Here is a 72,089-nt window from a genome sequence, read left to right as displayed (position 1 = left end):
GCCCACGGCGGAAGGCGACAATATTCTATCTGACACTCAAACAACAGCCATATGATGACAAAAGAAGAAGTAGAAACAAGCAAAAGAGGTATGCTCAGTTTGAGTAAAATGGGCAGCGGAAACCTTGAAACCACTAAAGTCACCCGGAGTAGGTGGCATTTTTCCAGCACTACTCCAGCGAGGCCTAGCATTCGTATGAGGGTATTCTCTAAGTGTGATAGGGAACACCATACCCCACTTTGCCTAACATCGTTCATACTCAAAATGATGGAGAAGGTCATAGACAACTATTAGAACTAAAGTTCTAGAGCGTAATCCTCTACATCCATAATATATTTTGACGCGACAATCCAATTTAATCAGGGCTGTGTTAGAGCAATTCATTCAATCCCGTAAAGGTACACTACATTACATACCCTGCATTGCGTTTGGCCGATATAGTTACCCTATTTCGACTCAGGTACTGGTTCACATCTGAGTCCCGTCATGATATCAAGTCTCTCACTGACAGAAAAGTAATTTCTATGTAACCATCGTACTTTAACCTTCACTGTTGATTGCCGTTTTGCGCTTCAAGTCACCGTTCACACAACGTGAGAAACGTACATAAAGCGGCCTGTGCAGCCGTCAAAGTCACCAACTTTGGTAAGCGGTTCATCAACTGTGATACCTGACTTTGGAGTGGCGATGTCCAAATGAAGGTCCATGAGAAGAAACGCATCTATCACAACTTTTTTCTCGGTAAAACGATAGCCAATTGGCAAACTTACAAGTATGCCAGCCGGGAAGTAAAGAAAGCGATCGTTTTTACCCGAGCGACCCACTTAAAATATCTTTATGATAAACTGAACACACGGGGCGACGAGAGAGATCTGTATCATCTTGTCAAAAGCCGACATCAACACACCCAGAATGTCGAACACTTCTGTGAATATTTTGAGCAGATTTCAACGGAGGAATGAGTTCATTCTCCACTCCCACTAGCACTGCCGTTTGGAGTAATTCCACTTATTAGCGCCACTGAAGTCGAGGAAACAATCAGACGAATGAAATTGGGGAAAGCAACAGGACTTGATGGCATTATATTTGAGCTCTGAAAAGCGAAGAGCTCACTGGCAAGAAAGCACGACCATTTTAATATAGAAAAAGAAAATGTTTAAATTACCATCCCATTCGGTTGGTATGCCATCAACATTTTCGAATGCATTCTTGACAATATCAGCACCCTATACGCAGCCCTAAACCTGACTTTCGCTGCAAATTGCTATGCGCCTGCCCTTCAATCGCTTGCCAATCACTCAGGTTGCCGGTCTTAGGATGGAAAAGCCCGCTTCTTGTTTTTACTCGAGAGATAGACTCCTGCTCCAGAACTCTGTTCTGTTTTTGAGCCATCGGTGTAGAATTCTGTACGTTATGCAATCTGGGACTGCCTACTTTAGTCTACATTGCAGGATACCCACGACCGTTGGTTCCCTATAGATCTAAGCATATTAGTTTATGAGCTGTTCTTATTGCAGTGCTTTGAATTCAAGGGTTGCAAATTGAGCTGTGCCGGATGTTGCGCTCATGGCACCGGTAATACCCACACACACAGTCTTTGCAGTGTGGCTAGTTTACAGTGAAAACTTTTTTGTCTCACCTTAACCTCAGTTACCCTGTAATCAGAGATTCCTTTGATGTTTCCAAAATATTGTTTACCTTGTGTCCGCAGCCTGGTTCTAGCGGGAGCTGGGTAATAGGAAATGAAGCGCCGGAGGCTCTCTTCTCCTCTCCGCAACTTTAATAATGTGGACTTTAGGGTATTCCCAATTTGGCAACATGGACCCTATAGGTCGATGCCACCTAGAAGCTATTGTAATCCTGAGAACGGATGCGGTGCGACTTTCTCTTAACAGAATATGTAAAAGTACCCGTGATCGGGTTTGGTTGTAAGACGAAGTCAGAAGAATTAGTATTGTGGTATGTTCATCTTGGTGGTACACAGCATCAGCTCCATTTCGGTTGGATTTATGCTCCGCGAGGGAAATATCCTTGACATCATTATCGCCAAGTCGTACAACGTTCAATTTCCGACCACCAACAGCATTTTTTTCAACACTATCAATCATAGCAACCGAGAAATGAGCTACCCTTGGGCGTTCCTCCACTCGCAGCTTTGATCAAATAGCACCCTCTCATATCAGATTGGATGATCTTGCTTCTTCAGATACTTTCCTTGCATTGATGACTGATGTCTAGGGTTTAGGGTACGAACGGGTGAGGCTGATGGGCTGGAAATCCTTCGGAACCTCAGTACAACAACTGGCTCCGTTCAATATGAAAACCGCGCACTTGCATTACTAGGAGTGTGATACATATCTAAACAATATACAGCTCCGATTAATATCTACAAGCTGTGGAACAACGCTTTCTTGCTGTTCATCTGGATTCGAATATTTATATGTATAAAAGCTTTTTTAGCATAGTTGACTGAAAAGGTGACTGACAATGTGACTTTATCGATTTGATATTCTCAAACGATTGGTAATTGGGAGCACCAGTAAGTTTCATTTCAATAATCTGACCTAACTACTTGCAGTCAGCCACCATGTGGTCTCTGAAAGAGAACACTCTACAGCAAAATCCAGATTGAAAAGTGATGTACCTATGTATGATCTGAGAAAGATTTCTGATCAGACACTCTCCAGTTTCCATTCTGAAAGTTCTATTGTTCTATTGTTGTAATATCGAGGATCGCCTCACAACGGTCGCAAACTAAGGAAGTGGAAGTTTGATGTACTGCCCCTATTATATGTATATCGCTGTGTTAATAATAAAATTGACGAGACGCTTTGATTTTCGAACTGCCTCAGAATGTATAACTCGCATTGGCATCAATGCCAACTGACCTCAAGGTCAGTCATGTTAACTTTTCTCAGTGCGATGTTGGTAATTATTCCGGGAGTACTGATCGGTTGGGAGCTGTTCGAGCTGAGGTCCGGATGCATATAGCGTACAGGGTAGGGATATGTGTTCTATATCTATACCTCCTTTGGGGTTCCCCTCCTCGATCACAACCCAGCCGCCCACAAGAATCATAGAATTTTGAAGGCGAATACATTAAACAAGTTTGTCCTTATCCTTGTGGATCTTAGGCAACCAGATGCGACCAGCAGAACTCAGAGGTTACCATAACCTCGCCGCGTGGGATAATTTTAAGGTTCACGTCCTCCCAAGGATCACTGAACGCTCGCATGCTACGATGTGATATCCCATTTAGGAGGCATGCAGGAGATTCCCGTTGAATAATTCCGAAAGCTTGGTCTCAACGTTGGTCCATGCATCCGACGTTAGTTTACGGCTAGTAGAACCGCCTTCGGCCCACGCCGCTTATATATGACTCTTGGCCATATCACTGAAGGGGTTCTCAACGCCTACTCCATCGGTCGGCTGTTGTTGCTTAGCAGTCTGCAATGGTTGGCTGGTATTCGAGCCTTTGTAAATTCTGCTCTTTTTGTTCTTTTGCTCGGCCTCACCACGAGATCGGTTACATGCGAATTTCTGCTGGTTTTTTAAGGGTTTATTATTATATTCATTAACATTCGCCTGGTGTTTGGGGAGGTCTTTTATATCTCGTCCGTCGACTATGCCGGTCTCCTTATTCTTCGTAATCTTGTTTAGAATATGGACGGTCTTCTGATACAAGCTCCTGCGCACGGAATTATAGCGGATTTTTGCTTCCTCGTTGACTTCCGGCAGTTGGCATGTTTGTCAGTCCTCGTTTCCCCAGTGATCCCCGAATTCGACAGTTTGCAGTTTTATACCAGCGGTTTCTTGACTGTAAAAAGCTGATCTATCTTCTACCTTGTTCTCGGAGGTTCCTCCTTTTGGATCCAGCACATGAGTGTTACGACTGTCACCGGCTTCTGCTGCGTTTTATGAAATTCGAGCGCATGTTTTAGCTCCGCGAGTAATCCAGAAAATAAGTACGTCTTGGCGAGCCCTGCCACCTGACAAGGAGGATATGGATTTGTTTGCATGAACTAAAATTAACTTTATATACACATATTCTTCTATTGAGGTTTTTAATTAATGTTGCTCTTGATAAAGTCTCTGCCCACGAATACCCACCCTTCGCTTGTATCTAGAGTATCAAACTATCCAACCAGAACAAGAATCTCTGCTAATTTTTTTAACCTGACTTGAGAAATTCTGCAAATTAGTCAAGTGAATGGGTGAAGGTAGAGGGAAAGGTAAAAACAGCACATGTTAGGCTACACCACAGACTCCGGACCAGACTGACATTGCTACATTTTGTAAGGTAGCCCGTAAACACGGCACGAAATCAATTCAGATGGACACAGAGGATGTTAATTTGAACTCTAAATGGCTAAGCCGGTGAAATGCACGTGCATATATACAAGTTCGCATCTTAACATATTCTCATTAACAGCGGAGGTGCGCAAATATATGTATTCCATCTGCTAGATTCTGGAATGCGTATGTATGTACATATGAAGCGATGGACAGTCATTCCATTCTTCTATTCTTCTGCAGATAGAAATGTGCAAATTTTTTTCACTAAATACCTTACGAGTAATCTCCGTTATGGCTTTCAATACGTTAATTATTTCGGGAGAATAGTTCACCTGGTTCACAGAACTCTAATAATGTAGTGAGGCATTTAACGTTTATTCCACTTTAATGAGTTTAATGAAGAGAAATGATGGGGAACTTTGCAAAAAGAAGATTGCCGAGTGGAATTTGCTATATGGGAAATAGTAGAGAATATCATATGTACATTAATGATTACAGTCGACCATTAATTTAATTTTAACTTGAGTTGGAAATTACTACGCTGCTATTAGGTTTCTCTCTCGCGAAAATGCACTTTGATTTTTTAAAAGTAAAAGTAATCACTTTTTAGTGCATTGTTATTAATTGGTGCCTGCCATACAAAAAATTGATATCTCAATCGAAGAAAAAATTGCATTTGAAGCGTATCCAAAAAGAATGCCTGCCAAAAATTTAAAAGAGAAAAAGGTCGTCATAGCCTTATAAGTGCAGAACAACTTTCAAATTTATTCGAACTATGGGTGTATTCTGAGTCACCAATTATTTTCATACTAATTCTTTCCTTATTTACCTTATCTATACACATATAGGCATTTAGCGGGAGCCGAATATCATTTGCTCCAAAAGGAATAGATACTCATTTGAATTGTTATATTTTAAATGCCAACAAATTGCACAACAAATGTATCGGATAGAAGTAGAAAGAAATAAATAGTTCGCTTCAGTTTAGAAGGATTACACATTGGAGGCTAAATATACATTCATCTTAGCTCTCTGTGAGTATAGTTATAACTGAGCCCATTAGTGATACGTGCTACCAAACGTCAACATCATCATCAACGGCGCAACAACCGGTATCCGGTCTAGGCCTGCCCTAATTACGAACTCTAGACATCCCGGTTTTGCGCCGGGGTCCACCAATTCGATATCCCTAAAAGCTATCTGGCGTCCTGGCCTACGCCATCGCTCCATCTTAGGCAGGGTCTGCCTCGTCTTCTTTTTCTATCATAGATATTGCCCTTATAGACTTTTCGGGTGGGATCATCCTCATCCATACGAATTAAGTGACCCGCCCACCGTAACCTATTGAGCAGGATTTTATCCACAACCGGACGGTCATGGTATCGCTCATAGAATCATCTATCCTCATGTAGTAGCCCTACTCTGCGATGACAGCGAGGAAGGTGACCAGCAACCCTGCCGGCTAGATAAAAACCAGCCGAAGAGAACCGCCACGGGGTGGCACCGGAATACGCTCTAGTCACTATGGTTTGCTGGCTGTGATGCAGTACGCGAATGCTCCAAAGGCCTAATCAGGCCTGAATCTGCACGGGCACTCACAAGGGTATACTGGTACCATGGAAATCGGTATAGACTCTAAATTCACCTGTCTGACGAGAATCCCTGTCTCATGTGCGTTCAGCTTGGTTATAACGGTTGTTTCCTTAGTGGGAGTATCATGGGGGTTGTGGTAACGTTCAAGCGAACAGAGATCTACGTGGGTCAAGGGTGGTGTTGCGTTTCAAGACTGGTGGCGTATTTCAAACTTCGGCAGAGATTTAGATAGATCCTGCATCCATCAGTATGAATAAACGGGAATCGTGCTTGTCTCAGCGGACCTCTGATTTCCGTGTCTTAAGAAAATCATGGGATTAAGTCCAGTAGACAGGTATTCACGTGAAATCACTAAGACATAACTGCACCTAGTAGTATTCTAAGTTCGTATGTGGCTGGCTTAAAAACTTCTATCTTTGTTAGCCGCTATTTCTCAAAAAGAGTACAACCTTATCTGATCACTTCCTTTTTTCGATCCAGAGTTTTTGCAAAATTTAACAAGATAGAATTATTTAGGTGTGGCAACAGTAACACAGTTTTGGTAACTGTGAAGGTGCGCATATGTGATTCGATTTCAAAGGCTAAACATCATTTCATAAGTGGCATGGTGTACAGGGATTAAAAGTTGAAACAGTAAAACCCGCCGTAATTAATACCCTTTATCTCGGATATAATTCGACTTTCAACGATTTTGATGATTATGATTTGATTTGAACAAAACTTTTCAAATTTTCCTCTCATGACCATTCAATTTGATATTCTCTTCATATCCGAAAAGTTTCGGGTTTTATTTACAAATGACATCATTTCAAGAACATTTTTACTCCGTAACGGGGTCAATTAAACTTTTTTGCATGATTTCAAATAAAATTTCTCCACAAAAAGTTAAATGGAATTTATTTGTTACCCCAGAAAGATTGCTGCCAACTGAAAACAATTAACGTTTTTGAAGAGACTTGCTACAAAGTACACAATGCCACTATCCTTGAACCATCAGAAACAATTAAAGCGAGTGTGAAGACAGAAAACTGCGGATGTTCTTTTTCTGGGCTCTGCCGTCTTCTACGATTTCATCCATAGTGGCTAATGGACGTAAAGACGACGCACGTAAACAATCGGATACGCTTTAATTTACCGGCTACTTCCCAGCACGTCCACGATCCATCTCAGATTATAGCAGTTTGCAGTCATTTGAGAACTCTATATACGTTACGACCGCCCGACACGGACGGCGTGGCGTCATAATACAGACTTGAATCAAGAGCCATGATGGAGCCCCAGCCTCCAGGCCTGCATATTTCACATACGATTTATTTCATTTTATGGATTTTTCACGTATTTGCTGATTTATTGCAAGAAGTTACTCTGCCTGGCTGGTATATGGTTTCGGTTAGTGGAGAATTAATTGCCCCCGCGAAAAAACTCAAAAAGATCTGATGAGCCCGGCTCGGAGTTTATGCCGTGGAGCGAATCATAGACATGGCCGCAAGCAAAAACTCATTATTAAATTATTGCTCCATGTTTTTTGTATGCTGCCCCATGTGAAACAAATGGCATTTATTATAAAAATCGCGGCCTTCTATTTTCAGATTCGACATTTTTGTTCCCTTCGGTGCCCTTGATAGGTTCCCTTTAATCATATCAAAATTTGAAATGTGGCTAGGGCTACATCAATCTCGTCCACTTAAAAGCAAAAATAATAATATTAAAAGAATTCAGAAAGAAATCTGGGAATACAGATTCGAACAAGACAATACACATCGAGGAATCGAAATATGTTGACCATAGAGTCACTGTTGACAGTTTCTGGCAATCTGCTCCGACTTTCTAGAAACCTCTTAGAAAAATCTATTTATAATAATAATAATAATCGTTGGCGCAACAATCCACATTGATCAGGGCCTTGAAGTGTGTTAAAGCACTTCATTCCATACCGTAACGATACACTACAGAATTGCAGTACCATATAGGAGGCAATGTGGTCAGCATTGCGCTTGCCCGAGATTATTACCCTGATTTGACTCAGATACTCATTCATAGCTGAGTCGACTGGTATCCGACGTCAAATCACAATACAAATCCCACTGCCACCAGTGAGATTTGAACCGCGACCTTCCGTACGATAGCTTTGTGCTCTAACCGCTCAGCTATCTGGACACAATTATATATATCCGTCCTTAATCCTAATAGCTATCAGCATTCCTCCCACATGGTCACCTTATTCAACTCGTCAATGTCGTTGCAGATACATTGCCTGCGACACAGTCCTAGTAGTCGACTGACAACCGAACAAATGAAAGGCTTGGCCAAAAGACAAGGAGGAAGAAGCCCCCTTAGATAGCGATAACGCCTAATTGAAAGTGACGGTAATGGGCAATGAAAATGAAAGATAAGAGAACATGGTTCCAAAACTCCTATTCCGAGGCACAGTACCGGTCTAAGCACCACCATGTTGTCTTAAGGATGCCAACCGTTAATCATTTAACATACTATACAGGGATTAGCTATAAATTTGAAGGCGTATAACTAATGGTTCATGGAGCCTCTGCTACCCTGCCGTCTCCCCTATTCATTATTTCCATACGCTCAAAACCCAGGTTTTTGTTAATTGTTTCCATCTTTTTTGGTTCAAGAATACCTTGAGTGCAATTTATATTGCAGCAGGTTCAGCATTCACACCAGTGCCGCAACTAAGGGGTACGCCGCCTAAGTTGTACAGTTCAACTCCACGCTTGAGCCTACGCAAATAACCGGACCAAGAGCACGTCCCAAATCATCCGGGTTCTTATAGTACCAGATAACTTCCGGTGAGGCTTTATGGCCGGCCCTTGCAGACGGGGTCTGACCGCCTTCCTCGAGTACGTAGGGACGGCACTCCCCAACGGGTTGACTGGAATCAGTTCGGGGTGGAGAGCCGCAATTGAACCTTTCCACCAATCAAACACCGGCACCGTCAACAATATATTTTATTTTGCCTTCCAATAAGGTAGTCAAAGACTGGAAATCATCCGATAGCTTTTCATTTCCATAAACTTTTGGTTTGGTGCAATGATCTCCCCATACTTTTTCTGCTTCCAGATATCATGCTGAAAATCAAATTGTGGGTTACCAACTCTTTTCCGCCCGTATCCATCACATCCTCAACGATTCCCTCTTATACTAACAGCGCTTCGTCGCAAGCACTGCTTCTCTTTTATCCTCTGCGAGTGCATAACTTGTATTTTTCAGCAACTCCTTTATACCAGTGATTGCTTTGGGGGCATATTTGGCAACTAGAATCACGGCTATGCCATCAGCATAACTCACTATTGAAATCCACCTAGCAACTAAAATCTTGAGGCTGTCATTATAATAACGTTTAATAATAGTGGTCCCGAGATAAAGCTATGAGGAGTTTACTTTAGTGAGGGAAGCTGCAACTGCTTGCACTCAGGCCTTTGTTAGGTCCATTATACTACCCCTTGAGATTGTCTATTCAATGGACTCCCGGCTACGGCGTTCGCAGACTTTTACGAATCTTACAACACTTTCCACAGACTGAAAATGCGCAGACTCTTCTTTGAAGAAAATCTTGCTAAGCTACCTACCCGATGATGCGGAATATGATATCAGAGTTCATCTGGTAATTACAGGGTTTTAAAAGGGTATACATATCAAGAAAAATGCGACGTTGTCGTAGAGAAGGGTGATTAAAAGCGAGAAGTCAGGAAGGATAGTCAACACAGGGAAATTTGTTTTTGAAAAAAAGGATTCGCGTGAATTTGTGTTGAGCAGCTTCAAGAGCGTTATGGTTGCGAAAACTAAAAAGTGTTAAGAAGGGCTGTATTGAGATTAAATCGGAGGAGGAACTAAGGATACAAGCAAGATTGTTGCCGTCAGTTGATAATGCAGTCAGCATATACAAAATACAATGACCGTGAGGAGCCTGCCCAGCCCCGCAGCAGAGTCGTTAGTTTACTACTCAGTCTTGGTTAGTTCATCTTATCAAGAAATTTTACGATGCGTTCGACATACCGAGTGGACTGTACGCTGACGGAATACTAGACTAGAGAAAAACGAAGATTTTCAGTAAATTCTTCTTGGTCCATAACGTAGGCTTAAAAACGGTGGACAGGAAAAAGTGGCTGCATGATTTCCTTGATCTTAGCTGCCTCCATAGAAATGTTGAGCGATGAGCTCTAAGGTTTAGGATGAACATTTTATTTCTGAATCCGCAAGGGTCCCAATTAATATCATGATGAATTGTTCGCATCAGTAGCACGCGTTTTGTCAATTGATTGCTTGACACAGGTTTGTGCTCTGAGCGTCTAAGGGCTATCTTATATTGGCCTCTCGAGGTCCCAAAGTCTAAGGCAGTTTCTTTGTTGGCTGGTCGTTTCAGCCACCCAGCCCACAAGAACTAAAGTGACTTCTCGTTGTGTTGTCGTAAGCTGCTGTGATAAAGGCTGTCATTGAGCCTGCAAACATTTCTTGTGGTCCATTTAGTCATCTTGAGATAGCTTCAGACGTACCACCTGAAGGATATTAGTGGAACGTCAGGACATGAAGAAAAGCCGTCTGTCACTTCGAAAGAAATGTACTGTCGGCGTAATTTTCTTGTACCCTCCACCGTTATACTGCTTGCGTACGGACTTTGTTGCAAAGGTGAAGGGAAGACGGTAACAGTAGCCACATTTCATCTTCTTAGGTTAACAGAAATTACGCTTTCCGTCAAATTAGTTCCATATGGGTAATTTGGTTTGATCGCTTTCATTACTTACTCTTTGATTACCAAACGGTCTAGACCCTTTACTTCAAGTAAACAAAAACAAACGCAGATTATCTGAGTCTTTGGACTGCCTGCTATTTTTAGGGTAGTTTTTGCTGTTCCAGTCGACTTCAACTTTTTTATGCTGAGTTCACCATCATCGTTTTCCAAGTTGTGCAAGTAATACTGGACTTTCGTATTTTTCGATTCTTTGGTTCGTCTGTTTAGCACCTAATGGACTTCTGCAGCTACTTCCTCGGATGTAGATCTTCGTCAAATTTAACCATTTTTTTACGGAGGGGGGGGGGGGGGCGTTCACTTCACCACCGTTGGGCGGAAGATGCGTTGTGCGCTGTTAGAGGGCTGCATCAGCAACTACGCCGCGATCTTCCAGAAGCTTCATTAGTGTGATACAAAAAATGTTCGCTTTATTTCAGTCCGCTTCATACTTGTTAAGTAACGCCCCTTTCTCTTCCTTCCTTAACAAAGGCTTGTCGTGAGGTTCAAATCTGACATTTCGCCCTTTTTTCAACCTGAGGCTCAGTGGTGTTTCCCTATTTGGTGGCTGAAGCTATTATTTTTTCTATTTTCGCGCTCATTATTAATCCACTCTTTGGAGCAACCTCCTCCATTAGTACAGTCGTGATCCGTTCCATTCAAATTTTCTAATGTTCTATTATGTAGAGGCCGGCGTGGAGCGGAAAGTAGAATAGGACCAAACTTCGTAGGATCCAAAGAGCCGCATGTACAGATGCTCTTAGAGTTCCGCAATCCTGTTCACCATCTGCTCTTAATGTACTCCCTCCCCTAATCAGACTCTGTAAGTCAGGATGCTGGGCGCCAAAACCCTATGGCCTATAGTAACATCCTAGACGCAGTAACCCGGGATCCCTCAGCGTTGTCAACAGACTTCGATAAATGTAAGCTTAGCTTAATGAGGAATTTTATTAAAGGTTTTCCAACCAAGACAGAATTGAACACTAGTGATGTGTTGCTACATTAGCATACTGTTATTTTATAATTTGCAACTTGTATACGAGTCATACGGTTTTCCAGGATACGTTAATGTGTTCCAAGTGGAGGGATTGGCGATACCGAAAGTGGAAAAATATTCATTCTGCCCGACAGTCAAGCCGCTACTAAAGGCTTGTGTTCAGTGGTGACACAGTACAGAAACGTGCTGAACAGGCTTTGGGTTCTCGGTCATAGGAACACAGAGGGGAATTAACGGGCCAACGGACTTGTTATGCTGGGCTCCGGTGTTAGCAGTCTTCCAGTGGGTGCAGTCTGCGTCAATCCGTCTGGTGAATTTAAAGGGTGGGAGCTACTCGCGCTACTTGATAGCCGCTCATTCCAGATGGAGAAGGCTGATCACCTGCGCTTGTCCTGCCTATAATAAGACCCAATCGGAAGACCTATCTAGCGAAATACCTTACAGAATCTTAGCTCTTCCAGAGTAAGGACATACTAGAGCCTTTCGGAAAAAACCTATTGGTTCGTAATTCAGGGGATTGGTGTATAAGTCAAATTTTAGGTTATAGACCAATGTATATTTTCGATCAATATTATACTTTGGTTAAGCTCATGAAATCAAACGTTATGGGTCTACAAGATATTATATATGTTTCGCTGCTCATTCTGAGAATTCGAGTCAAAATTCTCAGGCCCTTAATGTAACAAATCTTTTCTTTTGTTTTAATTGTCTCCCCAGCATTTAATGTTGGAGAATTTTTAGGGCAGACATCTTGTCGGCCAAATCTTTTCCATACATTTTATCTATGTATGTATGTATACATATTAACGGCAGTATTAAACATATTTATATTCCCAAGAACATTTTTCCATATCACCAGCCAGCAGTCTCTGAAGGGTATAAGCTCGACCCAGATCCTTATCCAAAATTTCATTGATATTTTGAGTAAAGTCTGGAACAGTCATTTGGTTCGATAAAATGCCAGAACCAGTCCTTATAATCATACCTAATTCAGCGTATATATAAGTTAAGAAAAAATCTGAAAAAGCGGCTCTGGCCAACTACAACGCTGAAGATCCCATTCAAATCGAAGAATTCATCACACACGTCCCATTCCGTTCTTCTTCTGAATAACAAATAAACGACTGCTAATATAGTGCTGCGCATTCCTTCCTTGAATACGCTTGCTAACTATGTACAATGTGAAACAAGAATGCGTCCAAGTGTGGACACTAATTCCCTTTTTTCCAACATTCTTCCATACAGGCAGGGTCTCTGGCACCAGGTTCAGCTTCTCCATCTCGGAATATTTGCAAGAAAATAAAACCAACGGAACGTGCAAATCATTCTTTATGTTTTCAATTAATTCCTGAACGTAGTCTTAATGTTAATCGTTGTTGTTGATAGTCTTTTTAGTCATTTATCTTTCGCCCTTTTTCGTTTGGAACGGAGATATCCTGCGGAACGGCAGCAACAACCAACTTTCCGAATAAGACACTGAGCTGCAAACCGTCTCAACACCAAATGTGATCAATTCTACAACTTTTCCTAGTTCAAGACAGTAGCAATGGTTGTGTTATATAAAACGCGCGACCTTCCCTTTTTCTGATCGCGTTGATGATGGTGATGAGATCTCCATATATTCAAGATTGGCTTGAGATAGTCTTACGATATTACTAAACACCGAAAAGAAGATGATCATTCTTTCAACGGTGTCTGGTGCTGCTGCTGTTACGCTGGTCCTCCCAATGATCTTCACGGTTCGTGATTTAGATCATTTTTAAAGTCCAGAACAATTGATTGCAGTCACGTACGTAATTTTATGTAAAAAGATATCTGAAACACATTTTTTCAGCTTTCAGGCTTAGAGGAAATATACGGTTCCCGCCTATTCCTACAAGTTGTATCAAGCTACGAAAAAACACTAACTAGAAAAATTTCTCAAAGACCTAAAAGCAGCTATTGTCTGTCTCGCTCGAGGCTACCATCAAAACAATCTTCAGCCAACAATGGTACCTCAATTTCATCAGCTAAAACCGAAAATGGACAACTCGCACCACTCAGAATCGAACACCACTAATCAAACGAGTGGGCGCAAACTTTCTATGTTAACAAAGCAAATAAAACCAATCATCAAATCCACCTTAACAATATGAAGGATTACAAACCCGGTGAAGACTTTCTCTCCTTAGATGATTGGTGCTCTACATTCCACTTACCTCATCGTGAAGATCGTCTCTTCAGACAAAAATAAGGTAAGTGACAAACTCCGTCAAAGTTTTAGCGAGGGGGGACAGCAACAGTGAGCTCATGTACCTGCGGAATCGCAAATGCAGAAGAGCATCAGATGAGCACCCCTAGCCCAGCCACTACCAAAGTTCTAACCATTCCTGAAGGCAAGTTGCCAATCACTTCACATCACCTTGGAAATTTAAGATAATAAATAATATGCTAACTCCAATCATGGATGTTAGAATCGTTCCAAAGCAGTGATCATGCGTCATGTCATGAAACCAGGTGCCACTATCGATTTATGTTTACATTCCACAACTTCAACCTCTAGCCACGTTGTTGGACTGAGGCACCGTGAAAAACTTTTTCGGCAATTTCCTCCCATTCTTTCATTTGAGACTCTATCAAATTCCTTGAGTACGACATCGCCCGAATAGAAGCCACATGCAGCCACTAGGCGCATTTCACTATTGTTCAAACAAGCTTTCGACACTGATAATGCCATTATTCTTTGATACCAAAGAAGGCCTGAAACCAGAAGAGGCCAGTACGGAAAGACTTAAGCCTTATCAGAGCCAAAAAAGCCGGGAGCAGCGGATGTTGGCTGAGATGAGGGAATGCTCCCAAAAAAGGCAAACTCGAACCAAAGTAGGAAAATCCCGGGTGGGTCAGGGGTGAAGGCAAGAGTCAGGAGGCCCGCCATTAGCTATGTTAGTGCAGTCAAGGGCATTCGACTGGTCATATTGCCGAAAACATTTCCGGAGCAAATACTCACTTGTGCGGAGCAGGAAATTTTTGAAGACCTTTTTCATATCAGAGGAACACATGATGACAATGTTCCTTCCCAAGGCCGCAGCACAAGAGACCGAGGATCTTATGGGCCTTCTAATTGTCCGAAACGATGATCTGCATACGCGATTATGGAGAGTCTTCAGAGGTAAAGGTAAACTACTCACAATTGGAGTTGACGATCGATCCCTGGAGGGAATCAAACGCCAAAATTGTTATATCAACTATAGATTTGGCAACATACTTGTGCATGTGCACAGGGAGGGGCCGAGGAGACATCAGGTGGAAAAGCTACCGAAGTCGTTAAAGGAACTCTTCTTGTGAAATACCTAGAGCTTGCATCATTCTTAAACGTAATTTAAAATATGTGTGTTTTTCAAATTTGTTGTAGCTGTCCAATTTTAACTGAAAGCCAAGGGGGGGGGGGGCAATAACATGGATTATTTACAAAGAGCCGTGATTCCAGGAGTGAACTGCTGCAGGAAGATCTAAACAACAGTCGCATATGAGGCCAGCTGCCCAACTAAGGCAGGTAAGTCATCGAGGAACGTACCCTAGCTAGCTAGAATGCAGAGGTTCGAAATTTCCTCAACCGGGCGAAACAAACCGGAGACTGGCCCTTCCCAGAACTACTCTAGAGAGGCCTAGAAATCATCTTAGAGTCTCTTATAAGTATGGTAGGGGGCAGCGTAGCCTTGAGATATATACCAAGGGCAAGGAGGAGGTAGAAGTATTCATAAATTCGAAAGTATAATCCCCTACATTAGTGCCAACACACTTACCGGGCAAGACGGTCTGCTGAAACTGCCTTATATGATTGATGAACTCCTAGGAGAGCTAACAAATACTAGAATATAAATCCAAGTTTACACTGGTGACGTTGTTTTAATCTGTAGTAGCAAATATGAGGATACCCTATGTGATGTAATCCAAATTGGACTAGAAGTGAGGGGAAAGGAGGAGAATGACTAGCGCTTGGCTGTTCATTTCAGCCAAAATCACCGTAGTACCAGGACAGAGAGAAACAACTGTGGAGGTTGGGAGCAGAATATTACTATTGTGACCGACAGCTAAGCGGTGGTCAAGATACTTGTATCCAATCAGGTGAGCTCCAAACTGGTATGGGAATGCTGAACACGCTCGCACAATAAGGTCTGGATACTCTTGGTTAGGCTATGTTGAGTTAGAAGGCGATGGGGAAGCAGAAGACTGGACCACTCTGTGGAATCGGAAACGGGTTATGACTATACTGAAATACTGAAAAATGAAGAGGATCGGCTAAGGGAACTATATTGGGCAAACGTACCAGGAATGGAACAGGTTATATGGAAATGGAACCCAAACGCCCAAAGGACTGTTTAGACCTCATCAAGAAGAACTTTCGGATTATGGTGGGGATACTCACTGGCTACTGTCGACTCAACTATTACTTCGGGAAGCTAGGGATATCTATGGATACTGTCTGCAGGTTCTGTGCGGAGTGTGCGAAACCTCCACACACGTTTTCGAACGGTGTCTGGCACTTGTACAAAGTAGGCTGATACCAGATACCAAGTTGAAATACGTCGAATTAAGGAATGTATACAAATTCCTGTCGGTTGTAGGCTTTCTTGACATACTATAGTTAATAGGTACACTACAACCAGCAAAAGGGACACAATAGTTCTTTTAGGACGCAGTGCAACTTTAATTAACAGAATAACAAACTATTATCCACCTTCAGCCCTCATTGTCCGACACTATCAACCGTTATTATCCTACACTTCCAGCCAGTCAGAACCGAATTCATTCCTTATCTTCTCTCAACTAGGTTCATTAGCTCAATGGTTGTCCTTAAAATATCCCATAAATCTCTTAATCGCTCTTTATCCACATTAATTAAACATGACACGCCAAATGCTCTCTTTCGCAAACCTACAACCACTACCCCCAAATCTAGAAAAATGCTAGACAATAAGCTTTGGGAAAAACAATAAAGATGCCTTCGGAAATAGTCTTCAGCATCAGAAATCTATCTCCAAAGTCAATCCAACTCCGCCCTCAATGTAAAGCCATTAACTCGAAAAGACAAAAAAAAACCGTGCAAAGAGGTTCCTGCAACAACAAAAAGAGCGATTAGAGGGCTCTTTCTACATGCGAATGGAGTATGTAAAATATTTTTACCATAATATCATCTGGGTCATGTGGGGTTTCAAATAAAAGGGCTCGATCAGATGGGATTTTCTCTTGGAACGTGCACTCCCTATACAGACCGAATGCAGCTCAACAGCTAGCCGATACCCTGCCCGAATATAGGGCTGTTGTTATCGGCTTTGAAAATATAAGCGAAAGACTATGCACTCTGCGTTTGCGAGGCAAGTTTAGAAATATAAGCCTTATAAACGTTCACGCCTCTACAGCGGAGACTGTAAAGTCGGAGAAGGATACCTTCTACGAGGCAATTGAGCGGACCCACGAAGCCTGTCCCAAGTATAATATCACAATCATACTTGGAGATTTCAACAGTCAAGTAGGGATGGAGCCCGTATTCAGGCGATACGTGAGCTCCCATAGCTTACATAAGGATACCAATGATAACGGACTGCGGGTTATTCAGTTAGCAGTATCGCACGAAATCGTTCGTGGAAGTACCTGGTTTGCGCCAAAAGTGGTCCACAAACATACGTGGACCTCTTCGGACGGGACCACCTTCAACCAAATTGACCACGTGCTGATTGAACGCCGCTACCTCTCAGCCTTGATGAGTGTCAGAACATATAAGGGGGCCAATATAGACTCGGACCACTATCTCGTTGGCATGGTGCTCCGAGCTCGAATTACGACGCCACCTAGAATTCCCAATCAGGTGAGAGTGAATACCGAAATCATTCACAACACTTCCCTCCGCAACACCTAGAAGGGCAAAATGGATGCCACAATAACTGCAGTCAGCAGAGATCCTGGGGATGAAGCATCAACAAGTGATCTTCACAACCACCTGAAGAACGTTATCATTGATATGGCCACAAAAATACTTGGCCTCAGTCACAAGAAAAGTCAGAACGGCTGATTTGACGATGAATGTAAGCTAACTGCTGCATACCGAGTAATGTTGCATTCTCACAGAGACTTATCACGAACTCCGTCGAGCGGAGAAACGACTTCACAGACGGAAAAAGGAAGCCTGGGAGAACCAACAGGTTTGGGAACTCGAAAAGTACAGGGAGCAACCGTACCAGCCCCACAAGTTTTACCAAAAAGTCAGCAAGATGTTCATCCTGCCGAGACAAAGAGGGAAACCTGATTTCCGACAGAATGGGCATATTGGAGCAATGAATTGAGTACTTTGATGAACTGCTGAACAACTAAAATATCGGCGAGTTGGAGGTCCCGCCAACTGAAGACGACATACAAATGCTGCCACCACCGAGTATAGGAGAAACAGTCGGTGAAATTCATCGCCCTAAAAAACCATAAGTTGCCTGGAGCCCATGGAATTACAGCCGAATTAGTTCAATAGTTAGGCGACCAATTATACTAAGTGGTTCATCAACTGATGCTCAAAGTATGGGATAGCGAATCAATTCCTGACGACTGGCAACGAGGCATTATCTGTCTCATACATAAAAAGGGAGATATCACACAGTGCAATTATAGAGATATGACGTTGCTGAGTACCATCTATAGGATATTCTCCTCTATCATGCCGGATAGCCCCATATGCCCAGAACCTCATTGGCCCATACCAAAGAGGCTTCACTTCAGGCAGATCAGTAACAGATCAGATTTTCTCTGTGCGGCAATCGATGGAAAAACTGTTGGAATATGGACAACAGTTGCGCCATCTTTTCATCGACTTTAAAGCCGCCTATGACAGCATAGCCAGGGTAAAACTGTACACGGCCATGAGAGAATTCGGTATCCCGACGAAATTGATAGGACTGACTAGGCTGATCCTGACCAATGTGCGAGGTCAGATAAAAGCAGCAGGATCACTCTCGACACCATTCAACATCAACAGCGGTCTAAATCAAGGGGGTGCCCTATCATGCGTCCTCTTCAACCTGACTCTAGAGAAAGTGATTCGCGATGCACCCTCCTCTGCAAGTCCACCCAACTACTGGCCTATACTGACGATATTAATATCATGGGAAGAACAACCCGAGATGTACAGTCTACCTTCATCGAGATCGAGCAGGCGGCGATTGGTGCGAGATCTTGGGCTGCACATTAATGAAGGCAAGACAAAGTACATGGTGGCAACGTCAGCGCCAAAACGAAAAGAACGAACAACATCGAATCGCACTGGTCAAACGAAAACAATGAAGATAGGAGACTACAACTTTGAGACCGTTGAAAATTTCTCCTATCTAGGGTCGAAAATCCCACCCGATAGCAACTACGACGATGAAATCCCCGCACGGTTATTGGCAGCCAACAGAGCCTGTTTCAAGTTACAAAAACTGTTGAGCTCGAAACGTCTCACCATAGGGTCAAAGCTCTTACTGTACAAGACAATGATCTTGCCAGTCCTCATGTATTCTTCGGAGACTTGGACTGTTAGCAAGAAAAATTACGAACTCTTAGCCGCGTTCGAGACAAGAATCCTCCGAAGAATTTTTTGCCCCATACATGAGGATGGACGATTTAGTAGTCTACATAACGACGAAATCTATGAGCGATATCACCACCGTCTGGTTGTGGATAAAATCCGGCTCAATAGGTTACGGTGGGTGGGTCACTTAATCCGCCTGGATGAGGATGATCCAGTCCGGAAAGTCTATAAGTGCAATATCTACGGTAGAAAAAGAAGGCGAGGTAGACCCTGCCTGAGATGGAGCAATGGCGTAGGTCAGGACGTCAGAAAGCTTTTAGGGATATCGAATTGGTGGATCTCGGCGCAAAACCGGGATGTCTGGAGTTTCTTATTAAGGCGGGCCTAGACCGGATACTGGTTATCGGAATCATATCCCAGGTTAAAGTACAGGCGATACGGAAAGCTTGTTGGGGGTTTAGATGTGTTCCAACTGCCAAGTGAAATGAAGAATTTCTACTGACGACAAGGCCTAATCAAAGGCTAGGAGTTAACGCAGGAACGAATTGAACACCCTAGGCAATTCGGTCAAAGTGTCTCCCAAGTATGGTTTCACTCTTTGCAGCCCTTTGTCAGTTATAATCCACGGCCCGTAGATTGCTGAAAGGAATGCAATCTACTCGCACTACTTGCTAGCTCCTGCCTTCAGACGACGCATCCTTATTGCTTGTACTAAATCGACAAATATTGGACGTTCCCACAACAAAACCTGAAGACATGAGCTTTTAAGTCAGACACATGCTAACACTTCAAGATCGTAGTGGTAATGATGAATAAATTCTGCTTGCAACCTGAGGTCGCTCATCGCATAGCACTAAATTCACCTTTATTATGCTGCCCATAATAGTTTTCAAAGGAGCAACTTGAAAGCTCTATTCAAATTCCACTGCTCATTAAGCAATTTGCAATGTTGAAAGACAGATAATAAGGAGTGTAAGCCACAGACGGATGGTTGACGCAATGTGGGGTTGAGCAATTATATAAGAAGCAGGCGTATCCTAGTTCCCCTAGTTTTTAGCACAGACTGTTGATCTATTTATCTTCATATTATCTATTCCTGGTATATAGTTCTGCTTTTGCTTTTTCCACGATTTTGATAAATCAAATTTCAGATCTACCTACAAATATATAAAAAAATGCTTACTTAATAAAATCTCTGCTGCTATTTATTGCTACCTACTACTGTAACCTTGGAAGAATCGCCAGACTTTTAGTCTATTGGCCGAATTCGCCGGCAAAATATCAGATTTTCAAGGGCATGTGTTTAGAATATTGTCTGGCCTAAGCCCCTTGGAAAGTGGTTTTAACTTTCAGAAACCATCCAGTAATCAATCATTACAGTGCCTTGGCCCAGAAACAGGTGGGCTATCTGCAACTTGTTTCAGATATGAAAAGAATATTCTTTAACCAATATGAAAAAGTAGAAATAAAAAGATCATCTAATGAAAGTTATCATACTCTCAAGAATGTACAGAATTAATCGTCATTGAGATGGGATGGCTCCATTTGGATAATTTGTTTCTTTTCCTACCGAGTCTGGCCCCAAGATTCACTTCTACGCTTTCCTCAACATCTTCCCCAAGAGTCTTGTGATGATCTTTTATCAGTTCGCTGGTTAGTCGATCGTCGTTATTTGGTGAGTGATGTTCACTTAATTCACCTGTGCCACACCACCTCCAGACGCTGTGCTTCCAGTACCAACTTCCTAAGACGTCGACATTGACTTCTTGTTGTGGCTTCTTGAATTGATTGAAGTCGACCACGGCAAGATAATAAATAACCATTGAAGCGCGATCTATTGCCTAGACCTGATCGTTTGTTGTGTGCTTGTGCATCTCATCTCTTACAAAGAAATTAATCGCCTCGTGCCGTGTTTCGGACATTTAATTAATGATATCAGTTTAAATGCGTGTAGTTTTGCTGGAATAACTTTATTTGGTATTTAATTAAAGTTGACGATTAATACTACACTTTTCTGTTGAAATGAAAATGCAACTGCAATCATTTTATGGTTTGTGCTGCATTTTGCTGCAAACGATCTTTAAAACTGCGCTTAGTGGACCAGTGACCGAAAACAGTATTGTTAACAGTAATTCGATTTTTAGTAGCCGTTTTCCAGTCAATTTGCACAATCACCAAAATCATCACCATCATCAGTTTGGTGTCGATAAACCTTCCAAATTGAGATTGTATCTTTTAGCTGATTTAGCTAGAGCTGCTGAAACGGTAAGTTTTTGCTCGCATTCGATACGCTTCTTTGGTTCCCAATTTTTTTTCAAATTCGCAAAGAATTTTTGCTGAGTTGCTTGAACCTTTGCTCGCTTCGCTTCATTAAACAGAAACTTTATTTTCGGCTATTCTTTTAAGAAAGAGATCATGAGACGCAAATTACTTTTTCGTGTTGCTAAACGTACCATTTTCGTTCTTGCTGGTCGTTCATCTCATGACTAAATAAAGGAATCTCTTTGTGAAGCGCAATATGTGTTCAAAATAAGGTCATTTGCACGTTGTCATCAGAAAGCCATATAATTCTATAATTTATTGATTTGTCTCAGAGATCATTATTAATCACTTGTACTCAGTGTCCCATGAACACCTTTCAAGAAAGCTTAGCATGCATCATTCGTTACACGGTTATCCCTGACAACACCTTGACCACCTTGCACTTATAAAAAAGGATTATGCTAATAGTTTTTTGTTCGAAAGATTTACGTTTTTCATTTAATACTTTATGAAAACAAGATAAGAGAATAGAGTGGCATTCAAGCATGGACCATTGGCATCATCGCGAAAATTTATCCGACCAAAGAAAACACTGCAAACATTCTACTTCCTACATATCTAAGGAGAAAAGTTTCTTCTTCTTTGCTTACCAAGACGTAACCTTAGCAAACAAAGAAAACGAATGGCGCATTCCAATATTCTCTCATAAATATTCTTATACAATATTAACTTTGACATTGTTAAATCAATGCATAGAAATAGAAAATGTTGTAATGTAATTTTTTTATAAAGTGCATCATCGTCCGTGTAAAAACGAATAAGAGATGTGTGACCTTTAACTGGTCAGATTTCCGTTAATTGCAATATCTATTTATGCGATGCCTGTTATGAGCAACGAACAGGTGCTTTACCATATCAGATAGCCCATGCAAAACGAAAGATTTAGGCGAGTAACTTGATTGACTTTTTCAATTGTATGGAAAAAATGCATGAACATATATAGTAGCAAAGGTAGTTTGTTTTTTATATACGTAGCAAGGGCTCTGGATGATTTTGTGCCTATAAGCAACTCCAGTTATTTATCTTTACCAATGCAGCTCTTCGAAATATTTTTACAGAAACTACGAGTGAAGAACTTATGAGGTTACAGGAAATATGAGTTCGCCAATTGCCTTTAATTACTTATTAAATTCTACAGATAAATGTTTTTTGGAGACATTTTATGAACTTTAGGGATCCTTGGATGCCTTCCAAAACTATTAAGCAGCCATTAACTTTCCATGAAATAATAGCAAAAAACTAAGCATATACAAATGTTTGACTAGCAGTTTTTGTTTGCTCAGAACTGTGAAAATTATTGTGATAAAGTAGTGAAAGTAATTAACGAATATTTGGAATAGTAGAGTGAGCCCTTCCATTATGTTCTTTATTGGAGCTTATCTTTTCGAGATTGTCGATTCCATTCTTCCCGTTCGAGAAACCGCTGCTTCCACCAATTCATGATGAGTAGGAATGTATGGCTCGCGTTGTCTATTGAGTCCTGTCTTATTCTTTGAAGTTTTCCAGGTAGTCCTTGTGAATTCTGCTATCACCTATTCGCTTTACCTGGTCTGTTTTCTGGGGCTTTTAAATAGTAATCGAAATGTAACCAGAGAGTACAATGGCTTATACTCCATATCCACTTATATTACATTTTGCCCTCATTAAACCCAAGATCCTTTTGAGAGCTGAATGTTTAAGGCTATATAACTCCTGTCCTCCAACCTGGTTCTTTGTCCCTGACTCGGTTCCGGTACACAGGATCAGCTTAATTTGGCTGATATATAATATGTTTATTGTACTTTGTCCTTCTGTGTATTTTATTTTTTGCTAGTACAAGGTAAAACGCATATATCACTCTATGGCCGGAGAAATAATGGACCAGTGTCAACGTATGGGTTCCTTTGTGGTGGGAGAATGAAGAAAGCCAGAGATGGATTTCCTACATTTGATAATTAGATAATACCCGAATCTGTCTGTATCTCTTTCATTTTTTTTTTCATTTTCAAGATCCTCTAAAACAAATGTCGAATAATAATAATTTAGATTCTCACTCTGGAGTATCTCCAGTCGAATCCCGGAGCCCCCAAAGTCAAGTTCCATGGATATTCTTGTCGGCGACTCACCTATATACATGACACATAACCGGGTCACGCCGGTTAAACCATTCCTATCCAGATACACGAAAACTTCGGGAGGAATAAACCCTGTAAGTCCGTTCTTGGCCGATGCACCTACTCAAAGTGCTCTTCTATAAGCTTGTGTTCAAGAGAATCATCCATCACAATGTAATTGCCTTGCGTATCAATAGTTACACCATTAGGTTCTATACCTAAGCCAATAAGATGTTGTATTTCGCTATTACCGACTTTGATTCTAGGCACAGTTACATGACATCTGAATCGCTTGGTGAAATATTCTTTCTTAAAGAGTGATTTGAACTCAACAAATATGTAATGATGATAGTCCCCATATCTTCGATAGATTTTATGTGAGTGAGCAGAAAGCTTTTCACTTTTTTGAGCCGTTTTATGGTTGCAATCTCATATCCTTCCATATTATTGCAAGGTTTAATCTTAGAGACGGCATGTTTAATTGTATTCAGCGTCAAGCTCTACATTAAAAGGTGGGCTTTCCTCTAGATATCCCCGGATAAACCTCTCTTGGAATTTCTTCCAGTCTGTTTGTTCAAAGTTCAGTCTGTATACAGCGCTGTCCATCGACAGAAGGCGAACTCTTCGTCCATCAAACAGAACCTCAATAAGAATAGCGTTATGGTCGCTATCGTAAGGAAGAGTCTGTAATTTCCGTTAACAATTCCTAAAATTAAAGTTCAGGCGTGAATCAGCAATGCACAAATCAGGTGGGTTTCTGAAATCAAGACAAAATCAGGCTGTTGCCTGGCAGTGAAATCAAGGAACTCCGCTCTTTGGTGGATTCCTGCGAAGGAATTCACATTAATCACGATGATCCGGAGACCATCCAGCGGTACCGTTGTGACTGCAGACCTAGCGGCGGGCATATGGTTTGTGTAAATATCCTGTTATACTATTTATTTTTGTGTTGTATACGTGTAGCGTATCCTGCATGTTTTCACACATGGTTAGTATTTTATTGAGGATTGTGTTCTTTCCACCACTTGCATCTTGTTGGGGCTTCATAGTTCCCCCTTGTCGGACTACTTCTGCAAAAGAGATCCCCGGGACAATTAGCGCCGAAGGGACAGTACCGTCCAACAAGGCTGACACCGCGGTACTTTGGGCCGATCTCGGCGCCTGCTGCCTTGAGCGCTTCCTTGATGAATACAAAAAGAGACACTAAGCGATTTTGATACATCCGTCGCACTTCGAATTTACTCTCCGGATCCTGGTAGAGCAATTGAACTCAGCGCACGAGTTCTTCTGGCACTAGTTTTTGTCGTAAAATATACCAGATGAGTTCGTGTGGTACACAATCAGACGCTTGCTACAGATCCAGAAATACAATGTAAAGGGGGTGATGCTTCTCACAGAGTTTCTTCATGAGTCGCGGTGCGCAGCATGTATTGTGTCAGTAGTTCCACACTTCCTAACAAACTAAGTTTGATTCGCTGTTATTTGAACGATTTCGCGAATACGGTTGTCCGTCCAAAAATCTTTACGATATGGGACAGTAACCGGATCGGACGGTAATTTGAACATTGTGTTGGATTGCGTTTTTTTTATATTGGAAGTGTGTTACTTTCTTGCCAATCAGATGGTGTTCTACCTTCCCTAATAACCCGATTAAAGAATTTATTGAGCCACAGTGTTGGGTCCCAGCTATTCACTTTCCAGAGCTCAAATGCAGGTCCTGTTGGTCCCAGATTTAATTCGTTTTATTGCTTCCTCTACTTCACTGGCATTGACAGATAGAATTGCTCCTAATGTCGGCAATGCATGTAGAAGTGGACGATGAACAAATTCTTTCGTTGAAATCTGCTCGAAATATTCTCGCCATTTATCTTTCGCGCTCCGTCATTCAGTAAGCAAAGTACCGTTCCTGTCATTAACGCAATAGAAGTGTTCGATATCCTGTATGCGTTGATCTCAACTTCTGATGCTCGCCACCCCCATTACGCGCTGCAAACCTTTTTCCCATAGCACTTGTTGCCGTCTACTTCCCACTCCTATGACCATTAACGTCGCCGACACCGACGACATATTCATCAGCAGGCATGTTACAGGTCATTGTATCAAGAAGTTGCCAGAAGGCATCTTCAGGTCGACCAGTCTGTGGTGCGTACGCGGTGAAGAAGTGAATAGTGCGATCAGCTGATATAATGGTGAGCTGTAGCCATTTGAACTATTTTGGCACGGGTTTCTTGTAGAGTGCAAATATCAATGCCCCTTTTTCAAAGAGCTCTTGCGAATTCCTCGGTCTTTCCAGCGAGGATGCCAATATTTAACAGTATTTGTTTTGCGAAGATGAATTTACTTACATCCTGACGCCTACCGGCATTTCAGGAGGATATACGCTATAATTTCAAATTAAAAGTTACATCAACCCACATATGTATCAATTGACGATAGACAAATTATTTATAGGGCGGAAGTGGAAATCAGGCTAATCTGCAAGAAAAAAGGGGATAAGAACGATAAGAAGATAAATCATAATAATAATCGTTGGTGCAACAATCCGTATTGGATCAGGGCCTTGAAGTGTGTTAGAGCACTTCATTCAAGACCGTCACGGTACACAACAGGATTATAGTACCCTATAGGAAGCAATGTGGTCAGCATTGCGCTCACCCGAGATTATTACCTTGATTTAGATACTCATTCACAGCTGAGTCGACTGGTATCCGACGTCAAATCACGATATAAACTCCACTGCCACCAGAGAGATTTGAACCACGACTTTCCGTACGACAGCCCTGTGCTCTATCCACTCAGCTATCCGGATACAAAAGAATGAATAACAAATATAATATCAGAGTGAAATTATGCGGTGTTTCCAACGATTAATTAATTGAAATAATAAAAACTTGTTGTTTCTTTTTCGTTGGTGTGGGTATTTATTCTTGCAAATACCGATATTTCGGGAACCAAGGGAACAAGTGGTTCCCGAAATATCGGTATTTGCAAGAATAAATACCCACACCAACGAAAAAGAAACAACAAGTTTTTATTATTTCAAATATAATATGACTAAAATTCTCTTCATGTAAAACATGGCAGTGCCGCCCTCATGCACTCGAGGGGGGAGATCGAAATTCCAAGTGGGTATGTTTTCAACGGGGGCGCGGTGCAAAGCACCTTTTGGGCGCGATGCGTGGGGTTGCACCCTTTACCTCCTAATCGCACCGGAGAGTTAGGTAGACGCTCGCATGGTTGGTTTAAATGATAAGCCAGCATTCAGTGTACATTTTTATACTCACGTCCGCTACTTTCATGTGAAAAATCAGTACAATTCCTTGGTAGATTCTCGAGTAAGAAGCTGACATACAATGATAGGTGACTCATTAGAGCCTTTTCTAGATGGATGTGGACATCTTAGAAAGACGCTGCTATTCCAGGTTGTAGCAGTTATGGGTCTAACGCTTCCCAAAACTGTCCTCACCTTTCTGTTCATATCTCCGCAAGGCTATATGAGAAATACTACTTCACGGAGAGAATTCTAGTGTAAACGAACACGTTAAAATCACGCATCCGTCGCACTCTCCGGCCTCGATCCAGTTGAGAGCTTCTTTTGTTATGCTGTTATCGCGCCTAATTTGCCTCTGACCTCTGCATCTGCTCTACGGAAATATGGAGTCCGAGATCTACATCCTCTTTTTCCCCTCCATGAACTTTCGACTATGGAGCATAATGTGCTCCGGATCTTCGAGAATACCGATGCATTCAAGAGAGTCTGAAGATTCATCCAATCCGAAATGGTGCAAATACTTCTTATTGCTATCGTATCCTGTAAGTAGCTCATCATCATCAAAGGCGCAACAACCGGTATCCGGTCTAGGCCTGCCTTAATAAGAAACTCCAGACATCCCGGTTTTGCGCCGAGGTCCACCAATGCGATATCCCTAAAAACTGTCTGGCGTCCTGACCTACACCATCGCTCCATCTCAGGCAGGGTCTGCCTCGTCTTCTTTTTCTACCATAGATATTGCCCTTATAGACTTTCCGGGCAGGATCATCCTCATCCATACGGATTAAGTGACCCGCCCACCGTAACCTATTGAGCCACATTTTATCCACAACCGGACGTCATTGTATCGCTCATAGATTTCGTCGTTATGTAGGCTACGGAATCGTCCATCCCCATGTAGGGGGCAAAAAATTCTTCGGAGGATTCTTCTCTCGAACGCAAACAAGACTTCACAATTCTTCTTGCTAAGAACCCAAGTCTCTGAGGAATAAATGAGGACTGGCAAGATCATTGCCTTTTACAGTAAGAGCTTTGACCCTATGGTGAGACGTTTCGAGCGAAACAGTTTTTGTAAGCCGAAATAGACTCTGCTGGCTGCCAACAATTGTGCGCGGATTTCATCATCGTAGCTGGTATCGGTTGTGATTTTCGACCCTAGATAAGAGAAATTATCAACAGTCTTAAAGTTGTAGGCTCCTATCTTTATTCTTACCGTTTCACCAGTGCGATTTGATGTTGTTGATTGGTTGGTTTTCAGTGCTGACGTTGCCACCATATATTTTGTTTTGCCTTCATTGATGTGTAGCCCAAGATCTCGCCTCAATCGCCGCCTGCTCAATCTGGATGAAAGCAGTTTGTACGTCTCGGGTGGTTCTTCCCATGATGTCGATATCGTCAGCATAGGCCAGTAGTTGGGTGGATTTAAACATGATCGTACTTCTTGCATTTACCTCAGCATCACAAATCACTTTCTCGAGGGCCAGGTTAAAGAGGACGCATGATAGCGCATCCCCTTGTCGTAGACCGTTGTTGATGTCAAATGGTCTTTAGAATGATCTTGCTGCTTGTATCTGACCTCGCACATTTGTCAGGGTCAGTCTAGTCTTATTAATTTCGTCCAGATACCGAATTGTACAGTTTTACCCTAGTTATGCATGATGAATATGTGTAGATAGTGCAACTGGTGTCCATATTCCAACAATTTTTCCATCGCTTGCCGCAGAGAGAAAATCTGATTTGTTGCTGATTTGCGTGGAGTGAAGCCTCTTTGGTATGGGCCAATGATGTTCTGGGCGTGTGGGGCTATCCGGCCTAGCAAGATAGCGGAGAATACCCTATAGATGGTGCTCAGCAACGTGATACCTTTATAATTGCTGCACTGTGTGATATCTCTCTTTTTATGTATGAGACAGATAATGCCTCGTTGCAAGTCGTCAGGCATTGATTCGCTGTCCCATACATTAAGCACAAGTTGATGAACCACTTGGTGTAATTGGTCGCCTCCATATTTAACCAATTCGGCTGTAATTCCATCGGCACCTGGCGACTTATGATTATACCGATGAATTGCATGGACCGTTTCTTCTATACTTGGTGGTGGCAGTATTTGTCTGTCGTCTTCAGTTGGCGGGACCTCCAACTCGCCGATGTTTTGGTTGTTCAGTAGTTCATCAAAGTACTCAACTCATTGCTCCAATATGCCCACTTTGTCGGAAATCAGATTTCCTTCTTTGTCTCGGCGGGATGAGCATCGAGTGTATAAGGCTTCATCCTGCTAACTTGTTGGTAAAACTTCTGCGCCTGGTGCGGTTGCTCCCCGTACTTTTCGAGTTCACAAACTTGTTGGTTCTCCGAGGCTTCCTTTTTCCGTGTGCGAAGTCGCTTCTCCGCTCGATGAAGTTCGTGATAAGTCTCCGCGCGTGCCCGCGTTCTTTGAGAATGCAGCATTACTCGGTATGCGGCAACTGTCAGGTGATAATTTAATTCTCCGTGTCTTTGATGGACCGATTTCTTTAATTGTATAAGTCCAATGCCCTTTTCGGAATTACCCTGTCTTTGCTGCTCCTGCTCGTGTACAGCTTCTTGAATCTCCTGTGTCGTGTGAATCGATCACCTAGATACTTGCATCGAAAGCGATTCTCTCCTCAGGGCAAAAAAAAATGAAGACACAAACCCCGAAGAGGCATTTCAGTTTTTAGCTACTCAAACGCACTTTCTTAATTCAGTTCAAAAGAAACAAAAAAACACATAGTTTCGAAAACGAAATCCGCAATACGCAATTCTCATTTTTTAAAGAATCAAGCAAAGATACTAGATAGCAAAACTCAACGCGCTCAAATAGCAAAACGACCGGGAAAAAACATGTTTGTATAATTTCAAATTAATGGTGTTTAACTAATAAAAATCTTTCTATTGTTCAATTCAGCTCAAAAAACACTGGAATATTTCTTACTGGGGGCGTTAAACTGGGAAAATAAGAAACCGAAAATACAAAACAAATTAACAATATTGAATTCGAACTAATAACAAATTTATGAACTAAATGAATTTGATTATTATCAGTAGAACAACAATGGAAGATTGATGCATAACGCTTGTCCACAAAAGCATTCAAAAGGTTTCTTCCTCTGTTGGTCCCAAAACCATTTCTAACCAATTTTTCATTCTAATTAATGCAAATTTTAAAATAGATATGTGGTACCGCTACAACATCTTCGCTAAATGCAAGCTAAACAATTCTATAAAGACTAACGACACTAGCTAAAGAAGCCCTGAGAAATTACGTCTATAGATATGCATTCTTCAAAGAGCTTTAGATATCGATGTATCTTTTTCATATGCATAAGTTGATTTCGACAAAAACGGTAGTTCTGAAGATACATATAGGTTGTATTTGAGTGGAACTACTTTTTTTAATAATTTGAACTTTTATTTAATAAAAAAAGAAAGCAAAATAACGCAAACCTTGAATATTCAAACCTGTTCTATTTGTTAATGATATTTAACCATTTTATTGATACTTGGTTCGGTTCTTCATTTGGAAGATCACCATTTTGCGTGAACTTTGATTTTCTGTTTGAATCTTGTGAAGAAATTATTATGCATTTTTTTCTGCAGTTTCAACAATATGAAAGTTGATTCTCTCAAAATATCTTCTAGCGATGATTTATTCTTTTCGTCTATTCATTGAATTACCATAAATTGAGATGAATATAAACAGCGAAGGTCGTCGACCAAATTTTTGGCATATTATTATTTGGGGTTTTGTGTAAAACCAAATCCTTTTTAAATCGATTCTGTCTTGATATGTATGCATTTATTCGAAAGTTATATTGAGTGGGAGTGTGGGGACTGCAAAATCACAAGTCCCCACCCAGTAAATATGTTTTTCTCTTGAGTTAAAAAGTGTTCATAGATATGGAGGGGAGGGGGAACAAAGGTGAAATTTCCTTTGCCTTTGAATACAATCATATAGCAATCAAAAGGAAATTTGGATCATTACTTATCGAAACGAGCCATATTAATATGTCGCCAGGTGAAGTTGTGTAATCAAAGTTCTATGACTATGTATGTGCGATAAACCCACTCTTTGCACAAAAAATTAAGTAATTTTCATGATTTTCTTAGAAAAAAACTTCGAACTTTTTTGGGCAATTGATGATATAATAATCGCCCAAAAAGGACATACATTGAACAACTTTCAGTCATTTTTTTATTGAGAAATATTGTACAGTTATGTTATGTATTTTTATTCTTATGTTTTGGGATGACCAAAGTTGTGGCAAACTGGATCATCTGAACTAAAACATGTTGATGAATTTAGTTAAATAACAGTAAAGGCTAGTGCTTGATCGTATGATTTAAAAAAATATACATTTTTCACAGAATGGCGGGCAAAAATGAATGATGATTTTTCACTAAAAAGCGGTCATTTGCGGGCTATGAAATGGCCATTTTTTATCGAAAAAAATCGACGATCAAACATTACACTTCTACGTATTGAACGAGCCTACCAAGTTTCATAAAGATCGGTTTAGTTGTTTTCAAGTAAATTTGATGACTAATTTCAAACATATCATTTCTAGAATCACACGTTTAAAGTTTCAACTTCAGGTCGTTTGCGGTACGGATTCTTCTCTTTCAGTAATCATATCTCAGTCAATTTTATTCGGTTCGACTGGAAATTTAAAGGATGTACTCTTTGGTGGCTATACTTTTAAAAATGCAATAAAAATCGATATTTTTCAAAGTTACAAGTGGGATTAATTTTCTACAACACGATATTCTGGATATCATGGCTTATCAGTATTACATAGCCCAAAATTCGCACTGAAAACTCATAAGAACGCCCGATTTCCCGCCTATCTCCCCAAACAATTCGAAGCCCTTAGCTCAAGACTAGAAAATATGAAGATTATATATATAATTGCAAAAAGTTCCAAGAAAATAAGAGTCTCGTTCAATGTGTCCCGAAGACCGATTTGCAGTACGAATCTGCTACTCAGTGCCAGAAAAAGGTGGGTGCACAAGCACTTGTTAGAAGTCTTCATGTAGGGTCGAAATGATCACGTTTGACACTTAGAGTAGCTGCTTAATTAGCAAAAGATGTTAATATGCCATCAAAAAGCAACTCTAAGTTAGCGGCAGTGGTATACACATTTTCCGGTAGGATAGTTTGCGCGCACGTGCTATAACGCCATAGTTTAATCATCATCATCAGCGGCGCAACAACCGGTATCCGGTCTAGCCCTGCCTTAATAAGGAACTCCAGAAATCCCGGTTTTGCGCCGAAGTCCACTAAAAGCTCTCTGGCGTCCTGACCTACGCCATGGCCCGCCGCAATCTGTTAAGCTCCATTTTATCCACAACCGGACGGTCATGGTATCGTTCATAGATTTCGTCATTGTGTAGGCTACGGAATCGTCCATCCTCATGTAGGGGGCTAACAATTCTTCGGAGGATTCTTCTCTCGAACGCGGCCAAGAGTTTTTCGTGCTAAGAACCCAAGTTTCCGAGGAATACATGAGAACTGGCAAGATCATTGTCTTGTACAGTAAAAGCTTTGACCATATGGTGAGACGTTTCGAGCGGAACAGTTTTTGTAAGCTGAAATAGGCTCTGTTGGCTGACAACAACCGTGCGCGGATTTCATCATCGTAGCTGTTATCGGTTGATTTTCGACCCTAGTTAAGAGATATTATCAACGGTCTCAAAGTTGTATTCTCCTATCTTTATTCTTCCTGTTTGACCAGTGCGGTTTGAGGTTGTTGATTGGTTGGTTTTCGGTGCTAACGTTGCCACCATATATTTTATCTTGCCTTACTCGATCTGGATGAAGGCAGTTTGTACGTCTCGGGTGGTTCTTCCCATGATGTCGATATCGCCAACATTGACCAGTAGTTGGGTGGACTTAAAGAGGATCGTACCCCTCGCATTTACCTCAACATCACGGATCACTTTCTCGAGGGCCAGGTTAAAGAGGACGCATGATAGGGCATCCCCTTGTCGTAGACCGTTGTTGATGTCGAATGGTCTTGAAAATCATCCTGCTGCTTTTATCTGGCATCGCACATTGGTCAGGGTCAGCCTAGTCAGTCTTATCAATTTCGTCGGGATACCGAATTCTCTCATGGCCGTGTACAACAACACCAACTTTTGTACTTTCTATATCTCAGGAAAGATCCCATCCGCCAAGCATGCTTCAAACAATTCCACGAATATGTCTGGTCTAGACTTGACGCTTTGTTTGGTATACCTTCGAGGCAGAGCGCTTTGTTGTCTTCCAGCCCACCGCAAATCTCCAGTACTTTTTCCTTCATTACCGGGGGAATTAGAGCTACATCTAAAAATATATGTAGACTGTAACCCCTTGTGTTCTCCTGAGGGAACAAACCCTGAACGATTTTCAGTAGGAGATCGAGACATGTAACTTGCGGGATTGCCTGACCTATAAATCTCCCCATCACGACCTTGTAGGCGCCTCCCCATGGATATATATCCGCCTCTGCGCAGAGTTGCTTGAAGCAGTCCCTTTTGCTTCGCTGTATAACCAGCTTCTGGTTTCTTCGGGCTTCGTTGTAAGCTCGCTGTTTCACCTCCTGCTCAATCCTACCTCTCTGAACCTCTTGTCTGGTCCGATGGAAAATCAATTGAAGATCTGACAATTCAGTATTCCACCAGCAGTTGGGTCTTTTGCTGGGGAAAGTATAACGTCTCGGCATCGATGAGTCGCATGCCTTCGCGGTACACTTCGTGATATGCAGGGCTCTTTCCGATGGTGTACCTTGTATACCGTTAGCCAATATGATATCTAACTGCACGAAAGCCTCCAAGAGACAACGCCCTCTTGCATTCGTCAGTAAACTTCTCCATTCTGTGGCCCATGCATTGAAATCACCGGCGATTTTTGGTTTCCGTCCTTTTGCAATTTGTTCAGCATGTCCTCAAATTCGGCCAATATCAGGCTTAGAGAAGCATAGCAGCTGTAGACATATATGCCGTATATTTTTGCCCATACAAACCCACTTGTGGATTGCCTCATACATTCCTGTATGGCTTGGTCCCCGCATCCCCACAAGGCTGCCCCACCTGTTGGATACATTATTGTTAGGGGGTCGCTTATCATAGCCACTTGAACCTCTGCTTCATGGGAGAGCAACCTTGCGTGACCCTACAGTGATTGAGGTTGATTTGGACCAACCTCATTTTTTCGCTGCATTTAGCGCCTTTTTGAACTCGGGACACTTGCCGCTTCCGACAATATGCCCGCTGTCTAGGCCCTCCTTTCCATCAAAAAACATGTATTTGAGATCCTTGTTGCAATCTCGAGCAATGTGACCTATTTCACCACAACGTCTGCATCGGCTAGACCGATCAACCACTTGTGTACACTGTCGCTAGGTGTCCGTACGAGAGCCACTTGGAGCATCTCTTCAATGAGATGTGTTCTCTAAGGCGACCCATCCAATACGGACCTTCCCGACATCCAGCAGCCAGATGGTCGCCGTTTGTGCACGTCCATACGCCTTTTTAAGGCATACAATGGATATCTCCTGCAAGTCGTGCAGCTTGAACTGCTCCGCTAAGGCCATGCAGATTTCTGCCTTAGAAGTGACCTCATATAGGTCCTTGCACTGTATAGCGATCTTATGCTTTTGCGCACGCATCAAGTAAATTTTCGACTTGGCTGCGGAAGCCTTCGGCTTTGTTCTCTTCGGACCTTTTCAGTTTCAGCATGAAATCTGGCCTCGCACATTCTTCAGGGTCAGCCCAGTCAGTCTTATTAGTTTCGTCGGGATACCGAATTCTCTCATGGCCGTGTACAGTTTTACCCTGGCTGTGCTATCATAGGCGGCTTTAAAGTCGATGAAAAGATGGTGCAACTGATGTCCATATTCCAACAGATTTTCCATCGTTTGTCGCAAAGAGAAAATCTGATCTGTTGCAGATTTTTCTGGAGTGAAGCCTCTGTAGTATGGGCCAATGATGTTCTGAGCGTATGGGGCTATCCAGCCTAGCAAGATAGAGGAGAATATCTTATAGATGGTACTCAGCAACGTGATACCTCTATAGTTGCTGCACTGTGTGATATCTCCCTTTTTATGTATGAGACAGATAATGCCTCGTTACCAATCGTCAGGCATTGATTCGCTGTCCCATACCTTGAGCACAAGTTGATGAACCACTTGGTGTAATTGGTCGCCTCCATATTTAACTAATTCGGACTGTTTCTCCTATACTGGTGGTGGCAGTATTTTTCTGTCGTCGTCAGTTGGCGGGACCTCCAACTTGCCGATGTTCTGGCTTGTTGACAAAACTTCTGCGCCTGGTGCAGTTGCTCTGTGAAGTCGTTTCTCCGCTCGACGAAATTCGTGATAAGTCTCTGCGCGTGCCCGCGTTCTTTGAGAATGCAAAATTACTCGGTATGCAGCATTCTTTCGTTCCGTTGCTAGCTTACATTCATCGTCAAACCAGCCGTTCCGAATTTTCTTGCGGCTGGGGCCAAGTATCTTTGTGGCCGTATCAATGATAATGTTCTTCAGGTGGTTGTGAAGATCATTTGTTGATGCTTCATCTTCAGGACCTCTGTTGACTGCGGTTATTGCGGCATCCATTTCCCTCTTATAGGTGTCGCGGAGGGCTGTGTTGTGGATGGCTTAAGTATTCACTCTCACCTGATTGTCAGAGGGGATTGTAGGTAGTGTCAAACTCGAGCTCGGAGCACCATGCCAACGAGATAGTGATCCGAGTCTATATTGCCCCCCCCCCCCCTATATGTTGTGACAATCATCTAGGCTGAGAGGTAGCGGCGTTCAATCAGCACGTGGTCAATTAGCTTGAAAGTGGTCCCGTCTGGAGAGGCCCACGTATGTTTTTGAACCGCTTCAATCATTGATTCAATAAAATAAAAACTTCCGACGATTTGTTAACTGCAAAGTCTGCTATGTATTCTGGTGACTTATTTTCTGTCTTATACACTAGGCAGAAAAAGTGTGCGTACACTCAGTAGTATGATACTTTTCCTTAGTAAAACAAAAAAATTAAGCTAATTTTTGTGGCGAATTTATTATCCAAACATTACAAATAGTTCCGTAGTTTTAGTGTATTTAATTCACTAAGTTATAAGTCTTACAAAAACCAGGTTATAAAGCCAAAAATTAAAAGAATCGCAATAATTCAGTAGAAAAAGTCTGCGTACAGTAAACAAATATTTAAAAAAAATTATATTTGAGTAAATATGAAAAGCAAATCAGTAGCTTGTAGGATACCCTTTTCTTTTTATGACCTCTTTTAATCTTTTCGGCATAGAAGATACAAGTTTAGATGTTTCTTCAACACTTATTTTATTCCATTCTTCTTGTAATACATTTTTCAGCACATCCTTTGAAGTTATATCGTATTGGCGAATTCTGCGTTCTAATAAATCCCACAGATGTTCTATGGGATTTAAATCTGGCGATTGTGGGGGTGTATGTAACTGTTTGGGAACATTATATAATAGCCACAGCTTATTAACCTCAGCCGTATGCTTAGGGTCGTTTCTTACGTGCAACTCGCCCATGGTAACTAGCTCTCTTGAGTATTTTCCGTGCAGTATCAGCACAAATTTTTTTGTTGAACTTAAGTTCAATATCTTTCGCGATTTGTGGTGCAGTTATTCGTGGATTCTTTTTCACCAAACCTATAATACTTCGCCTTTCCCTAATCGACAACTTCGATGGGCGACCAGATCGTGGCTTCGATGTTATTATTCCCGTCGATTTAAAGTTGTTAACTACCCTTTGAACAGATGAATGTTGCCTTCCTACTATCCTGGCTATTTCGCGGAAACTTTTTCCTTCTTCCCATAATTTTATTATAACTTTTCTTTCACTTACACAAATCTCTTTTCGCTTCAATTCCATAATAACAATTATACATACAAAATAACGAAAAAACGTCCTCATTTTTCACACTTCAAACACAGCCATAAACCAATAACTCACAATCAATTTACTCCAAATGGCAAGGATTTATATTTCGGGGAATCACCTACATAATTATGTGGCTGTACGCAGACTTTTTCTACTGAACATTTGTGACTTTTCTTATTTCCCTTTTTTTATTTCAGTTTCCTTGAATTCTAATTTCGTAAAAGTGGCCTTATCAAAGCAACAAGACCACAAGCAATATGCAAACAATAAAATGTTTTTAAAAAACTAATTTATTCGTGTGTTTTACTAACGAATAACCAGGAACTGTTTAGTGTACGCACATTTTTTCTAGCGAGTGTATACTCCGGTCGCGTTTCTCAGGCGCATTAGCTTCTGCGAAAGTATCTTCTTCTTTCGGTCTTGCTCGCATTCGTATGCTCGGTGAAATATGAAATGTGTTGTATCTCATGCGTTAACTTTAGATGGGAATGATATGCCAAGAGAGTGATCCCGTCCAATTTTGAGAACTTTGATTTAATACTCTCTTTGATGAGGCTTCTTTCTAGTGTTCTGATATGTTTGCCAGTATTTCTGTTGGGGAGTCCTGTCTTGATGGAAACTTGGTGTGATTTCGGTACTACCCTATGTTTGATGCAGAGCTGTGGGAATTTAATAGGATAGGGTATATAAGTTAAGTGAAATAAATTATTATAAATCCAGCACTGAAGAAGGACAGATGTTGTGTCCGAAACAAGTGTCTGCTATCTTCAAATAAATAAAGTCTATAGTTAAACCGGAAACTTTTCCTTTTAATAGTTTTACTATTAGGGATATCAAATTGATGGACTTCGTCGCAAAACCGGGATGTCTAGAGTTCCTTATTAATGCAAACATAAACAAAGAAAACTAGAAGATTATCTCCTCAGTCTATCAAGTATTTTTGATGTGAATGAACTTGAGTAGTCAACAAGCTGTATGGAGCAATAAAATTCAATCCTACATATTGTTTCTGTATTATTTGAGTTTTGTCTCAGATTTGTTGTGATTTAACAAAAAAATTGTTTCATCTTGTATCTCCCTGATTATTTCCCCGACTGAGGTATTGGACAACCTTTTGGTGCAGGTTACTTTTTTTCTTTAGCGTCTGTTGATGTAGAGTTAGTGTTTCCTGTTCATTCCTTAGTGGAGTATATGGCATCCACACAGTTAGACTGTGCTTAAGTTTCACTATAATCGACTTAAGGCTGTGCAAGTGATAAGCTCACAGCAGAGAGACAAACACTAGACGAACACAGACACCCATGACAACTGGGATTCAAACCCCGAGCAGTGAGATTGGGAGACTAACGTTCTACTCCCTCAACCATAGCGCCGTCAATGAGCCATTTACTACTTGTTTTGTGGTTCTCATCTTTGCCGCGACGAAAGCCACAAAAACTTCTATTTATAAAAAAAAGTGGTCTTAACAGAAATTTTTCCTGTAGCACAGGAAATTTGAAGATGTTTGGGCTGATCCTTCCGTTGATGTGAATGTATTGATGGATGGAACGACAACATATGTGTGTACAATAAGAATACCGAGCTTGATGAACTCTTCCACTCTTATTTAATTAATGATTTTTTAGTAGTATTGTCGTACTTAGGCCGGATTTTCCGTCTTTCCCTGTGAGTGTTCGAAGCTAGCAGTCAACCTCATTGGAAAGCGTTTCCCATATTCAAACCGCTCACCCTTTAATTCTCCACTGCCTCCTAAATTGGTAATTATATTTGCTCGAGCCAGGTCCAAACCAACCTAGCCAACACTCCCCACTGCCATTGCTGTCGACGACCGGTAGTCGGGTTAGTTACACTCCTCTGCCGCTAGTTATGAGTATTAGAATCACATCGTAATTACTTCTCCGTCACTAACTTCAATAGTTTTTTTTGTAGTGAGTTTCTCCACATAACCGATAAAGGGCTCCAATCGGTTACTAAATATTGCACGGATTGGTGGGGGTAGAGTCTGGTAGCAAAGCTATAAATATTTTTTCAAAGGTATATTTTTATTCTGTCCGATTTTGAGGTATCAGTTCCGCGAAGCACAACAGGCACATGCCATCATTTAATCATCCTTTAACTGTCCATCTGTCTATCACATGTAATTCATTCAAACTCGTTGTACTTATCGATGGGAAAGTTTTAAATAGGGACGCCTCTTACATACAAAGAAATTTGGTTGCCTCCAATATGGCCATGTAGGCAAATTTAAGTTTCGGCTCTGAATTGTTTTTAACAGTATTTTCATAAAACTGTTAAGGATTGATGGATGGTCTACAATACCAATCGTTATATATGTATTTGGATGACTGCTTATTGTGTTTTGCATTAAAACTTTTTAATCATAGATTGAAACCCCGAAACTTTAGGAGAAAGTGAAGATGTTTTTTAAATATAGATGTCCATTAGAATTGTTAATAAATTTTCCGTCCACTTTACAGTCCATGTTTTATGAGATAAACATATGAAACTATGTATCTTGAAAAGTAGAGAACACAAAAACAAAACCTGCAAATGGATAGTTACCAAATGATTCAATTGAAACCGAATTAATATTCACGTTAACATACCGCGGGTGGGAGTAGAATCGAATATCTTAAGTGCGCCCTTTCTTTTCACTTTCTACCATACTTTCCAATTAATACATATCTCAATCAAATTCGTGGTAAATTGTGAACTGAAACTTAACCATTCAATTTCTCTTTTCAAGCCTACCTAAATGTGTCACGCAATTTGTCACGCAAAATATAATTACATATAGAAAGCTGAGATATTATTTTCTCGCCCCAATTCCCGAAGAAAGTTCCCACACTCAACACACATATGTTAATAGCATTTTATTGACAAACATCTTACCTGAATAATCACGCCCACGATCAGTCTTAATACTTGCCCGGGGTAGAAATCGTTCTACATCGATTTCAGATGCAAGTATCTACGCAAATAAATATATGGGACACGATTTCTTGAGATCTCTTCTTGGAAGCTGGAGCCTGCGGAGAGGTTCATGAACTTGAATGTTAATTTTTGCACGTCATGTCGTATATAAGCAACAAGACTAATTGCCTCTCGAAATATGCAAATAGTTGGGAGGCACTCGGGGACCACTTGGCGGCGGAACTGGTGCTCAACAGTGGACACGTTTGGGAAAAGATGAAGCATCGTAATAAATCGATTAACTTGGGCTTATTACTAGTAAAAAGCAAAAGTAACTGCTGCTGGCAGAACTGGTTTTGCGAAAATATGCGAATGCCGTATTGCCTTAGGGCGATGAGGATTTTAAGAGCCATTTGCATGAATAAATAATTCTGAATGTAAGGACCAACCAAAACATCATCAAGATTTGGCGTTTTTCTATTCATAAAACCTAGTTTTCGAATTTTTGCTAGTTTGCGTAGGAGCAGTATCTCCCTATCTGCCATAGTAAGAGAAGTTTGCGGTTTTAATTCTAATAATTTCACTCTATCCTGCACCTTGCAAAATCGTTTTGTCCTTAATATCCGTTCTTATTTTGAACTTCTTCTATTTCTTCTATACATATTTCTTAAATGTGTGAAAATTAAAATCATTCATTCGAATTCACATATTATGCCTGGCGGAAGCAACCAGCATTCCCTCCCAAGGGACTACGACTACAACGAATATTCTTCTGATTTTAACATTAATGCATGATTTTTATGGACTTGTAACAATCAAAGCCCCTTCGAATCGATGGCGCTGTACATACTATGTAGTAGCAATCCGTGAAACCAAATGAAGAGGCAGTGACTCTACGAACGTAAAATTTTTCAAGATCTGCAAAAATAGAAGTCCGCCAAGTTGCCAAAAACTAACAGTTGTGTGTGTGTTTGAGATGGGGGAGGGGCAAAACCTCTGAGCACTCAGACGCTAGTGGTCCATTGTACTCGATGCCCCCGTCTAACGGAATATCCCAGATTCGTTTATATATCGAAGGATTTCCGTTAGTGGATTTGATGCTACCCATTGCAATTGTAACACAACAGCACCAAAAATCTGATATCTGATGCCTCCATAGGCGGGACACTAACATAGAAAATGTTCCGTGGATTGTGCTTCCTCATTCCAGGATGGACACGTACCATCTTGAAAAACTCCTATTCTGAACAAATGCCCAGCTAGTGGATTTTAGCCTGCCAGCATGCCCACAATAGTTTTGCAAGTCTTCCAGTTTTTCGACAGGATAAACTGTGTCTTATGTTTGTTTGGTTCTGACAGGAAAAGTTTGGTGTATTTAGCAGCATTAAGACTCAGCCACCTGTCATTATGCGAAGCTTGTTCCCAGTTTTTGATAGCAGCATTAGTCAATGCTATTGACACCCCAATTGCTGGTTCGCGCATGGGAGAATTTGAACCTCCGCTTGCTAAAGTATCCGAGATTTCTTTTCCCTCTACACCACAATGACCGGGTACCCAGAGTGATTTCACCGTATTGAATCTAGAAACAGAGTTCAATCGATTTCTACATTCAAAAGGTAGAGTCCTCCTCATGTCCATTGTTTCCCCATAGATCTAATCGAATAAGTCTATGAGCCGTTCTCACTGCAGTGCTCTAAATAAACAAATCCAAGGGCTGCAAATTGAGTAATGCATTCAAAGCTTCGCTGGATGTCGTGCTCATGGCACCAGTGATATCCACAGTTCTTTGCAGTGTGACTAGTTTACAGCGAAAACTCTTTCGTTTCACCTTAACCCACCACACTACGAATGCATAAGCGAACAACGGCCTAATGATAGCAACATTACTACCTGAGGCCCAAGTCCCCATGTCGAGGCAAAGATCCGCCCACGTAGCCCACAAGCTGTAAGATGTCGTTTCATCTTTACCTCTACATGATTACTCCAAAGAAGCTTCTTGTCTAGAATAACTCTCAGATATTTCACTTCTTCGGAGAGTTGAAGGGTTGTACCCCTCATGTCTGTAAGGCAAAGATCATTCTGTTTCCTCCTTTTTGTAAATAATGCCATTGTGGTTTTATTTGGATTTATTGAAAGTCCATGCCGAAGACACCAATTTTCAATCAACATACTCCACAGAAGTGGCGATAGCACACCTCCTTGCGTGCAGCCTTTCGTCGCTTCCGTTGTTAGTGAGCGATCAACACCTACTTCAGCACATTTCAATCTCTGCGTTAGCATAGCGTAGATTCACTTAATTAAAGTTTCCTCAACACCATGTTCTCTGCCGGCATCACAGAGCTTTTAAAAGGGCGCACATTCAAACGCCCCTACAAGGTCCACGAACACCCCCATCCCTCCTTCTCGCTTTTCAGAGTTGCGTCCTCTATCTTTAAAACCAAAGAGTGAAGAGCAGACTCATAGGACTTTCCACGTTGGTAAGCATGTTGGTTTTCATTTAGTGGGTACGAACTTTGCACCTTCACGCGAATTTGACACTCAACCAGTCTCTCCAGACATTTCAATGAAAATCATGTTAAGCTGATTTCCCTAAAGTTCTTTGGATTTGAATAGTCATCTTTCTCAGACTGAGGTATGAAAACCACCTTAACCTTCGGCCAAGAGAAAGGCACGTAGCCCAGAGCAAGACATCCATGAAAAATATTTCTTAGAAGTCGCTCTAAGTGCTCTGTACCCTCCTTTAGCATGGGTAGATGCCATCCATTCCAGGTGCTTTGAAGTGTTCAAATGATAGTATAGCAGCTCTCGGCTTTTTATTGGTAACAATCGCTCTCGCAGTACCTCAATTCCCCTTGTAACACCTTCGTGTTGAAAGGTTTGCAGAAACCGCCAATTCTCTTCCTCCCACTTCTGAGACCTAGTCTCCCGGGTGTTGTACTTCCAAGAGAGTCTGTATAGACTCAACTCTGGACTTCGTGAAAGTACCATCCGGTTTTCTAAGAGAGTTCAACCTGGCTTATCCTCATTAAAGGCTCTCCCTTTCACCTTCCAGTTCCTCACAGTATGCTTTAAAAGAGTTTCGTTTACGAGCCTCTTATATTCACGCTGTGAATTTCAGAAGTTTGACCAATCTTGTTCCTTATGGCTTTTGCAAGCACGATTTAGAAGTCGTCTGGTGGATTTCCTAAGTCTTTGCAGGTCTCGATTCCACCATGGCACCGTTTTACCACGTTAGCTTCGAGAAATAGGAAAAGCCTCTTGAGAATCTTTTATCGAAGAAGATCCTAGTCCTGTTGAATGATCTAATACCACAGATTTTATTAAAACGAACCCATGACTGTTGAACCAGAAATATATAGGGACAGTCCTGCAACTTTACCAGCCTTGTTCGCAGCAGATAGGAACAGGCTTTAGCATGCTACATGTTAATTTGACTAACTCTTATGTTTGTAGCCATAAGTGTAATCTAATATAAAAACCACTGCTAATTGAAAAATCTGCTGCATTCAGTTTGGATCTCACCGGCGTTACCAGCTTGTCCTCACCTTCCGCCGAAAGTTCCGCTTTCTTGCGTCCGGTTTCTCTGGACATCGCCACACTTGGTAGTGTAGCAATACCCATGTCCTCATTCCCAAGAAACTTCGCCTTCTTCCGCAATGCTTCTGTCGTCGTTGACTGGAAGCCCTCCCAGGTTCACGGTGTCCGAGCTACATGGATCTGTTTCCACATACCGGAATTAGACTAGTTGCGTCCACATCACCGGCTTCCCTTTCTTGCACTTTTCCTGATAGAGGCGGAGGAGAAGATTCTGACAGGCAAGCCTGTAGTCCCTTCTCCTTTGGGGGTGAAGTTTTCCTTCTGCTGAGCCTTCCTCCCCCGTCTTTTGGAAGAGTTAGACAATAGTGTCACTGGCAAACAGGCCGTAGTCGGATTTGCAGTTCCTCTCATTAAGGAATTGCTGTACTATCCTTTCTGGCTGACCACACCATAGTCAACTGGTGTAGATTTTCCACTGAAGTGGAAAGCCTGTCTTCCACAGATTTCTCCGTGGAGGACCATGAATCTGGTAAGGCCTCCAAAATCCGTGCCTCGGCCAAGACCAGATTTCTCAAAGTCGCGGGTGGATTCGAAGTCTGTGACTTTTTACGACTTGGAGAGTTACAATCCCATGATTCCATCTTCATGTGTTTTTGGACACCCTTAGTGTAGTAGTAAATTATCACAGGCTCTCCCATCGCGACAAGGCGGTGTCCGAGGAGAAGGAACTAACAGTTACATTTGAATTGATAAAAATCAAACCCCCAATTTGATTCACCCCAACAGTTATATTTCAATTTAAAGAATCCTTTTACCTGATTTTCGAATGAATATCAGCTTTTCCAGCTCCTGTTACTCGGGAAATTTTTCTTCTCTTACGCTTGCCGCAAAAACTTAGGCAAATATACCTGGTTCTGTCCTGGCTGCCGCTTCAGGACGATATTCGGGATTCCATTGGCCCCTGGAGTCTCATTTTTAACGAATTTCTTTCCTGCATATAAAATTATCCCATCTACCGCTAGAGGAACTTCGTCGGAGTTTGCATATACTGCAAGAAGGCTCATATAGGTCATATTTTCTGGAAAGAGAGTGTTAACTATAACTATATATATCCTGCAACAACTTAGGACAATTAATCCCTGGGAAACGTTTGCATCCTAATGATGATATCGTCGACCTGTATACGCCATGACATGAACCAGGGTCAGCTTCGGTACACATCCTCTTGAAATGTTCGAATTTCTTCATGGTAGCTAGTTACAATTTTTGCCTTGCGTTTTTCCATTGCACGTGTAGCTCTTTGAATTCAGGTCCGTTTCTTCTGTACTGTTAGAAAGATTTCCGTCATTCCTCCGTCCTGAATTTCACCAGAAATTTGGATTTCATCTTCCGAAAGCACCACGCTAAGGCTTATAGGCATCGCATGCGCGCTGCAATTTTTCCACGACCTATGAAACTTTTTCTTGCACGCTTCCTAATAACAATGTGTCTCCCAGAAGTACCTCCTTGAATATTTTTGTGTCAAATTTGCTGGTTAGCAAGTTAATCACTTTTTTGTTTGACGGTTTCATACTATTCCTGCATAAGTTTTTGAATCTGATAGCGTGATGATTGTTAAATGTCTGCTCCTCGCTAAGATACCACCGTTGGTTCTGGATTAGTGTGTCAATCTCTCCGTCTGTGTGCCTGCCTATTTGTATGAGTCTGCCAGAACCCACGATTCAAAATTCAATAGGACGGAGTGCAAAATTTTGTCCAACCAAAGGTCTCGATTAATATTCTCCGAAGCAGATATTAGCTTGACATTGGTTGGAAAGGCGAAGAGTGCGGTGGTCCGGAATGGGTAAATTACTTCAGGGACCCGTTCTCAGAAGTTACCCCCTCCCGAAAAATCTGAAAAAAATGTGCTGTTCCATGCACATGGTATCGAGGCCTCAAAATATCCTATGTTACGATATCTCCTCAAATAAAGTTAATAATAACATATTATTATGTTTTGAAAATTTACTACAAACCCCCTTAAGTTCATCTTAGATTGGTAAAATTTCAATAATATTGGCTTTAATATGAAGCATCACACTGGAGAGCTTGGTGAAAATTCTAATATTAGCAACAATGTTATAGTAGGTTAAAGTTGCCTCTTTCCCGTCAAATTATTACTCCCTAAGAGATAAAGTGTCATTAAAAATGGATACACCATTCTCAAAGTTTTTATGAAGAAAAGTGCTGGAAGTGTTTCATACTATATGTTAAAGAAAAACTGAAATGAGCATATCAATTGAATAATAATAAATGCAACCTCTCTGGTATTGGCAATGATTTTCTGCAGATGTTTTTGACCAATGCCTCCAGAATCTCTATCTACTACTCTATTGCTACTATAATCCTATCTTAAGTGCATTTACGTACCCAGCAATCGGATTTCCGCTCTGAACTCTTCGAATAAATTCTTACCATAAACATTCGAAATGGCGTTGTGATTGGTTTGGTTGAGCATCAGCCTCTGGATGTCGTTGTCCAGGCTTCGGTCACTGAAAAAATAACAATAAAAACAATGAAGAACTTCAGTTTTGTCCTTTAGCAGAATCGTATCTTACTTTGTGTAAAAAGCCCCACGGTAGAGATAATATTACATAGATCATAGACCCGATCACTCCCGTCGCTATCATCAAGTTACCCTTGTATTCACCAGTAAATAGGGTCGGTTGAAATTACTCGATACTCGATTTCCAGGCTCTGGCAGGTAGCTTAAATAGCCAATGAACTGCCTTCAAGTGTCATCTCATCATCCACTCGTAGGAAATCGTCCTTGGCACTCTACTTAAATCCTACTCTGGCGATAAAGGGAACAAACTTATTGTAAGAAACTTGAAAATTTGCAGCAAATCCTTCCTATATAAAATAAGTCCAAGAGAACTGAATACAGGAGGAACAAATCAAGTGACGAAAGGCATTGAATGTCATTGCGGGGGAGACTAGGTACGTAACCCATGTAGTTAATGAATTGGTGTGTTGATGTTTGAATGGAGCTTAAATTATTTCCTTGTGTGTATTTCCCCATCCCATGTGGCAAGCCATAAACAACTCTACTGGCATGAATTATAATATTATGACAAATGCTGCACAATGGCAATTGTTATGACAGATGCTACACGTGGTCGCAGCTATATGTCCCCCCAACCAGGTGGCCAAACACCAAGTAACCGCGTCACATACACGGCACTAACACCAGACCTCCAGTGTAGAAATTTTTCTCGCGCATTTATTGTAGCTAGTCAAACATGCGCAATGGTTTTGCTCCATCATAAAATTCCGAAAAATACGTTGGGAGTTCAATCTCGTTCATTCAGTCTTCTTGGATAAGTCTCGAAAAAGCTTTCGCTCCAATTACATGATACCTTTCCATTCCAGCCCTAACTTATGCCTAGTATAACTAATTTTTCAATCTAGTTCAAAATGACAATTTTCTATATCCCTATATATACCCTCACTTCTTCTCTAAGTTTTATTTTGAAAACATTTTTCACGTACTTACGCTTCTTGTACAGTAGAATTAAAGCTAAACTATCCAATCTGACCGGATTCAATCTGATCTAGCTGAAGTGTTAACGAGTTATATTCGCTGCAAAAAGATTTATGTAAACAGAAAAAGAATTTGTTTTCCAGTTGAATATATAGGTCAGTGGTATTCGCTTCTCCGTCAAATTGCATATTCCAAGTAGGGACACTTGAGTTATAAACTGCCGTAAATTTTAAACACATACTAACATACTTGAGTTCGACGTGGGAAGTGGATTATTAATCTACGACAGGTACTGCAAAAGAGGACCATTCATCGTTATTTATGGGCCAAATATATTTTGAGAACGGAATTTGGCGTTAATTTAGTGGTTTTCAATATTTACTATAGATGGATTGGAGATTTTTGCTTGAATTCTTGATATCTTGTGAGATTTTGAAATTAAAATCCAGTCAGTTCACATAACAAACATTTTGGAATTGTGAAAACTTATCTAAAAACTTTCAATTGATAGAAAATCGATTCTATTGAAAACAAAAGATAAATTTATTTGGAGATGATATAATTATAATATAAACCACAAGATATCTAATAGGCAGTACTCACACAAAATGGACCGAAAAAGCTTATCCGTACATATCATAGGTCCTTAACATCTAGTAGTATCTACATATAGTTTAGTGCCTATGATTTGGAAATTTTTCTCGTTGTAACTAAAAGACGTGAAAGTAGAACTCCTTGGATGGATAAACTTTATAGTGTGTTTCATTTCGTTCTACACCACAGTGAACAGGTACCCAAAGTAGTTCCACCGTATTGAATCTAGAAATAAAGTTCAATTGGTTTCTGCATTTTTGAACAAATTTTCAGGCGATCGAAAGGCTGCTCAACGCCTTTAGTGCAGCTTGACTGCACCTGTCTTTCAATCCCTCGTCAATCAGCCAGATGGCTGCTCTAAGGATCGCATACACTCGTATTCCACCATTGCACATTGTCCCAAAAGAAAAACCCACTTCTGGATTCTATTCGATACGTGAACTTCTACTCCAGAAATCTGTTCTGACCTCAGATCTCAGCATATCTTGCCGCGTATTCTTCTGGAAGTTCACAACTACCTCTATCTTTAATGATAATTTCATATTTTCTACCAAAACAGGTGTATATGTATCCAAGAATTAGAAGGCATTTAAAAAACTGGATTCAGTTGTGCCAATATATCTTATAATGTTCTGTGTCCCTCACGTCTGTTGTTTCTCCATAGATCTAAACATATTAGTCTATGAACTGCTCTCATTGCAGTGCTTTGAATATATGTATATCCAAGGATCCCCACGCATATTTCTTTGGAGTGAGACCTCCTTACAGTGTCCCTCTCACCTTAACCCACCTGCATCACTGCCTCCCGTAGCGAAGTATATTCAAATTATCTTCATATTTATTATGATAACTTCCTCGCCGTGACTGCGATAGATACCCACACCAAATGCTTGGGAATTCACTCTGGGTTCGTGTAAACTCCAAACGTTACCTATCGTTGTAACGCCTGCTGCGGTACCACACTATCTGATGCAATGCGATGCTGCATCAGCACACGGCGACTTTAGCATCAATTCATCATGCAGTCTAAAAATCACCATCTAATCTGCTCCATGATGCTCCTGTTTCATCGAATGCCAACGTATCCTTGGCTTCAGGAACGCCGCTGCCTGCCTCTGCTTATACTCTGCCGGTGACTGCGGCTAACAGTACTGGTGCCATACTTAAATCACCCCAGCCGATTAATTCCTCTGCGTTTATCTGGTAGGCACTGTTCCAGTGCGTCTATAAAAGATCACAGCAACCCAACGATGTCCCCAAGCCAAATTAACAATCACCCTCCATCCGCGCGACATGGTCCCTACTCAGCATCAGCTGCGCTAACAAGCTCTGACGATCGTTCATCAGTTCAGTAGGGATTTCGGCATGCAGTTGGGTTTGGAGAAATTTCGCATAAAAATAATTGTTCGAGGAAAACATACGGACAACGAAAGGTACAGCCACAATAACATCCAAATTGAAGGTATGAATTCGGACGACGTCTATAAATACCTCGGCATATTGCAAGCAACAACACCTGCTGTGGTAATAATCAAATCTAAGTTGCTGGGGGCATTTGAAGGGCGTCTGGATCTTGTCCTTAAAACTGAGCTGTTCGGGAAAAATAAAATCATGGCAATCAACATCTTCGCCATTCACGTCCTTATTTATACTTTCGGTGTGATACAGTGGGAGTAATACGGATTTAGAATCTGTCAAGAGACGGGTAAGGGTAGCGCTGGCAAACAACAACATGCACAATGAAACTGCAGAGAAATCGAGGCCCACCATCCCCCGTCATCAGGGAGGAAGGGGGTACTTGATTTGAAAACATTGCACTAAAATCAAGTGCATTTTCTTCGTGAGTTTTTCTTCGAGAAACAATCATCAAGCCAAATACCTCAGGCTACCGTCATGGCACATAATAAATTATCTCCTTTGAACTAGAAAAGCAAAGAATGGGATCCCATGTCGAATGTCACTTCAGTCCAACAGAAGATCGACATGTGCAAAGAGAAACCCATTCGCTGAGGTCATATCAAAAATTGAAGCCTCCAACAAATGGTTGACTAATGGTATACTTTTCTATGAGACCGAGGCATTCCTAACTTCAATTCAGGATGCTTCGCTCCCAACAAAAAATTATAAACGGTACATTCTTCACGACTCCTCAATCACCAACTCCAGTTGTAGATTATGCCACTGTGAGGAAGAGACCATCCAGAACATCATATGTTGAGCGGTATCGAGTACACCAATCGTCATAATTTCGTCTGCAAAATTCTCCATCAAAATCTTGTGTTAATTTATAACTTAGTGGCAACTTACCATCCTTACTATAAGTATACTCCGCAGAGAATCTTGGAAAATGATCGAGTTAAACTACTGTGGCATCACGCAATTGCCACCGACTACAGTGTTAATCACAGCAGACCCGATCTAGTTCTGCTTCTAAAGGAAGAACAAGCGTGCTTCATAATCGATGTAGCCGTACCGTTGGACCAGAACACTGTTGAAAAACAGCACGAAAAAATCCGTAACTACGGCCCCTCGGCGATAACCACAACTTGCCCACACACGGTCGATCTCGCGTCAACTAACTTGGTTGCATGTCAGTGCCTAGTATAACACATTTGCAGAAAATGACGATGTTGATACGCAAAATCCCAAAAAAGATACCCCAAGTCGTGCTAAAGATAAACAGCAATAAAACTAAGGTCTCCCTTTGACTGGTTATCGCAGTCTTTTTATTTGCATTAATGTTTGACCTATTGTGTGCGTCAAACAATTTGTATTTGTAGCTAGGTAACATTTTTTGCCGTTTTGAAGTCGTTCGGTACGTTAACAACGTTAAATCCGCCTTTGATATTATGGTCCATATTTTCAAATGCAACTAACTCGACACCGACATCAAGTTAGGACTGTTCCGCACTAATGTCCTCTCTGTGCTATTATATGGGAGTAGTACATGAAAAGTAACCGCTACTATTCAAAAACCTACAATTTTTCATCAATTCATCTCCACGTCTTGTGCTCGAGTTATTTTGGCCTGGACGCCTTGACATGCGGAATTGGCAGTGACAATAAAAAGGGACAGCCATTCCATTGCGGGTTATGTTATGAAATCGAAGCCACTGAGAGACGAGTGGGTCATCCTAGAACTCTGTGACGAAACTGGCAGCGACATTAAACAGGGACAGCAATTCCATAGCGGGTTATGTCATGAAATCGATCCCATTGGGAGACGACTGGGTCATACTAGAACTATGTGGCGTGAAATAGCTTCTCGTAAAATCGTGGAGAGAGTTGAAGCACATTACCAGAAACTGATAGCGATGACGCGTAAGTGTGGCCGAGGCGTTATGCTCCACATAGTGATTACGAGTGTACCTATAGAAGGTGTCATCTTTATCTTCTGTAAAAGCACCACAATTTATAAGCCAAACTTTGAAGAAGTTAAAACTTTACCAGATCGCACCCGTTCGTTTTTTTTAAGGTTTTGTGTCGGCAATCTTAGGAGAGTGGTTTCCACTGCAAGGGGTAGCCAACAACGCAATTGCCGTTTCTCCTTGATATGTGACCTATCCGCTGCACTTCCAGCTTCTGATCACAGCTCGTACGAGTGCCAGGTCTTTGCATGGACGAAGTTCTTCATTTGAAATAGGATCAAGCAAGCATACTATAATGATACTTCGCAGACAGGGGTTTACGAAAGCTTGCAGCCCGTCCGTCACACGCATTTTTCTCGGAGATGGTTGTAGCGATTCACACCAAATTTGGTGGAAAGGTGAGAACTGTGAACGCTCACGCATACAATGAGTTACATAATTCTACATCGAATTTAAGAGGGGTACCCATACATGAAAAAGGGTGTACTTTTTTTTCATCAAATGTAGTCATGTGGGTATCAAATGGTTAGTGCTTTCCGAAGCCGGCCTTAGTTGTGACATTTGTTTGTACGGGGGGTCAAAAGTGATCATTTCTTTAACGAACTCATTCTGAGAAACTACCCAACCGAAAAATCTAAAATAAATCAAGAGGCTGCCGCTATATGGTGTCTAGGCTCAAAAATACCCTCCATACCGATATCTATTCAAATAAAGTTAATAATAGTATGCTACTGTAATTTTTAGTAATTGACTGCAAAACCCCCCTTAAGTTCACTCTAGCACCATTCTTCTAGCAATTTTGCAACAATGTAAATTTGGTGGAAATCGCACTATTACTAACAACGTTATAATAGGTCAAAGTTGCCGTTTCTTTGCAAATTCAATACTGAATGTGAATATTCTCACACAATATATTCATATATTACGTGCTAAGTACTAATGCTACAAATGCACACTCAAATATCTTCATAAAAGAAATATACAAAACCTTTCATACCTGAAGCGTCCAGCTTCCGGTTTCCTGACTTGTTTTATGTAATAGAAACTTATGGCGGGGGCTTAAGCCAACAACTCAAAATTCTTGGTTTCTAGTGCTTTCTCCACTGGAAAAACGTCACAACTGAGCCGTTATATTTCTTCCGCTGTTAGAATGTTGTTGTATTTCGAGGTTGCTCACAGTCATTGTTGAATTGCTCATGTTTAATTTGTTGTTGTTCAAATGTTGCCGACCCTTTTCGAAGGGTAGTAAAATTATGTCTTACATGGTCAAGCATGGGTAGCATTATCCAACAGGCATTACAAAGTGGCGATGGTTTCAGTTTACTCGCTCTCAGCTTCTTCAACTATTTCAATAAATAATATATATAAATTGTCAACTACTATGTATCTAATTAAGAGTGGCGCCAGACACATCATAATGTTAGTAAATAATTGAACAATAAAATGAGCATTATACAAGTATGTAGGTATAAATAGTTGGCCTCACACTATCTTATTGATGATGACTTCAAATCCTCATTACATTTTGAATGCGTAATCGAATTTGTTGAATAATTTCACTAATGCTTTTCCTCTGCAAATTACAGAAGTCATACCTAAACTGCGAATCAAGCGTAGATTTAAAAGTCAACACCAGAAACTGCACCTGCAGCAACTTTGCATGCCATCGCTACTACAAGACGGTCAAGAAGCCAAGGTAATGTTATTAATGAAATGATCAACCTGAACCCACCTCAATTTTCCAAACAATTTCAATAATCTTTAATAGATACCCACGTACACCTTACTAATGATAATGTTCCTACCATTCAAGAATTTTCGAGCGAACCTGCGAAGACGTGTGCTGTGGAAAGTTACGACTCAAAGGCAAATCACTTTCCGACGAAGAAAATGATAAAAAAGTTGTAGTCCGTTCTGCAGCCACAGCCTCAGCCCCAGTAACAATGGAGGCAGATAGTGAAAATGCTGCACAGGCACAAGCGCATGCCATCAGCTGTGGAGAAATAATCCCCGATAAGAATGATAAATTAACGATTCCGTGGATTGTCCAGATTTCATCTGAAGGTCAGGATCGGTGCATAGGAAGCCTGTTGAGCAGTCGGGCTGTGATTACTTCTCTGAATTGCATCGATAAGTACGCATTTAATTATCACCACTTAAGGAACGATTAATTAATGAGTATCTCTTCCAATTCAGGACAAATAAGATAACCGTTACAAGATTTAACAATTTAACTATGCCAGCGGATCACTTGCCAGTAAAGGAAATCATTCAAGATGATTTGGTTGAAAAGAGCGTGAGTGCTGGTGGTTTAGTAATAGATCATTTCACATTTAGTTTTTATAACAAATATATGACATACTACAAGACCAAAATCAATCCGTTTGCAGGTAATTCTAGTCCTAGGCGAGCCAGTGCCAACTGTTGAAAAGAACATGAACCCATGTCTACCTCAAGACGGACATAAGCTCTCTAATTCGCCCAACTGCTACTTAGGTTTGCCAAATAGGGTAGCAGCGCCTGTGAAACTACTGCCTCATGACGATTGTGATAAAATCACTGCCACATCTCAGACCTCTACAAATAATATCTGCGTCCAGTATCACTACCTTTCCGAGGAGCACGTAAGTTACCCATAATATAAAGTTCCTACGAAGTGAGTGAATAATACTTTTTTTTTGGTTTTTTCGTCCAGACTGGTCCTGGTGCTCCTTTGATCTGCAATTGGGATGCAAGGTACCCTCATAATTTCCAAATTGTTGGCATACTCAGTGAGAAATTCAACGACGTTTTAGTATTTGACGATATCAATCGAATTGAGAATATGATTAGATTAAATTTAAATACATTGATGTGATTTTATGTTTTAATTTATAATGTATTATTAACGAATAAACTTAAATGTATATTTATTTCCTATTTTTACTTCAGTTAAATCTGGAATTGGCAACGCCAGGAGAATCCCGGTCAATTGTAATAGGGCGAATCACTACGCAAACTGGAAGAAATTCTTAGCTTCGTACTTCAAATTCGGGGCAAGATTCAAATTTTCCTCTTTCCAAGCAGACTGCTGAGGATGAGCCCATCTACATAAGAAGCTTTAGCACCGCAGTCAGGAGCAGCCTAGTCAGTCTTATCAATTTAATCGGAATACCGAATTCTCTTATGGTCGTGAATAGTTTTACCCTGACTATGCTGTACTGAAAAGATGGTGCAACTGATGGTCATATTATACTAAAAGCTGCAAAGAGAAAATCTGATCTGTTGTTGATTTGCCTTGATATGGGCCGATGATGGACTGAGCGTATCGGACTGTCCGGTCTAGCAAGATAGCGAAGAATATCTTACAGACGGTACTCAGAAACGTAATGCTTCCATAATTGGGCTGGCATTGATTCGTTGTCCAACACCTTGAACATAAATTAATGCACCGTTTGATGTAATTGATCGTTCCATATTGCACAGACTGTTTCTTCCATGTTTAGCGGTGGCAGCATTTGGTCGTCGGCTTCAGTTGACAGGACATCCAACTCGTCGATATTCTGGTTGTTGAGCAGTCCATAAAAATATCCAAACAATCACTCTAACATGGACATTGTAAGAATACGTGCACTGGGTCCTCTGGGACCCCGTCGCAGTTTGAACAATTAGGTGAGGTTTTCAATTTAAACCTGTACAGAGATTCACCGCATCTTCCATGGCCGGTGAGAAACTGGGTGAGCTTGTAATTGATCTCCCCATGCTTGCCACAGTCCGTTATCATTTGTGTTTTTATGTAAGATATGGGAGTCAACGTATCGCCTAAATACGAACACCGTCTCTAATTGACTGTTAAAATATCCAAGTATGATTTTGATATCATACCTGGGGAAAACTTCGAGGGTTTCTTTTACTGCCTCGTAAAAGGTATCCTTCACCGGCTCTGTAGTCTTTTCTGTAGGAACATAAACGTTAACGAGATTTATATTTCGAAATTTGCCTCGTAAAAGCAAAGTACATTTCCTTTCATTTATGTTTTCAAAGTCGGTAACAGCATGGCTGACTAAGAAACTTATACCGACGGCTTCGATGCTCTGCCCATGAATCCAGATAATGTTCATTAGACTGAAAGCCAACTCAACTTGCCTCTCCTTTCAAATCCAGACCCATTTGGCCAAAGTCTATTACTCGGTGAGAGAGCAAACAGCTGTTATCAACATAATCGTAGTGAAAGATACATCGTCCATTAAACTCCCCCACGTTCTCCGGACAATGCAGTATAGGAAACGTCATCGATAATAAAAAGAAATAATATCGATGACACAATGCAACCATGGGGGACTCCTCTAAGATTTTACATTATGCAGCAGGTGACATTTCCGGCCATGTCGCTCTCCTAGTAGCTACTAGTTTCTCCGGAATGCCCTTTCAGCATAGAGCACTTCAGATACACTCCCTACTCACGCAATCAAAAGCCTTCTCGAAATCGATAAAGAGCAGGGAAAACAAAGGTCTAAACTCCCCGCATTCTTCCAAAATCATTCGTAGGGTGATCATATGTACAATGCAGGAGGATCCAGAGTGGAAACCAGCCTGCTATCTGTCGATCAAGCTTCTAAGGCGTTATTTGATGCGTTGTAGGATTATTTTAGCTATTTACGTTGCAGCGGCAGGGAGGATGCAAATCCCCTCTCTATCTGTTATAATCGAAGATGATACTCTTCTTGGAATATTAACGATCATTCACTTCTTTCATTCTCGGAAAGATCTCGGATCCCAAGATTAGCGTTCGAGTGAAAATAGTATATCTAGGAACTTTGGGAACCCGTCAAACCCAGCGGCTTTACTCCGTTTGAGTGCATTGATAGCCGAGATGATTTCTCCTCGGTTTAGAGGAATACTTCATATCAGCATGTTACGGTGACTAGCCATTTCACCTTTAGAGGGATGAAGAGCCGACCTTCAACGTCCTTCATAGGACCATCGAAAGTTCTTTCGTTATGAGCTACACCCTTCTGAAATCGTTACATTCTGCGGCATCTCCACTTTCCTAACCAGCGCAATAACAAATTCCCTTTTATCACAGCACGAACTACGTTCAACTATATCATATAAGCGATTGCAAACTTGGAGGATCGCAGCTCTCCAACCCTGCGGCAAGTGATAGATGCAACAAGTAAGCGAGGAATTATATTTCCCTCTCCTTTGAAAAGAGAACCTTATTATCACCATTTTCAAAAGCAGACACCTTAATTAGAAGCTGCAGACCATCGCCCTATCATATCGAAACAGCAACTTGGCTTTAGGAAACATCGATCCATTGCTTCTAACTTTCGCAACTTGCGAACTTGGCGGGAGATACATGTCATTTATTTCGGTTACTCTAAATCCTTTGATTCCATCAACCAAATCTGCTCCTCTAAAAATTCACTCTGCTCAACTTCCCCTCTTCAGTTAGCACGTTGCTCGTCTCCTTCCTTCTTTCCTTGAAATGAAGTTTCCAAGGCTCTATACTAGACCCCCTACTATTACTTTTTTCAACAATGACCTTTCAGTGGAGAGTGCCACTCCCAATCGGGAGATGACGTTTGTCCTACAATGGATATTGTCTCCCATGAGTTTTTTGTGTATTGTTCCTTTCATTGAATCAATAAATACCAAGTAGAAATTGTTTGGAATTCCCCCTAGTTTCCTAGAAAACACACCCTACTAAAGTACGATCCACGGCGGTGTCGGTGGGGATTTTGACCACTTAGTTAATATGGTTGACTACCCCATACCTAATTAATATATACCATATTCATACAAATTTATAAAAGTCATGAACAAATACTTTCCCACTTCAAAGCGATTCCGGTCCATGTTAAAGAGAATCACAATTGTACAATGCTTCGCACCAACGGAGATTTCCGATATATTGGAGGAGGTTGCTTTCTACGAGTAATTCAAAGCAGTTTAGATGAGGCTCCCTAAAGGTGACATTGTGATGCCAAGGAGGGGTCTGACAACGTTTTATTCGGGCATGTGATGGGGAAACACGGTCTTAGCAACCGCAACGGAAATGTTAGGAGATTCCTGGATTTTTGCAACTTCCACCGCCTCGTCATTGGTGGCACATTGTTCGAGCAGAGAGGCTGTCATAAGGTCGTGCGTTATGTCCGCCACTTCTCGCAGGGCTAAGGAGCTTAGTTCCCCTAAGTTCAACATCGACCACCTATATGACCCAGCTATCGTTCGACAGTGGGGAAGCTATCTTGCTGATCGGACGGTGGATATACTGAATAATCCGCCTAAGAATATCGATGAGTTTTGAACCGCCATCAAAATTGCTTTTTTCTCGAGTGCTACACAGGACGTCGGCCACGCGTCATAAGACCTGGCTGACTGCTGCGGAATCGTGGAAGCGGATCAACGAACAGAAGGGGTTGAAAACTCGATTGATCGCTATGAGTGATTGAGGGAGTGATGCACTTGAGCTCCCATACCGAGCGAAATCCCGAGAATTTCAGCATAGTGTACGCCGTGACATGGGAAAATTTTTCATTACGCTCGTCAGGGAAGCGGAAGATCCCACAGATCGCAATGATTTAAAAGCTGTATACCCCATCGCAAATCTTTTGATGGTCCTGTAAGGGACGTCAGCAATCGACTTCTCAGCTACAATGATGAACAAATGAAGAGGTGAAAAGAACACTTCACCATGATTTTTAACCGTATCACATCTGGTGAAGCTCCTTCTTTTGTAGATGAAAAGGCTAGTCACTGTAACATGCGGGTACGGGCTGCTCCTCCAAATAGAAGAGAAATAATTATGGCGATCAATGCACTCAATCAGAGTAAAGTCGCAAGGCTTAATGGTCTCCCCACAGAGTTATTAATTACTGCACCTGCAGTTACTGCATATCTACTGCTTCCACTCATACGAAAATCTTGGAAATTGTAGAGAGTAGAAGAAGAACCTCGGAAGATTTTATGGTCAAAAGCGAGTTGCATTTTTTCACCGAGATTATTTCTTCCTGTTTTCCGTTATATTCTTCATGCTGCCTCTTCCCAATCACGTGGAAGGATTCAATGATAGCATCTTTCCTCAAACAACTCGATTACGCTGATAACATCTGTTTGCTCTCTCGCCGGGTCATGGACCTTGGCCAAATGGTTCTGGATTCGGAAAGATAGGCAAGGAGAGTTGGACTGAAGATAAACACGAAGTAAACCAAGGTTCTTAGCCTGACGGGTCATCGCAGTCTCCCTATCGGCATCAATGGCCAGAGAATCGAAGGCGTCGATCAATTTGTATATCTAGAAAACATGGTTTCCATCGACTGTGGTACCGAAATGGAGGTCGTCCGACTCATTCACAGCGCTGGGGCTCTTCCGCGCTACTTTTTATGTTACTATATGGGGGTGTGATGCATATGGGAGTGGACCACCACTGTTACTCAAAAGCTGCAAGCCTTCGTGAACACCTGTCTGCGTCGTGTCATCGGAGTACACTGGCCCCGCCACTCGTGCGCACTGTGATCGGAAGAAGGAACGGTGGCGCGTAGGTGAAGGGTAAAGGGATCCATATGTGAAGGTGCAATTAGTCGCACCAAATTGATAAGTTTAAACTGCTTTTTTACTTTGATGCCAAAAGCCGGATTTCTACGAATTTACATATGCAGTACTCATAGAATCAACTTAAGGGCGGGTTTTTCAGCCAATTTTAAAAAGTTGGTAATATATTATTAAGTGTCCGGATAGCTGAGGGGTTAGAGCACAGGGCTGTCTTACGGAGGATCGCGGTTCAAATCTCACTGGTGGCGTGATTTGACGTCTGATACTAGTCGACTCAGCTGTGAATGAGTACCCGAGTCAAATCAGGGTAATAATCTCGGGCGAGCGCAATGCTGACCTTATTGCCTTCTACAGGGTTCTGTAATCCTGTAGTGTACCGCTACGGTCTTGAATGAAGTTCTCTAATATACTTCAAGACCCTGATCCAATTCGATTGTTTGCACCAATGATTATTGTAGTATATTATTAGTAAGTTTATTTGAGCAGAAATCGAAATGAGATGTGCTGTAAGCCTAGATATAAGCGCAATACGCGCGAAAAGCGCGATTAAAATTTCCCTGCGGCAGTAGAATTTGTATCATGACTTGACATCGGATACCAGCCGACGCAGCTGTGAATGGGTGCCTGAGTCACATTAGGGAAAAAATCACGGGCGAACGCAATGCTGACCACGTTGCTTCTTACAGAGAACTGTAATTCTACAGTGTATCATTACGGTCTTGAATCAAGTACTTTAACACACTTAGAGGCCCTGATCCAAGTGGGTTGTTGTGCCACCGATTATTATTATTTAAATTAGGTTGGGCCCGAAAATGAGCCCTGTCTCACTTTTACACACATTTTGATTTTACAATTTACGTCAAAACTAAAATTCGTTACCCCAGACGGGTACATCAGGTGAAAAAAAGAATTTTATTTCCCCCTTTACGTGTATAAAGAGCCCTTTCAACTCTATACTTTCCGGAATTTTTGTTTTGAAGTAGTGCCCCATTTACGAGCCAAAAATTTAAATAAAAGATATTCAATTTGGTTAATACTTGGCGATTCAAAAGGCGTATAGAGGCGGTATACAATAACTAGGTGCTAGGTGACAATTGCTTTTAATATCGTTGTCCTAGTGAAAAGTGAGGGAGTTTTGTTCCCAGGGTAACGATGCTTCGCTGCAGAATTTCAAGTAACACGTTAAAATATGTTATACTCCTTTTGTCATGATCTGGGAATGAATACCAATCTACTCACCACTCTAGCTACAACGCCATTACGTTCGATAGATGCATGCTTGCAATTTCCACAGTTATTTCGCTAGACGCTTTTCGTCGAATCCAAACAGGTTGCATTTACTTTCGCCGAACTACATACGTAATCGATTGTTACAATTCAACGGTTTAAGGGATGCTCTTTGCACTTTCTTAAGTTGTTTTCAGAAATAAAGGGTTGTATTCTGACTGCGTGATATTCCACCTAAATTGCGAGACTATTGACGTTACATTGGCATCCTTCGGGTTTCTTTTTTTTATGTGATGCAACAAACTATCTCTACTAACACGTTTCCTTTTTTCGCGATTTCATCGCGAATTAGACCTTTCCCTCATACATACCTATCCCTAAAAAGGGGTGCTCGGGCGATCTCAAAAATATGAGGCCCATCTCCCTTCTTTCCAATATCGGAAAAATCTTCGAACGTATCCTACTAAGTCACCTCAATAGACACTACCCCGCCATCATTCCACTCAACCAATTCGGCTTCGAAAACCACAGATCCACCAAGTAGGCAATCATGTACCTGCAAGACCATATCCTCAATCAACTGGAAAACAGGCATTGCACCGTAGCCTGCGCCTTAGACCTCGAAAAGGCGTTTGATTCTGTTTGGAAAGAGGGACTGCTCTACAAACTAATCCAGTCCAATTGCCCCCTCCCCTTATTCAAAATCCTCGCAGATTTCATCTCCAACAGAACTTGCCACGTGCGTTTCGATGGAATACGCGCAGGGATCTATTCTAGGCCCCAAACTTGTTAACATCTTCCTTCACGATATTCCCCTTCCTCCCGTAAACTTATCCCTCACGACAACGGCAACTCAGGCAGACCTTATCCCGCCCTCTGCCCCCAACGACAATGAGCCTCCCGCGTCAGGAGGGATCCTCTTCGCCGATGACACCATCCTATATGCGAGTGGTCTCAGGCCCTCAATAGCCTCCCTCTCTCCCAATATCCTAACCAATAGGGTCATCGCTTATTTCAACCGGTGGGCCCTCACCGTTAATTCCCTTAAGTCTGAGGTTATTTGCTTCAGAAACCCCAGTGGGAAGTGCCACTGGCGCACAGTTCCAGAAAGCAAAAACCTGCAGTTACGCATTGCTAACCACACTCTCAAGCCGAAATCAAATATTAAATACCTGGGAATCTCCCTCAACAACCAACTCAAATCCAACTCCCACGTCAGATCTGCTATTGCCAAGGCCTCAGCTGCCTCTCATCCCAGGCCCTGGACCCAGCGACCAAAACCCTTTTATACAAGACTCTCATTCGTCCAATCCTGACCTACGGTTTCCCAGCATGGGCTACCATGTCTACGAACGTAGCAGAAGCCCTTCAACGCTTTGAAAGGACGACACTCAGGAAATGCATGGCCAAATACAGAAGGCCAAATCTAAAATTCCACCAAAACTCTCTTCTGTACGACCTTTCCGGGGTATGCCCCATAATTCCGCACATGATCAAGCTGTCGAGACTGAAAAAGTGGCTGTCCCACCCTAACCGGCTGATAAAAAATCTCGTTAAACGCAATGCACTATTGCGCGAACAGAGGTACTACGTGTCAGGGCTGACTCTCCTCTCGGACAGTGACTCTCCTCTCAACCACCACACCTCCCCTCCCTCCTTCTATCAAAACTCCTCCCCGGACTTTCACAGAGGCTAACCGCGTAAGCCCATTGTTCTGGCAGTCAATCCCCCCTAATTTTTTTGTTTTCTTTACTTAGTACAGATTAAGACAATAGGCACTAATTAGCCTATACATAATGTAATACCGCCAAGCATTAATTTCTTACCTAAATTAAGATCCCTCCTTCTACCAATTTAGCCCCACAATACATGCCCCGCAATCCCACAGCCCTTTTCATCCCTCCCCCCCCTTGGGTCACTGTCCTCGCACAGGCCCAAAAAAAGTAAAAGGTAGCCCTTTCTCAGAATGCTAACACCATTAAGAAAGGACTGCGCTTTACTCCAATTCCGTTAATCAATCCTGTACCTTTCTCCCGTTTCCCAGTACGGAGTACTATTTTGTGTTATGTTTGTTTAGTTTGTTTAGCCGTAAGTTATAAATTATTATTAGGTTTAAGCACAAGCTATGTCAAATGAGCACTGACATGCACCTCCTTCTCACTTTATAACATGTAACCGGCTAAGCCGGATATCTCCGTAGGTTAGCGTTACATACTTAATTAGTCACGCTTGAGCTTTTAAGTTATTATTCCTTTGTACAACACATGTATTTCTTTTCTATGCTCAATAAATAAATCTGAAATCTTAGACCTTTCCCTCTACGACAACTATCGGCGCAGAATCATGATTTAAAGCTAGCGGGCCCTCATCTTGTAGGAATACTTTCTTTCATATTATTAATTTTAGTTACACATTGACAATTTTAGATGTATGTATATTCCAGTTATTACGCAATAAAGAATCCGGAACATTAAACAAATAGAAGATCCAATACGTTTCCATGAATTTCCATTATTTATGCAAAATATGTCGAATACTTAAATGCTGTCCATTTTATCGATCCTTCACTGTGGCCTTTGACATTTCCAAACCTTTGCCGCCTGGCAATGCCACCAGGGTGGTTGCATTTGCCATCGGACAGCAATCAGATCAAAATCAATATTCGGGATTTGTTGTAAAATTTTCTGTCATTTCGCAATTCCTGCTTAGTAAAACTAGAAAATTTCCACGTGAGAAGTTGTTCTGCATTAGCTAAAGCCAGTGACTAGTGCTGACAATCGATGTGTCCGGAAAATTTATGGAGAAATCCAATGTAGCCTCATTGATAATGTGAATCGCGTTGTAGTTCAAAGGTGCAACAATTCCTTGCGAAATTGCCACGGAGTGTTGTGAAAAAGTCAATTGCTAAACAGCAACGTAATTCACCGGAGTGCTCAATAGTTTCCTGTTAATAACAGAAAAATCACGATGCCAATTGGTAGCATACTAAAGCGGGCGTCGAGTTTTATCCTGGGCAGTGAGGAGGTCGAAAAGGACGACGTCATCTATGAAGACAACGAAATTCTTTTCTGTAAGAATAATGTGTGCGTTCACCCACCAGCGTTCGTGCGTCAAGAATCCGACATCCTACACTACCCGGGTTACTTGACTGTGACGACGAAAACTTTTATCGATCAGTACAATAACGCCAAGCGGCCCACTTTGTTGCTGACATGGATCCCCAACTCCACATTACGTAAATGTCCGTCAACGGTTGAAAACTACACAACAACAACGAATGGAATCTTCTCGCGACAACATTCTGACGACAGTAGGTACGGCAAGACACTGAGTAGTTCCGGTTACGAGAAGAACTCCCAAAAGAACGGTTCGATTGTCTCGCTGACCAGCAACAATACCAATCCCTTCCTCGAGCCCTACTGCATCACGAATGACAATAATTTTAAGAACTGCTCAGCTGATGGATCCACTAATCACATTGACAACTGCGAAACCCAAAGTATTAGCTCGAACTCGGACAAGGCGAGTATCTGCAATAGCCTAAGCACGCACAGCTGCGGCAAAGACGACCCGCACTCCAGCATGATTGACGACGAGGAAGTGTTTGCTCTGTCGATGGACCCATCGCCTCTGGAGGAAAGCGATGAAATCCGCGAACTGAAGAATGAACTTACTCCTCTTTTATGCGAGGATCCACATGAAGCTGCAAACGTTGTCAAGCCATTGATCTCTCAGAAATCTGTGACGTCCGTTAACATCACCATCGCAAATCCTTGCATTCAGAATCACCAAATTCCGCCCCCTGACACTGTTTCCGTAGCACGCAACGAGAAACTGCGTTCACTGTCGGTGAGTTCGGTTGACGAGAACAGCCCAAACTGGATGACGCCAGAACTTCTCGCTTACAAGCATAATCTCTCGTTTCCGGAAAGCGCCTCGGCCTCACCGGTTGTGACTAGGAAGACACCAATTAAATGTCGAAGGTGAATAAAATCCATCCATTTCGAGCAATTAACTGTAAAATATCTCTTGACTTAGGTTTTCGGTAGATTTGAGCCAGATGAGGTCGTTGAGGCTCTTTTTCAATGACGAGAACTGTACGTCTGGACAGTTAGTTATAGCATCGCGCGAATCTCAATATAAAATCCTCCACTTTCATCACGGCGGTTTGGATCATTTAGCTCAAGTCCTTCATCAGTGGCATTGTCTTTTGCACAACATCAAATTGGCGCCAGGTAAGATGCACGTGAAAAATATCGAACTTACTAATAAAGCGATTGCTCGTATTTTTGATATATCGGTTAGTCCAGGAAATATGCAAGTCCTATCATTTATTACGTTATTTTCAGTAATGTTAGAAATTATATCTGTAACCAAACCCACATTGACAATTTGACACTCACGGCATATGACATCGCATGTAAGGTTGATTGCGATTAACAGGCATCAGTGAAATTTTCCTAACTTCGTTATTTCTATAGCTTTCACTTTTGGGTCTACAAATATTTCTATATATACAAATATATCGAAGATTTACATTAATTAAACTTTAACTCGACCCCAAGCAATTCGTTCAGTGATATCATTAGGGGGCTCAACCTCTTTAGGTATTTTTCCTGCCTTGTCGGAAGTGCCCACTATGGAGCTTGTCAGATCAACATTTATCCGCCATCTCTATCGGTTCTTGACAATGTGCTTCAGCTCCCCACGGTTTGTCCAGGAGGCTGCATTCGTTCTCCATTATTCTATGTTAAACAGATCTGAGACGCCCCACTTGTCGGCTGTCCTGGGTTAGTGAGTTTCATTGCGATGCATTACCCACAATGGAGTTGTCGCCATTCTTCAATATGTGACCTCGTTATTCATTACTACTTGGGGATACGTTTTACCTCCATGTAACACAAAAATCCGTTTTTTATTATATTCTTTTGTGAATCACTTTGCCTAACATTTCAACTTTCTCTTTCTGAACCTTACACGCTTTTTTGACATTCCCACTCCCGCCGAAAGTGTTCGTCATCTTGACCCGCCTTTGTCTCCCATCAGCTGTTTGCACGGCCGTTCAATGCGGCGGCAGAGGCGAATTCGCGGTGGCGTTCAGGGTCGCGCCATATTGCCCAACTTGCCCTTTTCTTTTTTTATAGTCTAATACCAGAATACCTCGGTTACATGGCCCAGATATGAGTTGACGAAAGCTTCGAGGCGCAAAGTAACAGTGGCGCTTAGCATCTAGCAGCACAGAAAGAACATTAGCACGGAAGAGTCTCAACTGGATCTTCAGATTTTAGGCAAAGTAGCGACGGATCTAGCGCTGTTAATGAGTCGGGCGACATCCAGTTCTACCACCATCGGCAGAAACGACGCTTCCTAGATATACAAATTAATCGATGCCTTCGATACTATGTCCATTAATGCAGATGTTGATATGGTCAATGCAGGCGAATCCGGAGCGGAAACCGGTTTACTCTCTGTCAATGAAGCTCTCGAGATGCGTTCCAAGGTTATTTAAACTTTTATCTTTGTGACGACAGGAAGCATGAAGATGCCCCTCCAAGTGTCACACTCAAAATGGATGCTCTTCTTTGAAGTCTTAACGATCATTCCCTTCTTCCACTCTTTAGGAAAAGTCACGGATTACCAGGATTTCCGTATGAGTGAAAATAGCAAATATGCAGAAACTACAGGCGCAGCGGTAAATAACTCTGCAGGGAGACCATTGAACCCAGCACCTTTACTCCTTTTGAGTGCATTTATGCCCGAGATTTTTCAGCTGCTTAGAGGAACAGTCGATATCCGCATGTTACGATGACTAGCAATTTTATCCAAAAGATACAGAATTTCATCGGATGTGGTGAAGTGTTCTTTAAGCTACTTTTCATCGTGGATGAGGAGTTGGCCGTTGACGTCTTTCACAGGTCCATCGAAAAGTTTGCGACCACATACATGTTCTTTCGTGATGCAGTATACACTTCTGGAAACATTTCGTCATACCAATCATCACTCACAGTGATCAATGGAGCCTTCTATCCGTTTGCACGTTTCCGAAGTCAGCCAGATCTTATGGAGTTCCTTCGGGACGTGGCCAACGATCTGCGTAGTACCCAAAAAAAAAGCATTTTAGATGGCAGCCCAATGCTCATTGATATTCTCATTCGGGTTACTCAGTGTATTTGCGTTCAGCAAGATAACTCTCCCATTGTCAAGCGACAGCTGGATAGTATAAACGGTCAATGTTGAACTTGGGGGCTTCCAACTCTCCGACCCTTCGAGAAGTGGCGGACGCAACATGCAAGCGAACGTAAGCGATCGGTGATCCCTTTCGGAGCCGATGTCAACGTCTCTCTTGTTACACACATCCAAGAGACAACTTCTTAATTTACTGCTGATAAGGTGGCGAATCTGATTGCTCGTACGGTGTCGGTCAATTGATCTCCAACTAATTTTGTGACAAGTTCTGTGCTTGATCAATATACCATCAATGATCGATGACAGTTGCAGAAGTCCACAAACCTTTCATTATTATCGTTACGGTCACCAAGACCCTATCATATGTCCGATCAAGGCGTTGCCAAAGCCCAGCTTGCCATTCACATCATCCGTCTCGATCACAATGTCCCCTCTTTGGGAATTGTTTGCAGATAGCATCCTTCTTCACGGTGCATAGCACTGTACAATTAAAAGCGCATCTTACGGTAGCCGGTAGCCAACACCTGATTCGCGTCTGCAACTGCTTGGCTTTCCGGACTGCAAAAGTACATCGTCATTATTGTAGCAAGAGCACTAACTTACCTCGCTTAAGCCCAGAATGTCCAGCTTATTTTGTTTGAATTCTCGCTCGAGTTGCAGAAAGTGAATATTCTGGGGAACTTACCGTCGCCAAAGAGTGTGCGCCGACATTAGGACGGTAGCAGTAAAGTTTCAAAATCTTCAGATTACTAGCTCAAAACTATCCCTTTAAGTCGCATCCTACGATACGCAGGGAAAACCTTACTTGTATTCCCAACTCACAGAGCTTCATCCATAAAAAAAAATATTCGTATCAAAATGCAATCCTGGCGGACTCTGCTTTACACTTTAGATTCTTCTTAGATTTTATGTCGGTGCAGCGAATGACATTTTGCACCTTAATATTTTGGTTTGATAACAGTTTCTCCGTAATGCAATGCCCTGCTGCATGAAGAATTCCAGATACATTGCCAATTGACGACAACGAAAGCCTTCTCGGAATCGGTAAAGAGCAAGTGTAATCTTAGCTCCACACACTGCTCCTCGATAGTCGAAAGGGTGCTTTTGTGATCGGTGCAGGAATTATTGCATTCCAAGATTATTTTAGCTATTATTGTAACGACAGGAGCACGCAAATATCCCTCCAATAGGCTTCGCAGCTTATTTTTACTAATGACGGCAATTATTTCTATGGTGCAATCAAACAAAACTGTCAAAGAACGTTTTTGAAGAAAAAACTGTTTTTTTTTAAATTGTCAGCAATGTAAATTTCAACTAAATTCAAATGCATTGAAAAATCCGCAACATTGTGTGTGACGTCACAAGTCGCATCGAGGAACTTCAGCAGACCGGCAACTGGCAGTTATCCATTAAAACCTAGAAATGTCAAAATCATTTTCGCGCAAAATGTCAAGAAAAACGATGAAATACTTTTTCTTGTCTACACAAATGATTCCGTAAAAACGTAAGAGGTGGACCGCCATCGCCGCACTAAATTCAGTTTCTTTTAAGTCAGATTCAAATTTTGAGGATCATTTCAATGTGATGTGATGTCCGGTGGACTAAAATGTGTGGTTTAGACTTTCTCCAGGAAACCGGTCCCTGTTCAGCGCATCTTGTACTTTTGCATCAGCCCTTTATTGGGACAGGGTATCGACCACAGACAGGAGCGTACGTTCCATGAGAAAATGCGCAAATCATTTGTTCGTTTTCGTTGTCGGGTGGTTGTCAATATTTGCCATCAGTTCGATTTCCTTTTAGAACAGTTCCTTCTGTATAGTCAAGTTCTTTGAGGAAGGTCGTTAACTTCTCCCAATTGGCCGTTCTAAACATATATTTGACATTCTATATCAGTAGCACGCAGCAATTGTCGAGGTAGTACAACCTTCACCGCAACTGAGACAACGACTTCCTCAATAGCCTATTATATATCACTCCTTTTAACACTTTCCCATGAGATGTAGAGGGCAGGTAGGACGTTAGAAAAGAGTACGCTGGGTAGTTTGTAGTGTTCCAGTAATAAAATCAATCGCTGTCTGGCCTACTGGATAGGAAATTATGCATGTTTTTCTCCTGTTCATTCTTTTTCTGGAGTATAGGGCATCCACATAGTATCAAGTTTTAATAATAATGTGCTTTAGTGTCGTTCTCATCACACTTAATGCTGTGCAAGTAATAATCTTACAGAAGCGGGAAAGCACGGATATGAATACAATTATACAAAACAACCGGGATTCGAACCCCGGATAATAAAACCGAGAGGTTGACGCGCAACCATCTCGACCATCGCACCCGCCAAATCATGGACGAATCAAAAGTGCTACTGAGGCTATATGACAAGCCAAATTGAGAGATCTGTCCGGATAGCTGAGTGGTTACAGCACAAGGCTGTCGTAGCGGAAGGTCGCGGTTCAAATCTCACTGGTGGCAGTGGGATTTGTATCGTGATTTGACGTCGGATACCAGTCGACTCAGCTGTGAATGAGTACCTGAGTAAAATCAGGGTAATAATCTCGGGGGAGCGCAATGCTGACCACATTGCCTCCTACAGTCTACTGTGGTGTACCGTTACGGTCTTGAATGAAGTGCTCTAACACACTTCAAGGCCCTGATCCAATATGGATTGTTGCGCCAACGATTATTATTATTATTATCCCGAATTCCATTCAATCTATACTATCTTCAATATGTTTGTAGAACGAATTCAGAACAACCCCAATATCTAAATTCTCTGGTCCCTCAGTAATGCAAATCCACTTAATGAGAAGAAGGACAAACTTGAGGTCCGGTGCGGATAACCAGCGGGAGTCGTCTGAATTGGTGACTGGGTCGAGCTCCCGTAATGGACAACAAGGCGTCGAAAACGCTAGTCGTGGTTCGATGTCTAGGCGCCACGACGACCAGAAGCATTGCTCCGCCTGCTGCAGCTGTTTCACTACAAACTTTGGCGACCACTTCAGCAGGTTCGCGTAGGCAGCGGATAAAGTGGACTGAAGAAATGAACCTCTTCATCATCCGCTCCTACTGCGAAATAACGGCGGGAGCGGGTACAACATCTTACCGCCCCTTGTTGCACCAGGGATTCGTCGAGCGTTTCTTGCAATTCGCGCACGTGACTGTGCAGCGAGTCGCAGACCAGTATCGCTTTATTACTCACAGCGACACAATCCCGGCCGCCATCAGGGAGCATGTCCGACTTGGGGTCATCGGGGAAACTGTTGACCAAGAGTCGATGGGGGCCGATGTAGCCAACAGTTTCAGTACTCGCCGAAGCACTCTTCTTCATCGTCCAGCTGAGGTTCGGGACAAATTCCAAAGAGCGTGTATAGAATTCTTTGAAATGGATCCTTTGCATAGACCAGGTATTACCAGGTTCTATGCATCTCCAGCAACTCCGGGAATTATATCTCAAATCAATGGTGAGATTGCATCTCGGCTGTGTGCTGATATGCCGCTGCTCCAACTACAATTGCGGCTATCAGATTGCACGGTCAGAAGATTCGCTTTCCTATTATTGGTTTGAGTGACCGAAGAAATCCACCATGGAAAATTCGTTTCGAACGTAAGCGGGACTCACTAAGGCAGGACATTGCTAGACTGATTCAGATCAGGACTGGCAATGCCAACAGACCGGTGCGAAATAAAGTGCAGAGGGTTTACAGAAACTATGCCATCCTCAATGAGACACCCGTAGTTGAAATTCTGGACACACTAAAGCAGAAACTTTCTGTTATATGCAGTCGGTTACGACGGTATGGTGAAAGTCACTCCAGACGTGTCCAGAATGCACATACGCGAGCAACCAGCGGAGCTTTTTAGATCTTTTAACGAATCCCAACAGAGCGTCCAGACAGTGAGATTTTCGGTAACGGAAACGAAAGAATACTGAGGAGGACTTTGAGGGTTACATGCCAATACGCCTGGCATGAATTTTGCGGATGTTACCGAATAGGAAGTTCGACGAACTGTAAACAGCTCGAATAACTGGAGGGGCCCAGGTCTGAATCGGGTGCAGAATTTCTATTATAAGCAATTTACCAGCGTATACAGTCGGTTGGCACACAGCATAAACTAGCTCATGAGTCGGCCGGAGGAATTTCCACCCTTCTTCACTGCGGGGATTATCTACCTTATCCCTGAGAAGGACAGGGTGTAGGACCCCGCAAACACAAGACCGATTACTTGCCTTCCAACCCTCTACAAATTCATAACGTCCATTATTGGTGGAAGGGTCAATACGCACCTCGAGACCAACAACATTCTGACCGAGGGGCAGAAGGGCTACCGAGTTGGGTCAAGGGGTTGCAAAAAGCAATCCATTATTGACTCGATAGTTGTAGGACAAGCAACTAGAGGCCAAAGAAACCTCTTTAGTTGCTATATCGATTATGCCAAGGCTTTCGATACCGTCCCGCATACCTGGCTAGTCGATGTCCTACATCTATATCGTATTGATCCGAAACTAATAAAATTTTTGGCGCCAGTTATAGAAGGGTGGCATATAATCTTATCAGTGTCCATCCGTATACGTAGGGGCATCTTCCAGGGGGATTCGTTGATTCTCCTTTGGTTTTGTATGGCACTGAACCCCCTTTCATGGCTACTGAATAATGTTAGAGGGCATGGTTTTGTAATTAAATATGGCCTACTTGCTAAGTGCGAACTAACACACTTGATGTACTTGGATGACATTAAGCTTTATGCTGGTATTGACGACCAGACGTCTGTTGCGAATAGTAGAAATATTCAGCCGTGATATTCGGATAGAGTTTGGATTAGACAAGTGTCGAATCCAAGCCATCCGCAAAGGTCATCACGAGTCGCATGCCGGATATAGCATTGGTGACTCCACATCGAAGCTATGACCGGCATAATGTTGTATGTAAGGTTACCCATAGGAACATGTCCGGTCTACCGATGTGAGCCGCAAGTAGTACTTGATAGTTCTGCTTACAGCATGTATTGCAAGTTCTGATTGATCGCGATACTGCACATAACAAGCCTGACGTACTGTTAGTTGACAAGACGGGTCGCTCCGCATATATTATTGATGTTGCTATCCCCCATAACAGCAACATCGAACGAAAATACGTGAAGAAGAAGGTAAACTATGAGCCACCGACTCGGGAAATGAAAGAAATTTGGCGTCTCGAGCTGGTCGTTGTAGTTCCCATATATTGCCAGCTACAGGTATACCTAATTCCCTCACGGCTTCCCTTGATGTCCTGAGTCTTTCGCACAGTTTGGTTCAAACCATACAGAACTACACCATTCTGCATACGTGCTCGATGTTGCTGGAGGTTTTCGACGGATTCTCTCATTGACCGGCCATCGCCACCACCCCTTTAGTTTTTAAGTAGGTAGGATCGTCTGAGCCTAAATGCTTGGCACTTAGTGCTAGTATTGGGTAAAATCCGGCATCTACCGAGATTGTGACAACTCGGAAATAATCGTTGGCGCAACAATCCCCAACGTGCTAATTAAGTGTCTTGTTGTGGAAACACCTTCCATTCACATTTTTCTGCCTGCAATGTCGAAGAAAAGTTCACTGTAGTTATAGACATTCGCTAGATCATTACGTTCGTCCGGAAGACACTGACATGCCACATGTCAACAATCGAGCCTAACTTCTTCTCTTGTCATACTTCCAACGATGTCCGGTATTATTGCTAGTTCTGCAACAACTTTGTCTAAGATTTGCTCCTTATTGTTCACATCTTCTAAATAAGGCCAAATGGAGTACGTTTTTAATCATAAGGAGCATTGGTGACAAGATATAGTCTTAAGCGACTCCATTTTGAACTCAATATTCCTCCTAGATTCAATATCAATGTAAAAAGTAATAATTCTTACCGTCCTATGTCGATTTGATAATAGCTATGACTCTATCAGTAGTGCCTCTTCATCGTAGAGTAATAAAGTTGAACTTTAAACTATTTCCTCTACTGAATGCTTTTTGAAAATTTTTGTGTGGGGTTGATTTGATCACAATCTTATCTGAACTTTGGCGATCGGTTTTTCGGTATGTTCTTTAATTATCATACGACTCTGAGCTACGGACTTTATCTTTCCGTGCTTGGAAATTAGTTAGATTGTTAATTCGGCAAGAAGAAGTTGAAAAAATACGAGAGAATAGCGGCGACTAATATCATTTTATACCGTACACAACTCCATGATTTTTTCTACTAAATAAAATGAAGAAATAAAAGAAAACGAAAGCTGGGCGGGTCAGGTATAGAGTATTTAGAGGTTTCCTTATGCAAGAAGTGGCCACTACTTAGACAGGTATTTAATTACATTTTGGTTGCGAATCGATTTATGCTGATAGGTTTCTAATGGATGCGAATGGGTAACTTTAGGCCATACATTTCCCTTCAAAATGTTAAGATAAAGTTCCCTTCA

General features: G+C 41.8%; 2 protein-coding genes across 3 annotated transcripts in view; both read left to right on the top strand.

Moving 5' to 3' along the window:
- Positions 1-20,805: 20,805 nt before the first annotated feature.
- Positions 20,806-53,611, top strand: LOC119654418. The gene is made up of 6 exons (XM_038059808.1): positions 20,806-21,429; positions 52,286-52,395; positions 52,513-52,833; positions 52,896-52,995; positions 53,090-53,323; positions 53,395-53,611. Exons 1-6 carry the CDS (start codon positions 21,187-21,189, stop codon positions 53,554-53,556), a joined length of 1,170 nt encoding a protein of 389 aa, XP_037915736.1. The 5' UTR covers positions 20,806-21,186; the 3' UTR covers positions 53,557-53,611.
- Positions 53,612-62,066: 8,455 nt separating this feature from the next.
- LOC119655326 (TBC1 domain family member 16) overlaps positions 62,067-72,089 on the top strand; it is a 16,236-nt gene continuing 6,213 nt past the window's right edge. Inside the window, exons 1-2 of one of the 2 annotated variants that reach the window (XM_038061166.1) lie at positions 62,067-63,445; positions 63,501-63,697. In XM_038061166.1, the coding sequence (XP_037917094.1) occupies positions 62,430-63,445; positions 63,501-63,697 (1,213 nt within the window). In that variant the 5' untranslated portion in view covers positions 62,067-62,429. The remainder of the gene's footprint in view (positions 63,446-63,500; positions 63,698-72,089) is intronic. The other variant, XM_038061167.1, reaches the window with a different exon arrangement.

The sequence above is a fragment of the Hermetia illucens genome, chromosome 4 (genome assembly GCF_905115235.1).
Source record: "Hermetia illucens chromosome 4, iHerIll2.2.curated.20191125, whole genome shotgun sequence".
Classification (NCBI taxonomy): Eukaryota; Metazoa; Arthropoda; class Insecta; order Diptera; family Stratiomyidae; genus Hermetia; species Hermetia illucens.
The sequence above is the reverse complement of the archived record's forward strand: the minus strand, read 5'-3'. Positions and strand labels throughout refer to the sequence as shown.

Coding starts and splice junctions, on each gene's coding strand:
- LOC119654418 (XM_038059808.1), top strand. CDS start 21,187: ATGAAAATGCAACTGCAATCATTTTATGGTTTGTGCTGCATTTTGCTG. Junction 52,396..52,512: donor AAGACGGTCAAGAAGCCAAG/GTAATGTTATTA, acceptor CTACCATTCAAG/AATTTTCGAGCGAACCTGCG. Junction 52,996..53,089: donor ATGATTTGGTTGAAAAGAGC/GTGAGTGCTGGT, acceptor ATCCGTTTGCAG/GTAATTCTAGTCCTAGGCGA.